Raw genomic sequence first — 71,849 nt, forward strand, 5'->3', positions numbered from 1 at the left:
TCTCTTGCCCTGAAACAGTGTTTAAGGTGAATACAAAGCTGTTTCATAGTGTGAAAAAGGTAAAGAACAGAGTTTCAAAGTAAAGATTCTTCTTATAATGCATTCCCTTTTAGTCTAAAACACAATCTCTTGCCCTGAAACAGTGTTTAAGGTGAATACAAAGCTGTTTCATAGTGTGAAAAAGGTAAAGAACAGAGTTTCAAAGTAAAGATTCTTCTTATAATGCATTCCCTTTTAGTCTAAAACACAATCTCTTGCCCTGAAACAGTGTTTAAGCTATTCAATTTGGTTAAAAACAAGATGTCTTGCTCTGAAACAGTGTATAAGCTGATTACAATGCATAGAAGCCCTGTTTCTTTGTGGTTAGAGGTGTAGAAACAGAGTTGCAATTGCTTTAAATTGTCATATAACAAACAACTTGTTTCACCCCTGTATAAACTCGTGTCACTTGAAATATGTGTTTTCTTAGGATATTGTAAGTTATTCAGTTTGGTTAAAACCAATATTTCTTGCTCTGAAACTATGTATGAGCCAATTATAATGCGTGGAAACGTTGCCTCCTTGTGGTTAGAGGTGTAAAAACAGAGTTGCAATTACTTTCAAGGGTCAAACTAGAACCATGTTAAAACAACTTGTTTCTCCCCTGTATAAACTCTTTTCACTTGAAATATGTGTTTTCTTAGGATATTGTAAGTTGTTCAGTTTGGTTAAAAACAATATTTCTTGCTCTGAAACAGTGTTTAAGGTGAATACAAAGCTGTTTCATAGTGTGAAAAAGGTAAAGAACAGAGTTTCAAAGTAAAGATTCTTCTTATAATGCATTCCCTTTTAGTCTAAAACACAATCTCTTGCCCTGAAACAGTGTTTAAGGTGAATACAAAGCTGTTTCATAGTGTGAAAAAGGTAAAGAACAGAGTTTCAAAGTAAAGATTCTTCTTATAATGCATTCCCTTTTAGTCTAAAACACAATCTCTTGCCCTGAAACAGTGTTTAAGGTGAATACAAAGCTGTTTCATAGTGTGAAAAAGGTAAAGAACAGAGTTTCAAAGTAAAGATTCTTCTTATAATGCATTCCCTTTTAGTCTAAAACACAATGTCTTGCCCTGAAACAGTGTTTAAGGTGAATACAAAGCTGTTTCATAGTGTGAAAACGGTAAAGAACAGAGTTTCAAAGTAAAGATTCTTCTTATAATGCAATCCCTTTTAGTCTAAAACACAATGTCTTGCCCTGAAACAGTGTTTAAGGTGAATACAAAGCTGTTTCATAGTGTTAAAAAGGTAAAGAACAGAGTTTCAAAGTAAAGATTCTTCTTATAATGCATTCCCTTTTAGTCTAAAACACAATCTCTTGCCCTGAAACAGTGTTTAAGGTGAATACAAAGCTGTTTCATAGTGTGAAAAAGGTAAAGAACAGAGTTTCAAAGTAAAGATTCTTCTTATAATGCATTCCCTTTTAGTCTAAAACACAATCTCTTGCCCTGAAAAAGTGTTTAAGCTATTCAATTTGGTTAAAAACAAGATGTCTTGCTCTGAAACAGTGTATAAGCTGATTACAATGCATAGAAGCCCTGTTTCTTTGTGGTTAGAGGTGTAGAAACAGAGTTGCAATTGCTTTAAATTGTCATATAACAAACAACTTGTTTCACCCCTGTATAAACTCGTGTCACTTGAAATATGTGTTTTCTTAGGATATTGTAAGTTATTCAGTTTGGTTAAAACCAATATTTCTTGCTCTGAAACTATGTATGAGCCAATTATAATGCGTGGAAACGTTGCCTCCTTGTGGTTAGAGGTGTAAAAACAGAGTTGCAATTACTTTCAAGGGTCAAACTAGAACCATGTTAAAACAACTTGTTTCTCCCCTGTATAAACTCTTTTCACTTGAAATATGTGTTTTCTTAGGATATTGTAAGTTGTTCAGTTTGGTTAAAAACAATATTTCTTGCTCTGAAACAGTGTTTAAGGTGAATACAAAGCTGTTTCATAGTGTGAAAAAGGTAAAGAACAGAGTTTCAAAGTAAAGATTCTTCTTATAATGCATTCCCTTTTAGTCTAAAACACAATCTCTTGCCCTGAAACAGTGTTTAAGGTGAATACAAAGCTGTTTCATAGTGTGAAAAAGGTAAAGAACAGAGTTTCAAAGTAAAGATTCTTCTTATAATGCAGTCTCTTTTTGTCTAAAACACAATCTCTTGCCCTGAAACAGTGTTTAAGTTGAATATAAAGCTGTTTCATAGTGTTAAAAAGGTAAAGAACAGAGTTTCAAAGTAAAGATTCTTCTTATAATGCATTCCCTTTTAGTCTAAAACACAATCTCTTGCCCTGAAACAGTGTTTAAGGTGAATACAAAGCTGTTTCATAGTGTGAAAAAGGTAAAGAACAGAGTTTCAAAGTAAAGATTCTTCTTATAATGCATTCCCTTTTAGTCTAAAACACAATCTCTTGCCCTGAAACAGTGTTTAAGGTGAATACAAAGCTGTTTCATAGTGTGAAAAAGGTAAAGAACAGAGTTTCAAAATAAAGATTCTTCTTATAATGCATTCCCTTTTAGTCTAAAACACAAACCCTTGCCCTGAAACAGTGTTTAAGGTGAATACAAAGACGTTTCATAGTGTGAAAAAGGTAAAGAACAGAGTTTCAAAGTAAAGATTCTTCTTATAATGCATTCCCTTTTAGTCTAAAACACAATGTCTTGCCCTGAAACAGTGTTTAAGGTGAATACAAAGCTGTTTCATAGTGTTAAAAAGATAAAGAACAGAGTTTCAAAGTAAAGATTCTTCTTATAATGCATTCCCTTTTAGTCTAAAACACAATGTCTTGCCCTGAAACAGTGTTTAAGGTGAATACAAAGCTGTTTCATAGTGTGAAAAAGGTAAAGAACAGAGTTTCAAAGTAAAGATTCTTCTTATAATGCAGTCTCTTTTTGTCTAAAACACAATCTCTTGCCCTGAAACAGTGTTTAAGTTGAATATAAAGCTGTTTCATAGTGTGAAAAAGGTAAAGAACAGAGTTTCAAAGTAAAGATTCTTCTTATAATGCATTCCCTTTTAGTCTAAAACACAATCTCTTGCCCTGAAACAGTGTTTAAGGTGAATACAAAGCTGTTTCATAGTGTGAAAAAGGTAAAGAACAGAGTTTCAAAGTAAAGATTCTTCTTATAATGCATTCCCTTTTAGTCTAAAACACAATCTCTTGCCCTGAAACAGTGTTTAAGGTGAATACAAAGCTGTTTCATAGTGTGAAAACGGTAAAGAACAGAGTTTCAAAGTAAAGATTCTTCTTATAATTCATTCCCTTTTAGTCTAAAACACAATCCCTTGACCTGAAACAGTGTTTAAGGTGAATACAAAGCTGTTTCATAGTGTGAAAAAGGTAAAGAACAGAGTTTCAAAGTAAAGATTCTTCTTATAATGCATTCCCTTTTAGTCTAAAACACAATCTCTTGCCCTGAAACAGTGTTTAAGGTGAATACAAAGCTGTTTCATAGTGTGAAAACGGTAAAGAACAGAGTTTCAAAGTAAAGATTCTTCTTATAATTCATTCCCTTTTAGTCTTAAACACAATCCCTTGACCTGAAACAGTGTTTAAGGTGAATACAAAGCTGTTTCATAGTGTGAAAAAGGTAAAGAACAGAGTTTCAAAGTAAAGATTCTTCTTATAATGCATTCCCTTTTAGTCTAAAACACAATGTCTTGCCCTGAAACAGTGTTTAAGGTGAATACAAAGCTGTTTCATAGTGTGAAAAAGGTAAAGAACAGAGTTTCAAAGTAAAGATTCTTCTTATAATGCATTCCCTTTTAGTCTAAAACACAAACCCTTGCCCTGAAACAGTGTTTAAGGTGAATACAAAGATGTTTCATAGTGTGAAAAAGGTAAAGAACAGAGTTTCAAAGTAAAGATTCTTCTTATAATGCATTCCCTTTTAGTCTAAAACACAATGTCTTGCCCTGAAACAGTGTTTAAGGTGAATACAAAGCTGTTTCATAGTGTTAAAAAGGTAAAGAACAGAGTTTCAAAGTAAAGATTCTTCTTATAATGCATTCCCTTTTAGTCTAAAACACAATGTCTTGCCCTGAAACAGTGTTTAAGGTGAATACAAAGCTGTTTCATAGTGTGAAAAAGGTAAAGAACAGAGTTTCAAAGTAAAGATTCTTCTTATAATGCAGTCTCTTTTTGTCTAAAACACAATCTCTTGCCCTGAAACAGTGTTTAAGTTGAATATAAAGCTGTTTCATAGTGTGAAAAAGGTAAAGAACAGAGTTTCAAAGTAAAGATTCTTCTTATAATGCATTCCCTTTTAGTCTAAAACACAATCTCTTGCCCTGAAACAGTGTTTAAGGTGAATACAAAGCTGTTTCATAGTGTGAAAAAGGTAAAGAACAGAGTTTCAAAGTAAAGATTCTTCTTATAATGCATTCCCTTTTAGTCTAAAACACAATCTCTTGCCCTGAAACAGTGTTTAAGGTGAATACAAAGCTGTTTCATAGTGTGAAAACGGTAAAGAACAGAGTTTCAAAGTAAAGATTCTTCTTATAATTCATTCCCTTTTAGTCTAAAACACAATCCCTTGATCTGAAACAGTGTTTAAGGTGAATACAAAGCTGTTTCATAGTGTGAAAAAGGTAAAGAACAGAGTTTCAAAGTAAAGATTCTTCTTATAATGCATTCCCTTTTAGTCTAAAACACAATCTCTTGCCCTGAAACAGTGTTTAAGGTGAATACAAAGCTGTTTCATAGTGTGAAAACGGTAAAGAACAGAGTTTCAAAGTAAAGATTCTTCTTATAATTCATTCCCTTTTAGTCTTAAACACAATCCCTTGACCTGAAACAGTGTTTAAGGTGAATACAAAGCTGTTTCATAGTGTGAAAAAGGTAAAGAACAGAGTTTCAAAGTAAAGATTCTTCTTATAATGCATTCCCTTTTAGTCTAAAACACAATGTCTTGCCCTGAAACAGTGTTTAAGGTGAATACAAAGCTGTTTCATAGTGTGAAAAAGGTAAAGAACAGAGTTTCAAAGTAAAGATTCTTCTTATAATGCATTCCCTTTTAGTCTAAAACACAATGTCTTGCCCTGAAACAGTGTTTAAGGTGAATACAAAGCTGTTTCATAGTGTTAAAAAGGTAAAGAACAGAGTTTCAAAGTAAAGATTCTTCTTATAATGCATTCCCTTTTAGTCTAAAACACAATGTCTTGCCCTGAAACAGTGTTTAAGGTGAATACAAAGCTGTTTCATAGTGTGAAAAAGGTAAAGAACAGAGTTTCAAAGTAAAGATTCTTCTTATAATGCAGTCTCTTTTTGTCTAAAACACAATCTCTTGCCCTGAAACAGTGTTTAAGTTGAATATAAAGCTGTTTCATAGTGTGAAAAAGGTAAAGAACAGAGTTTCAAAGTAAAGATTCTTCTTATAATGCATTCCCTTTTAGTCTAAAACACAATCTCTTGCCCTGAAACAGTGTTTAAGGTGAATACAAAGCTGTTTCATAGTGTGAAAAAGGTAAAGAACAGAGTTTCAAAGTAAAGATTCTTCTTATAATGCATTCCCTTTTAGTCTAAAACACAATCTCTTGCCCTGAAACAGTGTTTAAGGTGAATACAAAGCTGTTTCATAGTGTGAAAACGGTAAAGAACAGAGTTTCAAAGTAAAGATTCTTCTTATAATTCATTCCCTTTTAGTCTAAAACACAATCCCTTGATCTGAAACAGTGTTTAAGGTGAATACAAAGCTGTTTCATAGTGTGAAAAAGGTAAAGAACAGAGTTTCAAAGTAAAGATTCTTCTTATAATGCATTCCCTTTTAGTCTAAAACACAATCTCTTGCCCTGAAACAGTGTTTAAGGTGAATACAAAGCTGTTTCATAGTGTGAAAACGGTAAAGAACAGAGTTTCAAAGTAAAGATTCTTCTTATAATTCATTCCCTTTTAGTCTTAAACACAATCCCTTGACCTGAAACAGTGTTTAAGGTGAATACAAAGCTGTTTCATAGTGTGAAAAAGGTAAAGAACAGAGTTTCAAAGTAAAGATTCTTCTTATAATGCATTCCCTTTTAGTCTAAAACACAATCTCTTGCCCTGAAACAGTGTTTAAGGTGAATACAAAGCTGTTTCATAGTGTGAAAAAGGTAAAGAACAGAGTTTCAAAGTAAAGATTCTTCTTATAATGCATTCCCTTTTAGTCTAAAACAAAATGTCTTGCCCTGAAACAGTGTTTAAGGTGATTACAAAGCTGTTTCATAGTGTGAAAAAGGTAAAGAACAGAGTTTCAAAGTAAAGATTCTTCTTATAATGCATTCCCTTTTAGTCTAAAACACAATCTCTTGCCCTGAAACAGTGTTTAAGGTGAATACAAAGCTGTTTCATAGTGTGAAAAAGGTAAAGAACAGAGTTTCAAAGAAAAGATTCTTCTTATAATGCATTCCCTTTTAGTCTAAAACACAATGTCTTGCCCTGAAACAGTGTTTAAGGTGAATACAAAGCTGTTTCATAGTGTGAAAACGGTAAAGAACAGAGTTTCAAAGTAAAGATTCTTCTTATAATGCATTCCCTTTTAGTCTAAAACACAAACCCTTGCCCTGAAACAGTGTTTAAGGTGAATACAAAGACGTTTCATAGTGTGAAAAAGGTAAAGAACAGAGTTTCAAAGTAAAGATTCTTCTTATAATGCATTCCCTTTTAGTCTAAAACACAATGTCTTGCCCTGAAACAGTGTTTAAGGTGAATACAAAGCTGTTTCATAGTGTGAAAACGGTAAAGAACAGAGTTTCAAAGATTCTTCTTATAATGCATTCCCTTTTAGTCTAAAACACAATGTCTTGCCCTGAAACAGTGTTTAAGGTGAATACAAAGCTGTTTCATAGTGTGAAAAAGGTAAAGAACAGAGTTTCAAAGTAAAGATTCTTCTTATAATTCATTCCCTTTTAGTCTAAAACACAATCCCTTGACCTGAAACAGTGTTTAAGGTGAATACAAAGCTGTTTCATAGTGTGAAAAAGGTAAAGAACAGAGTTTCAAAGTAAAGATTCTTCTTATAATGCATTCCCTTTTAGTCTAAAACACAATCTCTTGCCCTGAAAAAGTGTTTAAGCTATTCAATTTGGTTAAAAAGAAGATGTCTTGCCCTGAAACAGTGTTTAAGGTGAATACAAAGCTGTTTCATAGTGTGAAAAAGGTAAAGAACAGAGTTTCAAAGTAAAGATTCTTCTTATAATGCATTCCCTTTTAGTCTAAAACACAATGTCTTGCCCTGAAACAGTGTTTAAGGTGAATACAAAGCTGTTTCATAGTGTGAAAAAGGTAAAGAACAGAGTTTCAAAGTAAAGATTCTTCTTATAATGCATTCCCTTTTAGTCTAAAACACAATCTCTTGCCCTGAAACAGTGTTTAAGGTGAATACAAAGCTGTTTCATAGTGTGAAAAAGGTAAAGAACAGAGTTTCAAAGTAAAGATTCTTCTTATAATGCAGTCTCTTTTTGTCTAAAACACAATCTCTTGCCCTGAAACAGTGTTTAAGTTGAATATAAAGCTGTTTCATAGTGTTAAAAAGGTAAAGAACAGAGTTTCAAAGTAAAGATTCTTCTTATAATGCATTCCCTTTTAGTCTAAAACACAATCTCTTGCCCTGAAACAGTGTTTAAGGTGAATACAAAGCTGTTTCATAGTGTGAAAAAGGTAAAGAACAGAGTTTCAAAGTAAAGATTCTTCTTATAATGCATTCCCTTTTAGTCTAAAACACAATCTCTTGCCCTGAAACAGTGTTTAAGGTGAATACAAAGCTGTTTCATAGTGTGAAAAAGGTAAAGAACAGAGTTTCAAAATAAAGATTCTTCTTATAATGCATTCCCTTTTAGTCTAAAACACAAACCCTTGCCCTGAAACAGTGTTTAAGGTGAATACAAAGACGTTTCATAGTGTGAAAAAGGTAAAGAACAGAGTTTCAAAGTAAAGATTCTTCTTATAATGCATTCCCTTTTAGTCTAAAACACAATGTCTTGCCCTGAAACAGTGTTTAAGGTGAATACAAAGCTGTTTCATAGTGTTAAAAAGATAAAGAACAGAGTTTCAAAGTAAAGATTCTTCTTATAATGCATTCCCTTTTAGTCTAAAACACAATGTCTTGCCCTGAAACAGTGTTTAAGGTGAATACAAAGCTGTTTCATAGTGTGAAAAAGGTAAAGAACAGAGTTTCAAAGTAAAGATTCTTCTTATAATGCAGTCTCTTTTTGTCTAAAACACAATCTCTTGCCCTGAAACAGTGTTTAAGTTGAATATAAAGCTGTTTCATAGTGTGAAAAAGGTAAAGAACAGAGTTTCAAAGTAAAGATTCTTCTTATAATGCATTCCCTTTTAGTCTAAAACACAATCTCTTGCCCTGAAACAGTGTTTAAGGTGAATACAAAGCTGTTTCATAGTGTGAAAAAGGTAAAGAACAGAGTTTCAAAGTAAAGATTCTTCTTATAATGCATTCCCTTTTAGTCTAAAACACAATCTCTTGCCCTGAAACAGTGTTTAAGGTGAATACAAAGCTGTTTCATAGTGTGAAAACGGTAAAGAACAGAGTTTCAAAGTAAAGATTCTTCTTATAATTCATTCCCTTTTAGTCTAAAACACAATCCCTTGACCTGAAACAGTGTTTAAGGTGAATACAAAGCTGTTTCATAGTGTGAAAAAGGTAAAGAACAGAGTTTCAAAGTAAAGATTCTTCTTATAATGCATTCCCTTTTAGTCTAAAACACAATCTCTTGCCCTGAAACAGTGTTTAAGGTGAATACAAAGCTGTTTCATAGTGTGAAAACGGTAAAGAACAGAGTTTCAAAGTAAAGATTCTTCTTATAATTCATTCCCTTTTAGTCTTAAACACAATCCCTTGACCTGAAACAGTGTTTAAGGTGAATACAAAGCTGTTTCATAGTGTGAAAAAGGTAAAGAACAGAGTTTCAAAGTAAAGATTCTTCTTATAATGCATTCCCTTTTAGTCTAAAACACAATGTCTTGCCCTGAAACAGTGTTTAAGGTGAATACAAAGCTGTTTCATAGTGTGAAAAAGGTAAAGAACAGAGTTTCAAAGTAAAGATTCTTCTTATAATGCATTCCCTTTTAGTCTAAAACACAAACCCTTGCCCTGAAACAGTGTTTAAGGTGAATACAAAGACGTTTCATAGTGTGAAAAAGGTAAAGAACAGAGTTTCAAAGTAAAGATTCTTCTTATAATGCATTCCCTTTTAGTCTAAAACACAATGTCTTGCCCTGAAACAGTGTTTAAGGTGAATACAAAGCTGTTTCATAGTGTTAAAAAGGTAAAGAACAGAGTTTCAAAGTAAAGATTCTTCTTATAATGCATTCCCTTTTAGTCTAAAACACAATGTCTTGCCCTGAAACAGTGTTTAAGGTGAATACAAAGCTGTTTCATAGTGTGAAAAAGGTAAAGAACAGAGTTTCAAAGTAAAGATTCTTCTTATAATGCAGTCTCTTTTTGTCTAAAACACAATCTCTTGCCCTGAAACAGTGTTTAAGTTGAATATAAAGCTGTTTCATAGTGTGAAAAAGGTAAAGAACAGAGTTTCAAAGTAAAGATTCTTCTTATAATGCATTCCCTTTTAGTCTAAAACACAATCTCTTGCCCTGAAACAGTGTTTAAGGTGAATACAAAGCTGTTTCATAGTGTGAAAAAGGTAAAGAACAGAGTTTCAAAGTAAAGATTCTTCTTATAATGCATTCCCTTTTAGTCTAAAACACAATCTCTTGCCCTGAAACAGTGTTTAAGGTGAATACAAAGCTGTTTCATAGTGTGAAAACGGTAAAGAACAGAGTTTCAAAGTAAAGATTCTTCTTATAATTCATTCCCTTTTAGTCTAAAACACAATCCCTTGATCTGAAACAGTGTTTAAGGTGAATACAAAGCTGTTTCATAGTGTGAAAAAGGTAAAGAACAGAGTTTCAAAGTAAAGATTCTTCTTATAATGCATTCCCTTTTAGTCTAAAACACAATCTCTTGCCCTGAAACAGTGTTTAAGGTGAATACAAAGCTGTTTCATAGTGTGAAAACGGTAAAGAACAGAGTTTCAAAGTAAAGATTCTTCTTATAATTCATTCCCTTTTAGTCTTAAACACAATCCCTTGACCTGAAACAGTGTTTAAGGTGAATACAAAGCTGTTTCATAGTGTGAAAAAGGTAAAGAACAGAGTTTCAAAGTAAAGATTCTTCTTATAATGCATTCCCTTTTAGTCTAAAACACAATGTCTTGCCCTGAAACAGTGTTTAAGGTGAATACAAAGCTGTTTCATAGTGTGAAAAAGGTAAAGAACAGAGTTTCAAAGTAAAGATTCTTCTTATAATGCATTCCCTTTTAGTCTAAAACACAATGTCTTGCCCTGAAACAGTGTTTAAGGTGAATACAAAGCTGTTTCATAGTGTTAAAAAGGTAAAGAACAGAGTTTCAAAGTAAAGATTCTTCTTATAATGCATTCCCTTTTAGTCTAAAACACAATGTCTTGCCCTGAAACAGTGTTTAAGGTGAATACAAAGCTGTTTCATAGTGTGAAAAAGGTAAAGAACAGAGTTTCAAAGTAAAGATTCTTCTTATAATGCAGTCTCTTTTTGTCTAAAACACAATCTCTTGCCCTGAAACAGTGTTTAAGTTGAATATAAAGCTGTTTCATAGTGTGAAAAAGGTAAAGAACAGAGTTTCAAAGTAAAGATTCTTCTTATAATGCATTCCCTTTTAGTCTAAAACACAATCTCTTGCCCTGAAACAGTGTTTAAGGTGAATACAAAGCTGTTTCATAGTGTGAAAAAGGTAAAGAACAGAGTTTCAAAGTAAAGATTCTTCTTATAATGCATTCCCTTTTAGTCTAAAACACAATCTCTTGCCCTGAAACAGTGTTTAAGGTGAATACAAAGCTGTTTCATAGTGTGAAAACGGTAAAGAACAGAGTTTCAAAGTAAAGATTCTTCTTATAATTCATTCCCTTTTAGTCTAAAACACAATCCCTTGATCTGAAACAGTGTTTAAGGTGAATACAAAGCTGTTTCATAGTGTGAAAAAGGTAAAGAACAGAGTTTCAAAGTAAAGATTCTTCTTATAATGCATTCCCTTTTAGTCTAAAACACAATCTCTTGCCCTGAAACAGTGTTTAAGGTGAATACAAAGCTGTTTCATAGTGTGAAAACGGTAAAGAACAGAGTTTCAAAGTAAAGATTCTTCTTATAATTCATTCCCTTTTAGTCTTAAACACAATCCCTTGACCTGAAACAGTGTTTAAGGTGAATACAAAGCTGTTTCATAGTGTGAAAAAGGTAAAGAACAGAGTTTCAAAGTAAAGATTCTTCTTATAATGCATTCCCTTTTAGTCTAAAACAAAATGTCTTGCCCTGAAACAGTGTTTAAGGTGATTACAAAGCTGTTTCATAGTGTGAAAAAGGTAAAGAACAGAGTTTCAAAGTAAAGATTCTTCTTATAATGCATTCCCTTTTAGTCTAAAACACAATCTCTTGCCCTGAAACAGTGTTTAAGGTGAATACAAAGCTGTTTCATAGTGTGAAAAAGGTAAAGAACAGAGTTTCAAAGAAAAGATTCTTCTTATAATGCATTCCCTTTTAGTCTAAAACACAATGTCTTGCCCTGAAACAGTGTTTAAGGTGAATACAAAGCTGTTTCATAGTGTGAAAACGGTAAAGAACAGAGTTTCAAAGTAAAGATTCTTCTTATAATGCATTCCCTTTTAGTCTAAAACACAAACCCTTGCCCTGAAACAGTGTTTAAGGTGAATACAAAGACGTTTCATAGTGTGAAAAAGGTAAAGAACAGAGTTTCAAAGTAAAGATTCTTCTTATAATGCATTCCCTTTTAGTCTAAAACACAATGTCTTGCCCTGAAACAGTGTTTAAGGTGAATACAAAGCTGTTTCATAGTGTGAAAACGGTAAAGAACAGAGTTTCAAAGATTCTTCTTATAATGCATTCCCTTTTAGTCTAAAACACAGTCTTGCCCTGAAACAGTGTTTAAGGTGAATACAAAGCTGTTTCATAGTGTGAAAAAGGTAAAGAACAGAGTTTCAAAGTAAAGATTCTTCTTATAATGCATTCCCTTTTAGTCTAAAACACAATGTCTTGCCCTGAAACAGTGTTTAAGGTGAATACAAAGCTGTTTCATAGTGTGAAAAAGGTAAAGAACAGAGTTTCAAAGTAAAGATTCTTCTTATAATGCATTCCCTTTTAGTCTAAAACACAATCTCTTGCCCTGAAACAGTGTTTAAGGTGAATACAAAGCTGTTTCATAGTGTGAAAACGGTAAAGAACAGAGTTTCAAAGTAAAGATTCTTCTTATAATTCATTCCCTTTTAGTCTAAAACACAATCCCTTGACCTGAAACAGTGTTTACGGTGAATACAAAGCTGTTTCATAGTGTGAAAAAGGTAAAGAACAGAGTTTCAAAGTAAAGATTCTTCTTATAATGCATTCCCTTTTAGTCTAAAACACAATGTCTTGCCCTGAAACAGTGTTTAAGGTGAATACAAAGCTGTTTCATAGTGTGAAAAAGGTAAAGAACAGAGTTTCAAAGTAAAGATTCTTCTTATAATGCATTCCCTTTTAGTCTAAAACACAATCCCTTCACCTGAAACAGTGTTTAAGGTGAATACAAAGCTGTTTCATAGTGTGAAAAAGGTAAAGAACAGAGTTTCAAAGTAAAGATTCTTCTTATAATGCATTCCCTTTTAGTCTAAAACACAATGTCTTGCCCTGAAACAGTGTTTAAGGTGAATATAAAGCTGTTTCATAGTGTGAAAAAGGTAAAGAAAAGAGTTTCAAAGTAAAGATTCTTCTTATAATGCAGTCTCTTTTTGTCTAAAACACAATCTCTTGCCCTGAAACAGTGTTTAAGTTGAATATAAAGCTGTTTCATAGTGTGAAAAAGGTAAAGAACAGAGTTTCAAAGTAAAGATTCTTCTTATAATGCATTCCCTTTTAGTCTAAAACACAATCTCTTGCCCTGAAACAGTGTTTAAGGTGAATACAAAGCTGTTTCATAGTGTGAAAAAGGTAAAGAACAGAGTTTCAAAGTAAAGATTCTTCTTATAATTCATTCCCTTTTAGTCTAAAACACAATCCCTTGACCTGAAACAGTGTTTAAGGTGAATACAAAGCTGTTTCATAGTGTGAAAAAGGTAAAGAACAGAGTTTCAAAGTAAAGATTCTTCTTATAATGCATTCCCTTTTAGTCTAAAACACAATCTCTTGCCCTGAAACAGTGTTTAAGCTATTCAATTTGGTTGAAAACAAGATGTCTTGCTCTGAAACAGTGTATAAGCTGATTACAATGCATAGAAGCCCTGTTTCTTTGTGGTTAGAGGTGTAGAAACAGAGTTGCAATTGCTTTAAATTGTCATATAACAAACAACTTGTTTCACCCCTGTATAAACTCGTGTCACTTGAAATATGTGTTTTCTTAGGATATTGTAAGTTATTCAGTTTAGTTAAAACCAATATTTCTTGCTCTGAAACTATGTATGAGCCAATTATAATGCGTGGAAACGTTGCCTCCTTGTGGTTAGAGGTGTAAAAACAGAGTTGCAATTACTTTCAAGGGTCAAACTAGAACCATGTTAAAACAACTTGTTTCTCCCCTGTATAAACTCTTTTCACTTGAAATATGTGTTTTCTTAGGATATTGTAAGTTGTTCAGTTTGGTTAAAAACAATATTTCTTGCTCTGAAACAGTGTTTAAGGTGAATACAAAGCTGTTTCATAGTGTGAAAAAGGTAAAGAACAGAGTTTCAAAGAAAAGATTCTTCTTATAATGCATTCCCTTTTAGTCTAAAACACAATGTCTTGCCCTGAAACAGTGTTTAAGGTGAATACAAAGCTGTTTCATAGTGTGAAAACGGTAAAGAACAGAGTTTCAAAGTAAAGATTCTTCTTATAATGCATTCCCTTTTAGTCTAAAACACAAACCCTTGCCCTGAAACAGTGTTTAAGGTGAATACAAAGACGTTTCATAGTGTGAAAAAGGTAAAGAACAGAGTTTCAAAGTAAAGATTCTTCTTATAATGCATTCCCTTTTAGTCTAAAACACAATCTCTTGCCCTGAAACAGTGTTTAAGCTATTCAATTTGGTTAAAAACAAGATGTCTTGCTCTGAAACAGTGTATGAGCTGATTACAATGCATAGAAGCCCTGTTTCTTTGTGGTTAGAGGTGTAGAAACAGAGTTGCAATTGCTTTAAATTGTCATATAACAAACAACTTGTTTCACCCCTGTATAAACTCGTGTCACTTGAAATATGTGTTTTCTTAGGATATTGTAAGTTATTCAGTTTGGTTAAAACCAATATTTCTTGCTCTGAAACTATGTATGAGCCAATTATAATGCGTGGAAACGTTGCCTCCTTGTGGTTAGAGGTGTAAAAACAGAGTTGCAATTACTTTCAAGGGTCAAACTAGAACCATGTTGAAACAACTTGTTTCTCCCCTGTATAAACTCTTTTCACTTGAAATATGTGTTTTCTTAGGATGTTGTAAGTTGTTCAGTTTGGTTAAAAACAATATTTCTTGCTCTGAAACAGTGTTTAAGGTGAATAGTGTGAATAGCTGTTTCATAGTGTGAAAAAGGTAAAGAACAGAGTTTCAAAGTAAAGATTCTTCTTATAATGCATTCCCTTTTAGTCTAAAACACAATGTCTTGCCCTGAAACAGTGTTTAAGGTGAATACAAAGCTGTTTCATAGTGTGAAAAAGGTAAAGAACAGAGTTTCAAAGTAAAGATTCTTCTTATAATGCATTCCCTTTTAGTCTAAAACACAATCTCTTGCCCTGAAACAGTTTAAGGTGAATACAAAGCTGTTTCATAGTGTGAAAAAGGTAAAGAACAGAGTTTCAAAGTAAAGATTCTTCTTATAATGCATTCCCTTTTTGTCTAAAACACAATCTCTTGCCCTGAAACAGTGTTTAAGGTGAATACAAAGCTGTTTCATAGTGTGAAAAAGGTAAAGAACAGAGTTTCAAAGTAAAGATTCTTCTTATAATTCATTCCCTTTTAGTCTAAAACACAATCCCTTGACCTGAAACAGTGTTTAAGGTGAATACAAAGCTGTTTCATAGTGTGAAAAAGGTAAAGAACAGAGTTTCAAAGTAAAGATTCTTCTTATAATGCATTCCCTTTTAGTCTAAAACACAATCTCTTGCCCTGAAACAGTGTTTAAGCTATTCAATTTGGTTGAAAACAAGATGTCTTGCTCTGAAACAGTGTATAAGCTGATTACAATGCATAGAAGCCCTGTTTCTTTGTGGTTAGAGGTGTAGAAACAGAGTTGCAATTGCTTTAAATTGTCATATAACAAACAACTTGTTTCACCCCTGTATAAACTCGTGTCACTTGAAATATGTGTTTTCTTAGGATATTGTAAGTTATTCAGTTTAGTTAAAACCAATATTTCTTGCTCTGAAACTATGTATGAGCCAATTATAATGCGTGGAAACGTTGCCTCCTTGTGGTTAGAGGTGTAAAAACAGAGTTGCAATTACTTTCAAGGGTCAAACTAGAACCATGTTAAAACAACTTGTTTCTCCCCTGTATAAACTCTTTTCACTTGAAATATGTGTTTTCTTAGGATATTGTAAGTTGTTCAGTTTGGTTAAAAACAATATTTCTTGCTCTGAAACAGTGTTTAAGGTGAATACAAAGCTGTTTCATAGTGTGAAAAAGGTAAAGAACAGAGTTTCAAAGAAAAGATTCTTCTTATAATGCATTCCCTTTTAGTCTAAAACACAATGTCTTGCCCTGAAACAGTGTTTAAGGTGAATACAAAGCTGTTTCATAGTGTGAAAACGGTAAAGAACAGAGTTTCAAAGTAAAGATTCTTCTTATAATGCATTCCCTTTTAGTCTAAAACACAAACCCTTGCCCTGAAACAGTGTTTAAGGTGAATACAAAGACGTTTCATAGTGTGAAAAAGGTAAAGAACAGAGTTTCAAAGTAAAGATTCTTCTTATAATGCATTCCCTTTTAGTCTAAAACACAATCTCTTGCCCTGAAACAGTGTTTAAGCTATTCAATTTGGTTAAAAACAAGATGTCTTGCTCTGAAACAGTGTATGAGCTGATTACAATGCATAGAAGCCCTGTTTCTTTGTGGTTAGAGGTGTAGAAACAGAGTTGCAATTGCTTTAAATTGTCATATAACAAACAACTTGTTTCACCCCTGTATAAACTCGTGTCACTTGAAATATGTGTTTTCTTAGGATATTGTAAGTTATTCAGTTTGGTTAAAACCAATATTTCTTGCTCTGAAACTATGTATGAGCCAATTATAATGCGTGGAAACGTTGCCTCCTTGTGGTTAGAGGTGTAAAAACAGAGTTGCAATTACTTTCAAGGGTCAAACTAGAACCATGTTGAAACAACTTGTTTCTCCCCTGTATAAACTCTTTTCACTTGAAATATGTGTTTTCTTAGGATGTTGTAAGTTGTTCAGTTTGGTTAAAAACAATATTTCTTGCTCTGAAACAGTGTTTAAGGTGAATAGTGTGAATAGCTGTTTCATAGTGTGAAAAAGGTAAAGAACAGAGTTTCAAAGTAAAGATTCTTCTTATAATGCATTCCCTTTTAGTCTAAAACACAATGTCTTGCCCTGAAACAGTGTTTAAGGTGAATACAAAGCTGTTTCATAGTGTGAAAAAGGTAAAGAACAGAGTTTCAAAGTAAAGATTCTTCTTATAATGCATTCCCTTTTAGTCTAAAACACAATCTCTTGCCCTGAAACAGTTTAAGGTGAATACAAAGCTGTTTCATAGTGTGAAAAAGGTAAAGAACAGAGTTTCAAAGTAAAGATTCTTCTTATAATGCATTCCCTTTTTGTCTAAAACACAATCTCTTGCCCTGAAACAGTGTTTAAGGTGAATACAAAGCTGTTTCATAGTGTGAAAAAGGTAAAGAACAGAGTTTCAAAGTAAAGATTCTTCTTATAATGCATTCCCTTTTAGTCTAAAACACAGTCTTGCCCTGAAACAGTGTTTAAGGTGAATACAAAGCTGTTTCATAGTGTGAAAAAGGTAAAGAACAGAGATTCAAAGTAAAGATTCTTCTTATAATGCAGTCTCTTTTTGTCTAAAACACAATCTCTTGCCCTGAAACAGTGTTTAAGTTGAATATAAAGCTGTTTCATAGTGTGAAAAAGGTAAAGAACAGAGTTTCAAAGTAAAGATTCTTCTTATAATGCATTCCCTTTTAGTCTAAAACACAATGTCTTGCCCTGAAACAGTGTTTAAGGTGAATACAAAGCTGTTTCATAGTGTGAAAAAGGTAAAGAACAGAGTTTCAAAGTAAAGATTCTTCTTATAATGCATTCCCTTTTAGTCTAAAACACAATGTCTTGCCCTGAAACAGTGTTTAAGGTGAATACAAAGCTGTTTCATAGTGTGAAAAAGGTAAAGAACAGAGTTTCAAAGTAAAGATTCTTCTTATAATGCATTCCCTTTTAGTCTAAAACACAATCTCTTGCCCTGAAACAGTGTTTAAGGTGAATACAAAGCTGTTTCATAGTGTGAAAACGGTAAAGAACAGAGTTTCAAAGTAAAGATTCTTCTTATAATTCATTCCCTTTTAGTCTAAAACACAATCCCTTGACCTGAAACAGTGTTTACGGTGAATACAAAGCTGTTTCATAGTGTGAAAAAGGTAAAGAACAGAGTTTCAAAGTAAAGATTCTTCTTATAATGCATTCCCTTTTAGTCTAAAACACAATGTCTTGCCCTGAAACAGTGTTTAAGGTGAATACAAAGCTGTTTCATAGTGTGAAAAAGGTAAAGAACAGAGTTTCAAAGTAAAGATTCTTCTTATAATGCATTCCCTTTTAGTCTAAAACACAATCCCTTCACCTGAAACAGTGTTTAAGGTGAATACAAAGCTGTTTCATAGTGTGAAAAAGGTAAAGAACAGAGTTTCAAAGTAAAGATTCTTCTTATAATGCATTCCCTTTTAGTCTAAAACACAATGTCTTGCCCTGAAACAGTGTTTAAGGTGAATATAAAGCTGTTTCATAGTGTGAAAAAGGTAAAGAAAAGAGTTTCAAAGTAAAGATTCTTCTTATAATGCAGTCTCTTTTTGTCTAAAACACAATCTCTTGCCCTGAAACAGTGTTTAAGTTGAATATAAAGCTGTTTCATAGTGTGAAAAAGGTAAAGAACAGAGTTTCAAAGTAAAGATTCTTCTTATAATGCATTCCCTTTTAGTCTAAAACACAATCTCTTGCCCTGAAACAGTGTTTAAGGTGAATACAAAGCTGTTTCATAGTGTGAAAAAGGTAAAGAACAGAGTTTCAAAGTAAAGATTCTTCTTATAATTCATTCCCTTTTAGTCTAAAACACAATCCCTTGACCTGAAACAGTGTTTAAGGTGAATACAAAGCTGTTTCATAGTGTGAAAAAGGTAAAGAACAGAGTTTCAAAGTAAAGATTCTTCTTATAATGCATTCCCTTTTAGTCTAAAACACAATCTCTTGCCCTGAAACAGTGTTTAAGCTATTCAATTTGGTTGAAAACAAGATGTCTTGCTCTGAAACAGTGTATAAGCTGATTACAATGCATAGAAGCCCTGTTTCTTTGTGGTTAGAGGTGTAGAAACAGAGTTGCAATTGCTTTAAATTGTCATATAACAAACAACTTGTTTCACCCCTGTATAAACTCGTGTCACTTGAAATATGTGTTTTCTTAGGATATTGTAAGTTATTCAGTTTAGTTAAAACCAATATTTCTTGCTCTGAAACTATGTATGAGCCAATTATAATGCGTGGAAACGTTGCCTCCTTGTGGTTAGAGGTGTAAAAACAGAGTTGCAATTACTTTCAAGGGTCAAACTAGAACCATGTTAAAACAACTTGTTTCTCCCCTGTATAAACTCTTTTCACTTGAAATATGTGTTTTCTTAGGATATTGTAAGTTGTTCAGTTTGGTTAAAAACAATATTTCTTGCTCTGAAACAGTGTTTAAGGTGAATAGTGTGAATAGCTGTTTCATAGTGTGAAAAAGGTAAAGAACAGAGTTTCAAAGTAAAGATTCTTCTTATAATGCATTCCCTTTTAGTCTAAAACACAATGTCTTGCCCTGAAACAGTGTTTAAGGTGAATACAAAGCTGTTTCATAGTGTGAAAAAGGTAAAGAACAGAGTTTCAAAGTAAAGATTCTTCTTATAATGCATTCCCTTTTAGTCTAAAACACAATCTCTTGCCCTGAAACAGTTTAAGGTGAATACAAAGCTGTTTCATAGTGTGAAAAAGGTAAAGAACAGAGTTTCAAAGTAAAGATTCTTCTTATAATGCATTCCCTTTTTGTCTAAAACACAATCTCTTGCCCTGAAACAGTGTTTAAGGTGAATACAAAGCTGTTTCATAGTGTGAAAAAGGTAAAGAACAGAGTTTCAAAGTAAAGATTCTTCTTATAATGCATTCCCTTTTAGTCTAAAACACAATCCCTTGACCTGAAACAGTGTTTAAGGTGAATACAAAGCTGTTTCATAGTGTGAAAAAGGTAAAGAACAGAGTTTCAAAGTAAAGATTCTTCTTATAATGCATTCCCTTTTAGTCTAAAACACAGTCTTGCCCTGAAACAGTGTTTAAGGTGAATACAAAGCTGTTTCATAGTGTGAAAAAGGTAAAGAACAGAGATTCAAAGTAAAGATTCTTCTTATAATGCAGTCTCTTTTTGTCTAAAACACAATCTCTTGCCCTGAAACAGTGTTTAAGTTGAATATAAAGCTGTTTCATAGTGTGAAAAAGGTAAAGAACAGAGTTTCAAAGTAAAGATTCTTCTTATAATGCATTCCCTTTTAGTCTAAAACACAATGTCTTGCCCTGAAACAGTGTTTAAGGTGAATACAAAGCTGTTTCATAGTGTGAAAAAGGTAAAGAACAGAGTTTCAAAGTAAAGATTCTTCTTATAATGCATTCCCTTTTAGTCTAAAACACAATGTCTTGCCCTGAAACAGTGTTTAAGGTGAATACAAAGCTGTTTCATAGTGTGAAAAAGGTAAAGAACAGAGTTTCAAAGTAAAGATTCTTCTTATAATGCATTCCCTTTTAGTCTAAAACACAATCTCTTGCCCTGAAACAGTGTTTAAGGTGAATACAAAGCTGTTTCATAGTGTGAAAACGGTAAAGAACAGAGTTTCAAAGTAAAGATTCTTCTTATAATTCATTCCCTTTTAGTCTAAAACACAATCCCTTGACCTGAAACAGTGTTTACGGTGAATACAAAGCTGTTTCATAGTGTGAAAAAGGTAAAGAACAGAGTTTCAAAGTAAAGATTCTTCTTATAATGCATTCCCTTTTAGTCTAAAACACAATGTCTTGCCCTGAAACAGTGTTTAAGGTGAATACAAAGCTGTTTCATAGTGTGAAAAAGGTAAAGAACAGAGTTTCAAAGTAAAGATTCTTCTTATAATGCATTCCCTTTTAGTCTAAAACACAATCCCTTCACCTGAAACAGTGTTTAAGGTGAATACAAAGCTGTTTCATAGTGTGAAAAAGGTAAAGAACAGAGTTTCAAAGTAAAGATTCTTCTTATAATGCATTCCCTTTTAGTCTAAAACACAATGTCTTGCCCTGAAACAGTGTTTAAGGTGAATATAAAGCTGTTTCATAGTGTGAAAAAGGTAAAGAAAAGAGTTTCAAAGTAAAGATTCTTCTTATAATGCAGTCTCTTTTTGTCTAAAACACAATCTCTTGCCCTGAAACAGTGTTTAAGTTGAATATAAAGCTGTTTCATAGTGTGAAAAAGGTAAAGAACAGAGTTTCAAAGTAAAGATTCTTCTTATAATGCATTCCCTTTTAGTCTAAAACACAATCTCTTGCCCTGAAACAGTGTTTAAGGTGAATACAAAGCTGTTTCATAGTGTGAAAAAGGTAAAGAACAGAGTTTCAAAGTAAAGATTCTTCTTATAATTCATTCCCTTTTAGTCTAAAACACAATCCCTTGACCTGAAACAGTGTTTAAGGTGAATACAAAGCTGTTTCATAGTGTGAAAAAGGTAAAGAACAGAGTTTCAAAGTAAAGATTCTTCTTATAATGCATTCCCTTTTAGTCTAAAACACAATCTCTTGCCCTGAAACAGTGTTTAAGCTATTCAATTTGGTTGAAAACAAGATGTCTTGCTCTGAAACAGTGTATAAGCTGATTACAATGCATAGAAGCCCTGTTTCTTTGTGGTTAGAGGTGTAGAAACAGAGTTGCAATTGCTTTAAATTGTCATATAACAAACAACTTGTTTCACCCCTGTATAAACTCGTGTCACTTGAAATATGTGTTTTCTTAGGATATTGTAAGTTATTCAGTTTAGTTAAAACCAATATTTCTTGCTCTGAAACTATGTATGAGCCAATTATAATGCGTGGAAACGTTGCCTCCTTGTGGTTAGAGGTGTAAAAACAGAGTTGCAATTACTTTCAAGGGTCAAACTAGAACCATGTTAAAACAACTTGTTTCTCCCCTGTATAAACTCTTTTCACTTGAAATATGTGTTTTCTTAGGATATTGTAAGTTGTTCAGTTTGGTTAAAAACAATATTTCTTGCTCTGAAACAGTGTTTAAGGTGAATACAAAGCTGTTTCATAGTGTGAAAAAGGTAAAGAACAGAGTTTCAAAGTAAAGATTCTTCTTATAATGCATTCCCTTTTAGTCTAAAACACAATGTCTTGCCCTGAAACAGTGTTTAAGGTGAATACAAAGCTGTTTCATAGTGTGAAAACGGTAAAGAACAGAGTTTCAAAGTAAAGATTCTTCTTATAATGCATTCCCTTTTAGTCTAAAACACAAACCCTTGCCCTGAAACAGTGTTTAAGGTGAATACAAAGACGTTTCATAGTGTGAAAAAGGTAAAGAACAGAGTTTCAAAGTAAAGATTCTTCTTATAATGCATTCCCTTTTAGTCTAAAACACAATCTCTTGCCCTGAAACAGTGTTTAAGCTATTCAATTTGGTTAAAAACAAGATGTCTTGCTCTGAAACAGTGTATGAGCTGATTACAATGCATAGAAGCCCTGTTTCTTTGTGGTTAGAGGTGTAGAAACAGAGTTGCAATTGCTTTAAATTGTCATATAACAAACAACTTGTTTCACCCCTGTATAAACTCGTGTCACTTGAAATATGTGTTTTCTTAGGATATTGTAAGTTATTCAGTTTGGTTAAAACCAATATTTCTTGCTCTGAAACTATGTATGAGCCAATTATAATGCGTGGAAACGTTGCCTCCTTGTGGTTAGAGGTGTAAAAACAGAGTTGCAATTACTTTCAAGGGTCAAACTAGAACCATGTTGAAACAACTTGTTTCTCCCCTGTATAAACTCTTTTCACTTGAAATATGTGTTTTCTTAGGATGTTGTAAGTTGTTCAGTTTGGTTAAAAACAATATTTCTTGCTCTGAAACAGTGTTTAAGGTGAATAGTGTGAATAGCTGTTTCATAGTGTGAAAAAGGTAAAGAACAGAGTTTCAAAGTAAAGATTCTTCTTATAATGCATTCCCTTTTAGTCTAAAACACAATGTCTTGCCCTGAAACAGTGTTTAAGGTGAATACAAAGCTGTTTCATAGTGTGAAAAAGGTAAAGAACAGAGTTTCAAAGTAAAGATTCTTCTTATAATGCATTCCCTTTTAGTCTAAAACACAATCTCTTGCCCTGAAACAGTTTAAGGTGAATACAAAGCTGTTTCATAGTGTGAAAAAGGTAAAGAACAGAGTTTCAAAGTAAAGATTCTTCTTATAATGCATTCCCTTTTTGTCTAAAACACAATCTCTTGCCCTGAAACAGTGTTTAAGGTGAATACAAAGCTGTTTCATAGTGTGAAAAAGGTAAAGAACAGAGTTTCAAAGTAAAGATTCTTCTTATAATGCATTCCCTTTTAGTCTAAAACACAATCCCTTGACCTGAAACAGTGTTTAAGGTGAATACAAAGCTGTTTCATAGTGTGAAAAAGGTAAAGAACAGAGTTTCAAAGTAAAGATTCTTCTTATAATGCATTCCCTTTTAGTCTAAAACACAGTCTTGCCCTGAAACAGTGTTTAAGGTGAATACAAAGCTGTTTCATAGTGTGAAAAAGGTAAAGAACAGAGATTCAAAGTAAAGATTCTTCTTATAATGCAGTCTCTTTTTGTCTAAAACACAATCTCTTGCCCTGAAACAGTGTTTAAGTTGAATATAAAGCTGTTTCATAGTGTGAAAAAGGTAAAGAACAGAGTTTCAAAGTAAAGATTCTTCTTATAATGCATTCCCTTTTAGTCTAAAACACAATGTCTTGCCCTGAAACAGTGTTTAAGGTGAATACAAAGCTGTTTCATAGTGTGAAAAAGGTAAAGAACAGAGTTTCAAAGTAAAGATTCTTCTTATAATGCATTCCCTTTTAGTCTAAAACACAATGTCTTGCCCTGAAACAGTGTTTAAGGTGAATACAAAGCTGTTTCATAGTGTGAAAAAGGTAAAGAACAGAGTTTCAAAGTAAAGATTCTTCTTATAATGCATTCCCTTTTAGTCTAAAACACAATCTCTTGCCCTGAAACAGTGTTTAAGGTGAATACAAAGCTGTTTCATAGTGTGAAAACGGTAAAGAACAGAGTTTCAAAGTAAAGATTCTTCTTATAATTCATTCCCTTTTAGTCTAAAACACAATCCCTTGACCTGAAACAGTGTTTACGGTGAATACAAAGCTGTTTCATAGTGTGAAAAAGGTAAAGAACAGAGTTTCAAAGTAAAGATTCTTCTTATAATGCATTCCCTTTTAGTCTAAAACACAATGTCTTGCCCTGAAACAGTGTTTAAGGTGAATACAAAGCTGTTTCATAGTGTGAAAAAGGTAAAGAACAGAGTTTCAAAGTAAAGATTCTTCTTATAATGCATTCCCTTTTAGTCTAAAACACAATCCCTTCACCTGAAACAGTGTTTAAGGTGAATACAAAGCTGTTTCATAGTGTGAAAAAGGTAAAGAACAGAGTTTCAAAGTAAAGATTCTTCTTATAATGCATTCCCTTTTAGTCTAAAACACAATGTCTTGCCCTGAAACAGTGTTTAAGGTGAATATAAAGCTGTTTCATAGTGTGAAAAAGGTAAAGAAAAGAGTTTCAAAGTAAAGATTCTTCTTATAATGCAGTCTCTTTTTGTCTAAAACACAATCTCTTGCCCTGAAACAGTGTTTAAGTTGAATATAAAGCTGTTTCATAGTGTGAAAAAGGTAAAGAACAGAGTTTCAAAGTAAAGATTCTTCTTATAATGCATTCCCTTTTAGTCTAAAACACAATCTCTTGCCCTGAAACAGTGTTTAAGGTGAATACAAAGCTGTTTCATAGTGTGAAAAAGGTAAAGAACAGAGTTTCAAAGTAAAGATTCTTCTTATAATGCATTCCCTTTTAGTCTAAAACACAATCTCTTGCCCTGAAACAGTGTTTAAGGTGAATACAAAGCTGTTTCATAGTGTGAAAAAGGTAAAGAACAGAGTTTCAAAGTAAAGATTCTTCTTATAATGCATTCCCTTTTTGTCTAAAACACAATCTCTTGCCCTGAAACAGTGTTTAAGGTGAATACAAAGCTGTTTCATAGTGTGAAAAAGGTAAAGAACAGAGTTTCAAAGTAAAGATTCTTCTTATAATGCATTCCCTTTTAGTCTAAAACACAATGTCTTGCCCTGAAACAGTGTTTAAGGTGAATACAAAGCTGTTTCATAGTGTGAAAACGGTAAAGAACAGAGTTTCAAAGTAAAGATTCTTCTTATAATGCATTCCCTTTTAGTCTAAAACACAATGTCTTGCCCTGAAACAGTGTTTAAGGTGAATACAAAGCTGTTTCATAGTGTGAAAAAGGTAAAGAACAGAGTTTCAAAGTAAAGATTCTTCTTATAATGCATTCCCTTTTAGTCTAAAACACAATCCCTTGACCTGAAACAGTGTTTAAGGTGAATACAAAGCTGTTTCATAGTGTGAAAAAGGTAAAGAACAGAGTTTCAAAGTAAAGATTCTTCTTATAATGCATTCCCTTTTAGTCTAAAACACAATCTCTTGCCCTGAAACAGTGTTTAAGGTGAATACAAAGCTGTTTCATAGTGTGAAAAAGGTAAAGAACAGAGTTTCAAAGTAAAGATTCTTCTTATAATGCATTCCCTTTTAGTCTAAAACACAATCTCTTGCCCTGAAACAGTGTTTAAGGTGAATACAAAGCTGTTTCATAGTGTGAAAAAGGTAAAGAACAGAGTTTCAAAGTAAAGATTCTTCTTATAATGCATTCCCTTTTAGTCTAAAACACAATCTCTTGCCCTGAAACAGTGTTTAAGGTGAATTCAAAGCTGTTTCATAGTGTGAAAACGGTAAAGAACAGTTTCAAAGTAAAGATTCTTCTTATAATGCATTCCCTTTTAGTCTAAAACACAATCTCTTGCCCTGAAACAGTGTTTAAGGTGAATACAAAGCTGTTTCATAGTGTGAAAAAGGTAAAGAACAGAGTTTCAAAGTAAAGATTCTTCTTATAATGCATTCCCTTTTAGTCTAAAACACAAACCCTTGCCCTGAAACAGTGTTTAAGGTGAATACAAAGACGTTTCATAGTGTGAAAAAGGTAAAGAACAGAGTTTCAAAGTAAAGATTCTTCTTATAATGCATTCCCTTTTAGTCTAAAACACAATGTCTTGCCCTGAAACAGTGTTTAAGGTGAATACAAAGCTGTTTCATAGTGTGAAAACGGTAAAGAACAGAGTTTCAAAGTAAAGATTCTTCTTATAATGCATTCCCTTTTAGTCTAAAACACAATGTCTTGCCCTGAAACAGTGTTTAAGGTGAATACAAAGCTGTTTCATAGTGTGAAAACAGTAAAGAACAGAGTTTCAAAGTAAAGATTCTTCTTATAATGCATTCCCTTTTAGTCTAAAACACAATGTCTTGCCCTGAAACAGTGTTTAAGGTGAATACAAAGCTGTTTCATAGTGTGAAAAAGGTAAAGAACAGAGTTTCAAAGTAAAGATTCTTCTTATAATGCATTCCCTTTTAGTCTAAAACACAATGTCTTGCCCTGAAACAGTGTTTAAGGTGAATACAAAGCTGTTTCATAGTGTGAAAAAGGTAAAGAACAGAGTTTCAAAGTAAAGATTCTTCTTATAATGCATTCCCTTTTAGTCTAAAACACAATGTCTTGCCCTGAAACAGTGTTTAAGGTGAATACAAAGCTGTTTCATAGTGTGAAAAAGGTAAAGAACAGAGTTTCAAAGTAAAGATTCTTCTTATAATGCATTCCCTTTTAGTCTAAAACACAATCTCTTGCCCTGAAACAGTGTTTAAGGTGAATACAAAGCTGTTTCATAGTGTAAAAAAGGTAAAGAACAGAGTTTCAAAGTAAAGATTCTTCTTATAATGCAGTCTCTTTTTGTCTAAAACACAATCTCTTGCCCTGAAACAGTGTTTAAGTTGAATATAAAGCTGTTTCATAGTGTTAAAAAGGTAAAGAACAGAGTTTCAAAGTAAAGATTCTTCTTATAATGCATTCCCTTTTAGTCTAAAACACAATGTCTTGCCCTGAAACAGTGTTTAAGGTGAATACAAAGCTGTTTCATAGTGTGAAAAAGGTAAAGAACAGAGTTTCAAAGTAAAGATTCTTCTTATAATGCATTCCCTTTTAGTCTAAAACACAATCTCTTGCCCTGAAACAGTGTTTAAGCTATTCAATTTGGTTAAAAACAAGATGTCTTGCTCTGAAACAGTGTATAAGCTGATTACAATGCATAGAAGCCCTGTTTCTTTGTGGTTAGAGGTGTAGAAACAGAGTTGCAATTGCTTTAAATTGTCATATAACAAACAACTTGTTTCACCCCTGTATAAACTCGTGTCACTTGAAATATGTGTTTTCTTAGGATATTGTAAGTTATTCAGTTTGGTTAAAACCAATATTTCTTGCTCTGAAACTATGTATGAGCCAATTATAATGCGTGGAAACGTTGCCTCCTTGTGGTTAGAGGTGTAAAAACAGAGTTGCAATTACTTTCAAGGGTCAAACTAGAACCATGTTAAAACAACTTGTTTCTCCCCTGTATAAACTCTTTTCACTTGAAATATGTGTTTTCTTAGGATATTGTAAGTTGTTCAGTTTGGTTAAAAACAATATTTCTTGCTCTGAAACAGTGTTTAAGGTGAATACAAAGCTGTTTCATAGTGTGAAAAAGGTAAAGAACAGAGTTTCAAAGTAAAGATTCTTCTTATAATGCATTCCCTTTTAGTCTAAAACACAATCTCTTGCCCTGAAACAGTGTTTAAGGTGAATACAAAGCTGTTTCATAGTGTGAAAAAGGTAAAGAACAGAGTTTCAAAGTAAAGATTCTTCTTATAATGCATTCCCTTTTAGTCTAAAACACAATCTCTTGCCCTGAAACAGTGTTTAAGGTGAATACAAAGCTGTTTCATAGTGTGAAAAAGGTAAAGAACAGAGTTTCAAAATAAAGATTCTTCTTATAATGCATTCCCTTTTAGTCTAAAACACAAACCCTTGCCCTGAAACAGTGTTTAAGGTGAATACAAAGCTGTTTCATAGTGTTAAAAAGGTAAAGAACAGAGTTTCAAAGTAAAGATTCTTCTTATAATGCATTCCCTTTTAGTCTAAAACACAATGTCTTGCCCTGAAACAGTGTTTAAGGTGAATACAAAGCTGTTTCATAGTGTGAAAAAGGTAAAGAACAGAGTTTCAAAGTAAAGATTCTTCTTATAATGCATTCCCTTTTAGTCTAAAACACAATCTCTTGCCCTGAAACAGTGTTTAAGGTGAATACAAAGCTGTTTCATAGTGTGAAAAAGGTAAAGAACAGAGTTTCAAAGTAAAGATTCTTCTTATAATGCATTCCCTTTTAGTCTAAAACACAATCTCTTGCCCTGAAACAGTGTTTAAGCTATTCAATTTGGTTAAAAACAAGATGTCTTGCTCTGAAACAGTGTATAAGCTGATTACAATGCATAGAAGCCCTGTTTCTTTGTGGTTAGAGGTGTAGAAACAGAGTTGCAATTGCTTTAAATTGTCATATAACAAACAACTTGTTTCACCCCTGTATAAACTCGTGTCACTTGAAATATGTGTTTTCTTAGGATATTGTAAGTTATTCAGTTTGGTTAAAACCAATATTTCTTGCTCTGAAACTATGTATGAGCCAATTATAATGCGTGGAAACGTTGCCTCCTTGTGGTTAGAGGTGTAAAAACAGAGTTGCAATTACTTTCAAGGGTCAAACTAGAACCATGTTAAAACAACTTGTTTCTCCCCTGTATAAACTCTTTTCACTTGAAATATGTGTTTTCTTAGGATATTGTAAGTTGTTCAGTTTGGTTAAAAACAATATTTCTTGCTCTGAAACAGTGTTTAAGGTGAATACAAAGCTGTTTCATAGTGTGAAAAAGGTAAAGAACAGAGTTTCAAAGTAAAGATTCTTCTTATAATGCATTCCCTTTTAGTCTAAAACACAATCTCTTGCCCTGAAACAGTGTTTAAGGTGAATACAAAGCTGTTTCATAGTGTGAAAAAGGTAAAGAACAGAGTTTCAAAGTAAAGATTCTTCTTATAATGCATTCCCTTTTAGTCTAAAACACAATCTCTTGCCCTGAAACAGTGTTTAAGGTGAATACAAAGCTGTTTCATAGTGTGAAAAAGGTAAAGAACAGAGTTTCAAAGTAAAGATTCTTCTTATAATGCATTCCCTTTTAGTCTAAAACACAATGTCTTGCCCTGAAACAGTGTTTAAGGTGAATACAAAGCTGTTTCATAGTGTGAAAACGGTAAAGAACAGAGTTTCAAAGTAAAGATTCTTCTTATAATGCAATCCCTTTTAGTCTAAAACACAATGTCTTGCCCTGAAACAGTGTTTAAGGTGAATACAAAGCTGTTTCATAGTGTTAAAAAGGTAAAGAACAGAGTTTCAAAGTAAAGATTCTTCTTATAATGCATTCCCTTTTAGTCTAAAACACAATCTCTTGCCCTGAAACAGTGTTTAAGGTGAATACAAAGCTGTTTCATAGTGTGAAAAAGGTAAAGAACAGAGTTTCAAAGTAAAGATTCTTCTTATAATGCATTCCCTTTTAGTCTAAAACACAATCTCTTGCCCTGAAAAAGTGTTTAAGCTATTCAATTTGGTTAAAAACAAGATGTCTTGCTCTGAAACAGTGTATAAGCTGATTACAATGCATAGAAGCCCTGTTTCTTTGTGGTTAGAGGTGTAGAAACAGAGTTGCAATTGCTTTAAATTGTCATATAACAAACAACTTGTTTCACCCCTGTATAAACTCGTGTCACTTGAAATATGTGTTTTCTTAGGATATTGTAAGTTATTCAGTTTGGTTAAAACCAATATTTCTTGCTCTGAAACTATGTATGAGCCAATTATAATGCGTGGAAACGTTGCCTCCTTGTGGTTAGAGGTGTAAAAACAGAGTTGCAATTACTTTCAAGGGTCAAACTAGAACCATGTTAAAACAACTTGTTTCTCCCCTGTATAAACTCTTTTCACTTGAAATATGTGTTTTCTTAGGATATTGTAAGTTGTTCAGTTTGGTTAAAAACAATATTTCTTGCTCTGAAACAGTGTTTAAGGTGAATACAAAGCTGTTTCATAGTGTGAAAAAGGTAAAGAACAGAGTTTCAAAGTAAAGATTCTTCTTATAATGCATTCCCTTTTAGTCTAAAACACAATCTCTTGCCCTGAAACAGTGTTTAAGGTGAATACAAAGCTGTTTCATAGTGTGAAAAAGGTAAAGAACAGAGTTTCAAAGTAAAGATTCTTCTTATAATGCAGTCTCTTTTTGTCTAAAACACAATCTCTTGCCCTGAAACAGTGTTTAAGTTGAATATAAAGCTGTTTCATAGTGTTAAAAAGGTAAAGAACAGAGTTTCAAAGTAAAGATTCTTCTTATAATGCATTCCCTTTTAGTCTAAAACACAATCTCTTGCCCTGAAACAGTGTTTAAGGTGAATACAAAGCTGTTTCATAGTGTGAAAAAGGTAAAGAACAGAGTTTCAAAGTAAAGATTCTTCTTATAATGCATTCCCTTTTAGTCTAAAACACAATCTCTTGCCCTGAAACAGTGTTTAAGGTGAATACAAAGCTGTTTCATAGTGTGAAAAAGGTAAAGAACAGAGTTTCAAAATAAAGATTCTTCTTATAATGCATTCCCTTTTAGTCTAAAACACAAACCCTTGCCCTGAAACAGTGTTTAAGGTGAATACAAAGACGTTTCATAGTGTGAAAAAGGTAAAGAACAGAGTTTCAAAGTAAAGATTCTTCTTATAATGCATTCCCTTTTAGTCTAAAACACAATGTCTTGCCCTGAAACAGTGTTTAAGGTGAATACAAAGCTGTTTCATAGTGTTAAAAAGATAAAGAACAGAGTTTCAAAGTAAAGATTCTTCTTATAATGCATTCCCTTTTAGTCTAAAACACAATGTCTTGCCCTGAAACAGTGTTTAAGGTGAATACAAAGCTGTTTCATAGTGTGAAAACGGTAAAGAACAGAGTTTCAAAGTAAAGATTCTTCTTATAATTCATTCCCTTTTAGTCTTAAACACAATCCCTTGACCTGAAACAGTGTTTAAGGTGAATACAAAGCTGTTTCATAGTGTGAAAAAGGTAAAGAACAGAGTTTCAAAGTAAAGATTCTTCTTATAATGCATTCCCTTTTAGTCTAAAACACAATGTCTTGCCCTGAAACAGTGTTTAAGGTGAATACAAAGCTGTTTCATAGTGTGAAAAAGGTAAAGAACAGAGTTTCAAAGTAAAGATTCTTCTTATAATGCATTCCCTTTTAGTCTAAAACACAAACCCTTGCCCTGAAACAGTGTTTAAGGTGAATACAAAGACGTTTCATAGTGTGAAAAAGGTAAAGAACAGAGTTTCAAAGTAAAGATTCTTCTTATAATGCATTCCCTTTTAGTCTAAAACACAATGTCTTGCCCTGAAACAGTGTTTAAGGTGAATACAAAGCTGTTTCATAGTGTTAAAAAGGTAAAGAACAGAGTTTCAAAGTAAAGATTCTTCTTATAATGCATTCCCTTTTAGTCTAAAACACAATGTCTTGCCCTGAAACAGTGTTTAAGGTGAATACAAAGCTGTTTCATAGTGTGAAAAAGGTAAAGAACAGAGTTTCAAAGTAAAGATTCTTCTTATAATGCAGTCTCTTTTTGTCTAAAACACAATCTCTTGCCCTGAAACAGTGTTTAAGTTGAATATAAAGCTGTTTCATAGTGTGAAAAAGGTAAAGAACAGAGTTTCAAAGTAAAGATTCTTCTTATAATGCATTCCCTTTTAGTCTAAAACACAATCTCTTGCCCTGAAACAGTGTTTAAGGTGAATACAAAGCTGTTTCATAGTGTGAAAAAGGTAAAGAACAGAGTTTCAAAGTAAAGATTCTTCTTATAATGCATTCCCTTTTAGTCTAAAACACAATCTCTTGCCCTGAAACAGTGTTTAAGGTGAATACAAAGCTGTTTCATAGTGTGAAAACGGTAAAGAACAGAGTTTCAAAGTAAAGATTCTTCTTATAATTCATTCCCTTTTAGTCTAAAACACAATCCCTTGATCTGAAACAGTGTTTAAGGTGAATACAAAGCTGTTTCATAGTGTGAAAAAGGTAAAGAACAGAGTTTCAAAGTAAAGATTCTTCTTATAATGCATTCCCTTTTAGTCTAAAACACAATCTCTTGCCCTGAAACAGTGTTTAAGGTGAATACAAAGCTGTTTCATAGTGTGAAAACGGTAAAGAACAGAGTTTCAAAGTAAAGATTCTTCTTATAATTCATTCCCTTTTAGTCTTAAACACAATCCCTTGACCTGAAACAGTGTTTAAGGTGAATACAAAGCTGTTTCATAGTGTGAAAAAGGTAAAGAACAGAGTTTCAAAGTAAAGATTCTTCTTATAATGCATTCCCTTTTAGTCTAAAACACAATGTCTTGCCCTGAAACAGTGTTTAAGGTGAATACAAAGCTGTTTCATAGTGTGAAAAAGGTAAAGAACAGAGTTTCAAAGTAAAGATTCTTCTTATAATGCATTCCCTTTTAGTCTAAAACACAAACCCTTGCCCTGAAACAGTGTTTAAGGTGAATACAAAGACGTTTCATAGTGTGAAAAAGGTAAAGAACAGAGTTTCAAAGTAAAGATTCTTCTTATAATGCATTCCCTTTTAGTCTAAAACACAATCTCTTGCCCTGAAACAGTGTTTAAGGTGAATACAAAGCTGTTTCATAGTGTGAAAAAGGTAAAGAACAGAGTTTCAAAGTAAAGATTCTTCTTATAATGCATTCCCTTTTAGTCTAAAACAAAATGTCTTGCCCTGAAACAGTGTTTAAGGTGATTACAAAGCTGTTTCATAGTGTGAAAAAGGTAAAGAACAGAGTTTCAAAGTAAAGATTCTTCTTATAATGCATTCCCTTTTAGTCTAAAACACAATCTCTTGCCCTGAAACAGTGTTTAAGGTGAATACAAAGCTGTTTCATAGTGTGAAAAAGGTAAAGAACAGAGTTTCAAAGTAAAGATTCTTCTTATAATGCATTCCCTTTTAGTCTAAAACACAATGTCTTGCCCTGAAACAGTGTTTAAGGTGAATACAAAGCTGTTTCATAGTGTGAAAAAGGTAAAGAACAGAGTTTCAAAGTAAAGATTCTTCTTATAATGCAGTCTCTTTTTGTCTAAAACACAATCTCTTGCCCTGAAACAGTGTTTAAGTTGAATATAAAGCTGTTTCATAGTGTTAAAAAGGTAAAGAACAGAGTTTCAAAGTAAAGATTCTTCTTATAATGCATTCCCTTTTAGTCTAAAACACAATGTCTTGCCCTGAAACAGTGTTTAAGGTGAATACAAAGCTGTTTCATAGTGTGAAAAAGGTAAAGAACAGAGTTTCAAAGTAAAGATTCTTCTTATAATGCAGTCTCTTTTTGTCTAAAACACAATCTCTTGCCCTGAAACAGTGTTTAAGTTGAATATAAAGCTGTTTCATAGTGTGAAAAAGGTAAAGAACAGAGTTTCAAAGTAAGGATTCTTCTTATAATGCATTCCCTTTTAGTCTAAAACACAATCTCTTGCCCTGAAACAGTGTTTAAGGTGAATACAAAGCTGTTTCATAGTGTGAAAAAGGTAAAGAACAGAGTTTCAAAGTAAAGATTCTTCTTATAATGCATTCCCTTTTAGTCTAAAACACAATCTCTTGCCCTGAAACAGTGTTTAAGGTGAATACAAAGCTGTTTCATAGTGTGAAAACGGTAAAGAACAGAGTTTCAAAGTAAAGATTCTTCTTATAATTCATTCCCTTTTAGTCTAAAACACAATCCCTTGATCTGAAACAGTGTTTAAGGTGAATACAAAGCTGTTTCATAGTGTGAAAAAGGTAAAGAACAGAGTTTCAAAGTAAAGATTCTTCTTATAATGCATTCCCTTTTAGTCTAAAACACAATCTCTTGCCCTGAAACAGTGTTTAAGGTGAATACAAAGCTGTTTCATAGTGTGAAAACGGTAAAGAACAGAGTTTCAAAGTAAAGATTCTTCTTATAATTCATTCCCTTTTAGTCTTAAACACAATCCCTTGACCTGAAACAGTGTTTAAGGTGAATACAAAGCTGTTTCATAGTGTGAAAAAGGTAAAGAACAGAGTTTCAAAGTAAAGATTCTTCTTATAATGCATTCCCTTTTAGTCTAAAACACAATCTCTTGCCCTGAAACAGTGTTTAAGGTGAATACAAAGCTGTTTCATAGTGTGAAAAAGGTAAAGAACAGAGTTTCAAAGTAAAGATTCTTCTTATAATGCATTCCCTTTTAGTCTAAAACAAAATGTCTTGCCCTGAAACAGTGTTTAAGGTGAATACAAAGCTGTTTCATAGTGTGAAAAAGGTAAAGAACAGAGTTTCAAAGTAAAGATTCTTCTTATAATGCATTCCCTTTTAGTCTAAAACACAAACCCTTGCCCTGAAACAGTGTTTAAGGTGAATACAAAGACGTTTCATAGTGTGAAAAAGGTAAAGAACAGAGTTTCAAAGTAAAGATTCTTCTTATAATGCATTCCCTTTTAGTCTAAAACACAATGTCTTGCCCTGAAACAGTGTTTAAGGTGAATACAAAGCTGTTTCATAGTGTTAAAAAGGAAAAGAACAGAGTTTCAAAGTAAAGATTCTTCTTATAATGCATTCCCTTTTAGTCTAAAACACAATCTCTTGCCCTGAAACAGTGTTTAAGGTGAATACAAAGCTGTTTCATAGTGTGAAAACGGTAAAGAACAGAGTTTCAAAGTAAAGATTCTTCTTATAATTCATTCCCTTTTAGTCTTAAACACAATCCCTTGACCTGAAACAGTGTTTAAGGTGAATACAAAGCTGTTTCATAGTGTGAAAAAGGTAAAGAACAGAGTTTCAAAGTAAAGATTCTTCTTATAATGCATTCCCTTTTAGTCTAAAACACAATCTCTTGCCCTGAAACAGTGTTTAAGGTGAATACAAAGCTGTTTCATAGTGTGAAAAAGGTAAAGAACAGAGTTTCAAAGTAAAGATTCTTCTTATAATGCATTCCCTTTTAGTCTAAAACAAAATGTCTTGCCCTGAAACAGTGTTTAAGGTGAATACAAAGCTGTTTCATAGTGTGAAAAAGGTAAAGAACAGAGTTTCAAAGTAAAGATTCTTCTTATAATGCATTCCCTTTTAGTCTAAAACACAATCCCTTGACCTGAAACAGTGTTTAAGGTGAATACAAAGCTGTTTCATAGTGTGAAAAAGGTAAAGAACAGAGTTTCAAAGTAAAGATTCTTCATATAATGCATTCCCTTTTAGTCTAAAACACAATCCCTTGACCTGAAACAGTGTTTAAGGTGAATACAAAGCTGTTTCATAGTGTGAAAAAGGTAAAGAACAGAGTTTCAAAGTAAAGATTCTTCTTATAATGCATTCCCTTTTAGTCTAAAACACAATGTCTTGCCCTGAAACAGTGTTTAAGGTGAATACAAAGCTGTTTCATAGTGTGAAAAAGGTAAAGAAAAGAGTTTCAAAGTAAAGATTCTTCTTATAATGCAGTCTCTTTTTGTCTAAAACCAAGATGTCTTGCTCTGAAACAGTGTATAAGCTGATTACAATGCATAGAAGCCCTGTTTCTTTGTGGTTAGAGGTGTAGAAACAGAGTTGCAATTGCTTTAAATTGTCATATAACAAACAACTTGTTTCACCCCTGTATAAACTCGTGTCACTTGAAATATGTGTTTTCTTAGGATATTGTAAGTTATTCAGTTTGGTTAAAACCAATATTTCTTGCTCTGAAACTATGTATGAGCCAATTATAATGCGTGGAAACGTTGCCTCCTTGTGGTTAGAGGTGTAAAAACAGAGTTGCAATTACTTTCAAGGGTCAAACTAGAACCATGTTAAAACAACTTGTTTCTCCCCTGTATAAACTCTTTTCACTTGAAATATGTGTTTTCTTAGGATATTGTAAGTTGTTCAGTTTGGTTAAAAACAATATTTCTTGCTCTGAAACAGTGTTTAAGGTGAATACAAAGCTGTTTCATAGTGTGAAAAAGGTAAAGAACAGAGTTTCAAAGTAAAGATTCTTCTTATAATGCATTCCCTTTTAGTCTAAAACACAATCTCTTGCCCTGAAACAGTGTTTAAGGTGAATACAAAGCTGTTTCATAGTGTGAAAAAGGTAAAGAACAGAGTTTCAAAGTAAAGATTCTTCTTATAATGCAGTCTCTTTTTGTCTAAAACACAATCTCTTGCCCTGAAACAGTGTTTAAGTTGAATATAAAGCTGTTTCATAGTGTGAAAAAGGTAAAGAACAGAGTTTCAAAGTAAAGATTCTTCTTATAATGCATTCCCTTTTAGTCTAAAACACAATCTCTTGCCCTGAAACAGTGTTTAAGGTGAATACAAAGCTGTTTCATAGTGTGAAAAAGGTAAAGAACAGAGTTTCAAAGTAAAGATTCTTCTTATAATGCATTCCCTTTTAGTCTAAAACACAATCTCTTGCCCTGAAACAGTGTTTAAGGTGAATACAAAGCTGTTTCATAGTGTGAAAACGGTAAAGAACAGAGTTTCAAAGTAAAGATTCTTCTTATAATTCATTCCCTTTTAGTCTAAAACACAATCCCTTGATCTGAAACAGTGTTTAAGGTGAATACAAAGCTGTTTCATAGTGTGAAAAAGGTAAAGAACAGAGTTTCAAAGTAAAGATTCTTCTTATAATGCATTCCCTTTTAGTCTAAAACACAATCTCTTGCCCTGAAACAGTGTTTAAGGTGAATACAAAGCTGTTTCATAGTGTGAAAACGGTAAAGAACAGAGTTTCAAAGTAAAGATTCTTCTTATAATTCATTCCCTTTTAGTCTTAAACACAATCCCTTGACCTGAAACAGTGTTTAAGGTGAATACAAAGCTGTTTCATAGTGTGAAAAAGGTAAAGAACAGAGTTTCAAAGTAAAGATTCTTCTTATAATGCATTCCCTTTTAGTCTAAAACACAATCTCTTGCCCTGAAACAGTGTTTAAGGTGAATACAAAGCTGTTTCATAGTGTGAAAAAGGTAAAGAACAGAGTTTCAAAGTAAAGATTCTTCTTATAATGCATTCCCTTTTAGTCTAAAACAAAATGTCTTGCCCTGAAACAGTGTTTAAGGTGAATACAAAGCTGTTTCATAGTGTGAAAAAGGTAAAGAACAGAGTTTCAAAGTAAAGATTCTTCTTATAATGCATTCCCTTTTAGTCTAAAACACAATCTCTTGCCCTGAAACAGTGTTTAAGGTGAATACAAAGCTGTTTCATAGTGTGAAAAAGGTAAAGAACAGAGTTTCAAAGTAAAGATTCTTCTTATAATGCATTCCCTTTTAGTCTAAAACACAATCTCTTGCCCTGAAACAGTGTTTAAGTTGAATATAAAGCTGTTTCATAGTGTTAAAAAGGTAAAGAACAGAGTTTCAAAGTAAAGATTCTTCTTATAATGCATTCCCTTTTAGTCTAAAACACAAACCCTTGCCCTGAAACAGTGTTTAAGGTGAATACAAAGACGTTTCATAGTGTGAAAAAGGTAAAGAACAGAGTTTCAAAGTAAAGATTCTTCTTATAATGCATTCCCTTTTAGTCTAAAACACAATGTCTTGCCCTGAAACAGTGTTTAAGGTGAATACAAAGCTGTTTCATAGTGTTAAAAAGGTAAAGAACAGAGTTTCAAAGTAAAGATTCTTCTTATAATGCATTCCCTTTTAGTCTAAAACACAATCTCTTGCCCTGAAACAGTGTTTAAGGTGAATACAAAGCTGTTTCATAGTGTGAAAACGGTAAAGAACAGAGTTTCAAAGTAAAGATTCTTCTTATAATTCATTCCCTTTTAGTCTTAAACACAATCCCTTGACCTGAAACAGTGTTTAAGGTGAATACAAAGCTGTTTCATAGTGTGAAAAAGGTAAAGAACAGAGTTTCAAAGTAAAGATTCTTCTTATAATGCATTCCCTTTTAGTCTAAAACACAATCTCTTGCCCTGAAACAGTGTTTAAGGTGAATACAAAGCTGTTTCATAGTGTGAAAAAGGTAAAGAACAGAGTTTCAAAGTAAAGATTCTTCTTATAATGCATTCCCTTTTAGTCTAAAACAAAATGTCTTGCCCTGAAACAGTGTTTAAGGTGAATACAAAGCTGTTTCATAGTGTGAAAAAGGTAAAGAACAGAGTTTCAAAGTAAAGATTCTTCTTATAATGCATTCCCTTTTAGTCTAAAACACAATCCCTTGACCTGAAACAGTGTTTAAGGTGAATACAAAGCTGTTTCATAGTGTGAAAAAGGTAAAGAACAGAGTTTCAAAGTAAAGATTCTTCATATAATGCATTCCCTTTTAGTCTAAAACACAATCCCTTGACCTGAAACAGTGTTTAAGGTGAATACAAAGCTGTTTCATAGTGTGAAAAAGGTAAAGAACAGAGTTTCAAAGTAAAGATTCTTCTTATAATGCATTCCCTTTTAGTCTAAAACACAATGTCTTGCCCTGAAACAGTGTTTAAGGTGAATACAAAGCTGTTTCATAGTGTGAAAAAGGTAAAGAAAAGAGTTTCAAAGTAAAGATTCTTCTTATAATGCAGTCTCTTTTTGTCTAAAACCAAGATGTCTTGCTCTGAAACAGTGTATAAGCTGATTACAATGCATAGAAGCCCTGTTTCTTTGTGGTTAGAGGTGTAGAAACAGAGTTGCAATTGCTTTAAATTGTCATATAACAAACAACTTGTTTCACCCCTGTATAAACTCGTGTCACTTGAAATATGTGTTTTCTTAGGATATTGTAAGTTATTCAGTTTGGTTAAAACCAATATTTCTTGCTCTGAAACTATGTATGAGCCAATTATAATGCGTGGAAACGTTGCCTCCTTGTGGTTAGAGGTGTAAAAACAGAGTTGCAATTACTTTCAAGGGTCAAACTAGAACCATGTTAAAACAACTTGTTTCTCCCCTGTATAAACTCTTTTCACTTGAAATATGTGTTTTCTTAGGATATTGTAAGTTGTTCAGTTTGGTTAAAAACAATATTTCTTGCTCTGAAACAGTGTTTAAGGTGAATACAAAGCTGTTTCATAGTGTGAAAAAGGTAAAGAACAGAGTTTCAAAGTAAAGATTCTTCTTATAATGCATTCCCTTTTAGTCTAAAACACAATCTCTTGCCCTGAAACAGTGTTTAAGGTGAATACAAAGCTGTTTCATAGTGTGAAAACGGTAAAGAACAGAGTTTCAAAGTAAAGATTCTTCTTATAATTCATTCCCTTTTAGTCTTAAACACAATCCCTTGACCTGAAACAGTGTTTAAGGTGAATACAAAGCTGTTTCATAGTGTGAAAAAGGTAAAGAACAGAGTTTCAAAGTAAAGATTCTTCTTATAATGCATTCCCTTTTAGTCTAAAACACAATGTCTTGCCCTGAAACAGTGTTTAAGGTGAATACAAAGCTGTTTCATAGTGTGAAAAAGGTAAAGAACAGAGTTTCAAAGTAAAGATTCTTCTTATAATGCATTCCCTTTTAGTCTAAAACACAAACCCTTGCCCTGAAACAGTGTTTAAGGTGAATACAAAGACGTTTCATAGTGTGAAAAAGGTAAAGAACAGAGTTTCAAAGTAAAGATTGTTCTTATAATGCATTCCCTTTTAGTCTAAAACACAATCTCTTGCCCTGAAACAGTGTTTAAGGTGAATACAAAGCTGTTTCATAGTGTGAAAAAGGTAAAGAACAGAGTTTCAAAGTAAAGATTCTTCTTATAATGCATTCCCTTTTAGTCTAAAACAAAATGTCTTGCCCTGAAACAGTGTTTAAGGTGATTACAAAGCTGTTTCATAGTGTGAAAAAGGTAAAGAACAGAGTTTCAAAGTAAAGATTCTTCTTATAATGCATTCCCTTTTAGTCTAAAACACAATCTCTTGCCCTGAAACAGTGTTTAAGGTGAATACAAAGCTGTTTCATAGTGTGAAAAAGGTAAAGAACAGAGTTTCAAAGTAAAGATTCTTCTTATAATGCATTCCCTTTTAGTCTAAAACACAATGTCTTGCCCTGAAACAGTGTTTAAGGTGAATACAAAGCTGTTTCATAGTGTGAAAAAGGTAAAGAACAGAGTTTCAAAGTAAAGATTCTTCTTATAATGCAGTCTCTTTTTGTCTAAAACACAATCTCTTGCCCTGAAACAGTGTTTAAGTTGAATATAAAGCTGTTTCATAGTGTTAAAAAGGTAAAGAACAGAGTTTCAAAGTAAAGATTCTTCTTATAATGCATTCCCTTTTAGTCTAAAACACAATGTCTTGCCCTGAAACAGTGTTTAAGGTGAATACAAAGCTGTTTCATAGTGTGAAAAAGGTAAAGAACAGAGTTTCAAAGTAAAGATTCTTCTTATAATGCAGTCTCTTTTTGTCTAAAACACAATCTCTTGCCCTGAAACAGTGTTTAAGTTGAATATAAAGCTGTTTCATAGTGTGAAAAAGGTAAAGAACAGAGTTTCAAAGTAAGGATTCTTCTTATAATGCATTCCCTTTTAGTCTAAAACACAATCTCTTGCCCTGAAACAGTGTTTAAGGTGAATACAAAGCTGTTTCATAGTGTGAAAAAGGTAAAGAACAGAGTTTCAAAGTAAAGATTCTTCTTATAATGCATTCCCTTTTAGTCTAAAACACAATCTCTTGCCCTGAAACAGTGTTTAAGGTGAATACAAAGCTGTTTCATAGTGTGAAAACGGTAAAGAACAGAGTTTCAAAGTAAAGATTCTTCTTATAATTCATTCCCTTTTAGTCTAAAACACAATCCCTTGATCTGAAACAGTGTTTAAGGTGAATACAAAGCTGTTTCATAGTGTGAAAAAGGTAAAGAACAGAGTTTCAAAGTAAAGATTCTTCTTATAATGCATTCCCTTTTAGTCTAAAACACAATCTCTTGCCCTGAAACAGTGTTTAAGGTGAATACAAAGCTGTTTCATAGTGTGAAAACGGTAAAGAACAGAGTTTCAAAGTAAAGATTCTTCTTATAATTCATTCCCTTTTAGTCTTAAACACAATCCCTTGACCTGAAACAGTGTTTAAGGTGAATACAAAGCTGTTTCATAGTGTGAAAAAGGTAAAGAACAGAGTTTCAAAGTAAAGATTCTTCTTATAATGCATTCCCTTTTAGTCTAAAACACAATCTCTTGCCCTGAAACAGTGTTTAAGGTGAATACATAGCTGTTTCATAGTGTGAAAAAGGTAAAGAACAGAGTTTCAAAGTAAAGATTCTTCTTATAATGCATTCCCTTTTAGTCTAAAACAAAATGTCTTGCCCTGAAACAGTGTTTAAGGTGAATACAAAGCTGTTTCATAGTGTGAAAAAGGTAAAGAACAGAGTTTCAAAGTAAAGATTCTTCTTATAATGCATTCCCTTTTAGTCTAAAACACAATCTCTTGCCCTGAAACAGTGTTTAAGGTGAATACAAAGCTGTTTCATAGTGTGAAAAAGGTAAAGAACAGAGTTTCAAAGTAAAGATTCTTCTTATAATGCATTCCCTTTTAGTCTAAAACACAATCTCTTGCCCTGAAACAGTGTTTAAGTTGAATATAAAGCTGTTTCATAGTGTTAAAAAGGTAAAGAACAGAGTTTCAAAGTAAAGATTCTTCTTATAATGCATTCCCTTTTAGTCTAAAACACAAACCCTTGCCCTGAAACAGTGTTTAAGGTGAATACAAAGACGTTTCATAGTGTGAAAAAGGTAAAGAACAGAGTTTCAAAGTAAAGATTCTTCTTATAATGCATTCCCTTTTAGTCTAAAACACAATGTCTTGCCCTGAAACAGTGTTTAAGGTGAATACAAAGCTGTTTCATAGTGTTAAAAAGGTAAAGAACAGAGTTTCAAAGTAAAGATTCTTCTTATAATGCATTCCCTTTTAGTCTAAAACACAATCTCTTGCCCTGAAACAGTGTTTAAGGTGAATACAAAGCTGTTTCATAGTGTGAAAACGGTAAAGAACAGAGTTTCAAAGTAAAGATTCTTCTTATAATTCATTCCCTTTTAGTCTTAAACACAATCCCTTGACCTGAAACAGTGTTTAAGGTGAATACAAAGCTGTTTCATAGTGTGAAAAAGGTAAAGAACAGAGTTTCAAAGTAAAGATTCTTCTTATAATGCATTCCCTTTTAGTCTAAAACACAATCTCTTGCCCTGAAACAGTGTTTAAGGTGAATACAAAGCTGTTTCATAGTGTGAAAAAGGTAAAGAACAGAGTTTCAAAGTAAAGATTCTTCTTATAATGCATTCCCTTTTAGTCTAAAACAAAATGTCTTGCCCTGAAACAGTGTTTAAGGTGAATACAAAGCTGTTTCATAGTGTGAAAAAGGTAAAGAACAGAGTTTCAAAGTAAAGATTCTTCTTATAATGCATTCCCTTTTAGTCTAAAACACAATCCCTTGACCTGAAACAGTGTTTAAGGTGAATACAAAGCTGTTTCATAGTGTGAAAAAGGTAAAGAACAGAGTTTCAAAGTAAAGATTCTTCATATAATGCATTCCCTTTTAGTCTAAAACACAATCCCTTGACCTGAAACAGTGTTTAAGGTGAATACAAAGCTGTTTCATAGTGTGAAAAAGGTAAAGAACAGAGTTTCAAAGTAAAGATTCTTCTTATAATGCATTCCCTTTTAGTCTAAAACACAATGTCTTGCCCTGAAACAGTGTTTAAGGTGAATACAAAGCTGTTTCATAGTGTGAAAAAGGTAAAGAAAAGAGTTTCAAAGTAAAGATTCTTCTTATAATGCAGTCTCTTTTTGTCTAAAACCAAGATGTCTTGCTCTGAAACAGTGTATAAGCTGATTACAATGCATAGAAGCCCTGTTTCTTTGTGGTTAGAGGTGTAGAAACAGAGTTGCAATTGCTTTAAATTGTCATATAACAAACAACTTGTTTCACCCCTGTATAAACTCGTGTCACTTGAAATATGTGTTTTCTTAGGATATTGTAAGTTATTCAGTTTGGTTAAAACCAATATTTCTTGCTCTGAAACTATGTATGAGCCAATTATAATGCGTGGAAACGTTGCCTCCTTGTGGTTAGAGGTGTAAAAACAGAGTTGCAATTACTTTCAAGGGTCAAACTAGAACCATGTTAAAACAACTTGTTTCTCCCCTGTATAAACTCTTTTCACTTGAAATATGTGTTTTCTTAGGATATTGTAAGTTGTTCAGTTTGGTTAAAAACAATATTTCTTGCTCTGAAACAGTGTTTAAGGTGAATACAAAGCTGTTTCATAGTGTGAAAAAGGTAAAGAACAGAGTTTCAAAGTAAAGATTCTTCTTATAATGCATTCCCTTTTAGTCTAAAACACAATCTCTTGCCCTGAAACAGTGTTTAAGGTGAATACAAAGCTGTTTCATAGTGTGAAAAAGGTAAAGAACAGAGTTTCAAAGTAAAGATTCTTCTTATAATGCAGTCTCTTTTTGTCTAAAACACAATCTCTTGCCCTGAAACAGTGTTTAAGTTGAATATAAAGCTGTTTCATAGTGTGAAAAAGGTAAAGAACAGAGTTTCAAAGTAAAGATTCTTCTTATAATGCATTCCCTTTTAGTCTAAAACACAATCTCTTGCCCTGAAACAGTGTTTAAGGTGAATACAAAGCTGTTTCATAGTGTGAAAAAGGTAAAGAACAGAGTTTCAAAGTAAAGATTCTTCTTATAATGCATTCCCTTTTAGTCTAAAACACAATCTCTTGCCCTGAAACAGTGTTTAAGGTGAATACAAAGCTGTTTCATAGTGTGAAAACGGTAAAGAACAGAGTTTCAAAGTAAAGATTCTTCTTATAATTCATTCCCTTTTAGTCTAAAACACAATCCCTTGATCTGAAACAGTGTTTAAGGTGAATACAAAGCTGTTTCATAGTGTGAAAAAGGTAAAGAACAGAGTTTCAAAGTAAAGATTCTTCTTATAATGCATTCCCTTTTAGTCTAAAACACAATCTCTTGCCCTGAAACAGTGTTTAAGGTGAATACAAAGCTGTTTCATAGTGTGAAAACGGTAAAGAACAGAGTTTCAAAGTAAAGATTCTTCTTATAATTCATTCCCTTTTAGTCTTAAACACAATCCCTTGACCTGAAACAGTGTTTAAGGTGAATACAAAGCTGTTTCATAGTGTGAAAACGGTAAAGAACAGAGTTTCAAAGTAAAGATTCTTCTTATAATGCATTCCCTTTTAGTCTAAAACACAATCTCTTGCCCTGAAACAGTGTTTAAGGTGAATACAAAGCTGTTTCATAGTGTGAAAAAGGTAAAGAACAGAGTTTCAAAGTAAAGATTCTTCTTATAATGCATTCCCTTTTAGTCTAAAACAAAATGTCTTGCCCTGAAACAGTGTTTAAGGTGAATACAAAGCTGTTTCATAGTGTGAAAAAGGTAAAGAACAGAGTTTCAAAGTAAAGATTCTTCTTATAATGCATTCCCTTTTAGTCTAAAACACAATCTCTTGCCCTGAAACAGTGTTTAAGGTGAATACAAAGCTGTTTCATAGTGTGAAAAAGGTAAAGAACAGAGTTTCAAAGTAAAGATTCTTCTTATAATGCATTCCCTTTTATTCTAAAACACAATCTCTTGCCCTGAAACAGTGTTTAAGTTGAATATAAAGCTGTTTCATAGTGTTAAAAAGGTAAAGAACAGAGTTTCAAAGTAAAGATTCTTCTTATAATGCATTCCCTTTTAGTCTAAAACACAAACCCTTGCCCTGAAACAGTGTTTAAGGTGAATACAAAGACGTTTCATAGTGTGAAAAAGGTAAAGAACAGAGTTTCAAAGTAAAGATTCTTCTTATAATGCATTCCCTTTTAGTCTAAAACACAATGTCTTGCCCTGAAACAGTGTTTAAGGTGAATACAAAGCTGTTTCATAGTGTTAAAAAGGTAAAGAACAGAGTTTCAAAGTAAAGATTCTTCTTATAATGCATTCCCTTTTAGTCTAAAACACAATCTCTTGCCCTGAAACAGTGTTTAAGGTGAATACAAAGCTGTTTCATAGTGTGAAAACGGTAAAGAACAGAGTTTCAAAGTAAAGATTCTTCTTATAATTCATTCCCTTTTAGTCTTAAACACAATCCCTTGACCTGAAACAGTGTTTAAGGTGAATACAAAGCTGTTTCATAGTGTGAAAAAGGTAAAGAACAGAGTTTCAAAGTAAAGATTCTTCTTATAATGCATTCCCTTTTAGTCTAAAACACAATCTCTTGCCCTGAAACAGTGTTTAAGGTGAATACAAAGCTGTTTCATAGTGTGAAAAAGGTAAAGAACAGAGTTTCAAAGTAAAGATTCTTCTTATAATGCATTCCCTTTTAGTCTAAAACAAAATGTCTTGCCCTGAAACAGTGTTTAAGGTGAATACAAAGCTGTTTCATAGTGTGAAAAAGGTAAAGAACAGAGTTTCAAAGTAAAGATTCTTCTTATAATGCATTCCCTTTTAGTCTAAAACACAATCCCTTGACCTGAAACAGTGTTTAAGGTGAATACAAAGCTGTTTCATAGTGTGAAAAAGGTAAAGAACAGAGTTTCAAAGTAAAGATTCTTCATATAATGCATTCCCTTTTAGTCTAAAACACAATCCCTTGACCTGAAACAGTGTTTAAGGTGAATACAAAGCTGTTTCATAGTGTGAAAAAGGTAAAGAACAGAGTTTCAAAGTAAAGATTCTTCTTATAATGCATTCCCTTTTAGTCTAAAACACAATGTCTTGCCCTGAAACAGTGTTTAAGGTGAATACAAAGCTGTTTCATAGTGTGAAAAAGGTAAAGAAAAGAGTTTCAAAGTAAAGATTCTTCTTATAATGCAGTCTCTTTTTGTCTAAAACCAAGATGTCTTGCTCTGAAACAGTGTATAAGCTGATTACAATGCATAGAAGCCCTGTTTCTTTGTGGTTAGAGGTGTAGAAACAGAGTTGCAATTGCTTTAAATTGTCATATAACAAACAACTTGTTTCACCCCTGTATAAACTCGTGTCACTTGAAATATGTGTTTTCTTAGGATATTGTAAGTTATTCAGTTTGGTTAAAACCAATATTTCTTGCTCTGAAACTATGTATGAGCCAATTATAATGCGTGGAAACGTTGCCTCCTTGTGGTTAGAGGTGTAAAAACAGAGTTGCAATTACTTTCAAGGGTCAAACTAGAACCATGTTAAAACAACTTGTTTCTCCCCTGTATAAACTCTTTTCACTTGAAATATGTGTTTTCTTAGGATATTGTAAGTTGTTCAGTTTGGTTAAAAACAATATTTCTTGCTCTGAAACAGTGTTTAAGGTGAATACAAAGCTGTTTCATAGTGTGAAAAAGGTAAAGAACAGAGTTTCAAAGTAAAGATTCTTCTTATAATGCATTCCCTTTTAGTCTAAAACACAATCTCTTGCCCTGAAACAGTGTTTAAGGTGAATACAAAGCTGTTTCATAGTGTGAAAAAGGTAAAGAACAGAGTTTCAAAGTAAAGATTCTTCTTATAATGCAGTCTCTTTTTGTCTAAAACACAATCTCTTGCCCTGAAACAGTGTTTAAGTTGAATATAAAGCTGTTTCATAGTGTTAAAAAGGTAAAGAACAGAGTTTCAAAGTAAAGATTCTTCTTATAATGCATTCCCTTTTAGTCTAAAACACAAACCCTTGCCCTGAAACAGTGTTTAAGGTGAATACAAAGACGTTTCATAGTGTGAAAAACGTAAAGAACAGAGTTTCAAAGTAAAGATTCTTCTTATAATGCATTCCCTTTTAGTCTAAAACACAATCTCTTGCCCTGAAACAGTGTTTAAGGTGAATACAAAGCTGTTTCATAGTGTGAAAAAGGTAAAGAACAGAGTTTCAAAGTAAAGATTCTTCTTATAATGCATTCCCTTTTAGTCTAAAACACAATCTCTTGCCCTGAAACAGTGTTTAAGGTGAATACAAAGCTGTTTCATAGTGTGAAAACGGTAAAGAACAGAGTTTCAAAGTAAAGATTCTTCTTATAATTCATTCCCTTTTAGTCTAAAACACAATCCCTTGACCTGAAACAGTGTTTAAGGTGAATACAAAGCTGTTTCATAGTGTGAAAAAGGTAAAGAACAGAGTTTCAAAGTAAAGATTCTTCTTATAATGCATTCCCTTTTAGTCTAAAACACAATCTCTTGCCCTGAAACAGTGTTTAAGGTGAATACAAAGCTGTTTCATAGTGTGAAAACGGTAAAGAACAGAGTTTCAAAGTAAAGATTCTTCTTATAATTCATTCCCTTTTAGTCTTAAACACAATCCCTTGACCTGAAACAGTGTTTAAGGTGAATACAAAGCTGTTTCATAGTGTGAAAAAGGTAAAGAACAGAGTTTCAAAGTAAAGATTCTTCTTATAATGCATTCCCTTTTAGTCTAAAACACAATCTCTTGCCCTGAAACAGTGTTTAAGTTGAATATAAAGCTGTTTCATAGTGTGAAAAAGGTAAAGAACAGAGTTTCAAAGTAAAGATTCTTCTTATAATGCATTCCCTTTTAGTCTAAAACACAATCTCTTGCCCTGAAACAGTGTTTAAGGTGAATACAAAGCTGTTTCATAGTGTGAAAAAGGTAAAGAACAGAGTTTCAAAGTAAAGATTCTTCTTATAATGCATTCCCTTTTAGTCTAAAACACAATCTCTTGCCCTGAAACAGTGTTTAAGGTGAATACAAAGCTGTTTCATAGTGTGAAAACGGTAAAGAACAGAGTTTCAAAGTAAAGATTCTTCTTATAATTCATTCCCTTTTAGTCTAAAACACAATCCCTTGACCTGAAACAGTGTTTAAGGTGAATACAAAGCTGTTTCATAGTGTGAAAAAGGTAAAGAACAGAGTTTCAAAGTAAAGATTCTTCTTATAATGCATTCCCTTTTAGTCTAAAACACAATCTCTTGCCCTGAAACAGTGTTTAAGGTGAATACAAAGCTGTTTCATAGTGTGAAAACGGTAAAGAACAGAGTTTCAAAGTAAAGATTCTTCTTATAATTCATTCCCTTTTAGTCTTAAACACAATCCCTTGACCTGAAACAGTGTTTAAGGTGAATACAAAGCTGTTTCATAGTGTGAAAAAGGTAAAGAACAGAGTTTCAAAGTAAAGATTCTTCTTATAATGCATTCCCTTTTAGTCTAAAACACAATCTCTTGCCCTGAAACAGTGTTTAAGGTGAATACAAAGCTGTTTCATAGTGTGAAAAAGGTAAAGAACAGAGTTTCAAAGTAAAGATTCTTCTTATAATGCATTCCCTTTTAGTCTAAAACAAAATGTCTTGCCCTGAAACAGTGTTTAAGGTGAATACAAAGCTGTTTCATAGTGTGAAAAAGGTAAAGAACAGAGTTTCAAAGTAAAGATTCTTCTTATAATGCATTCCCTTTTAGTCTAAAACACAATCCCTTGACCTGAAACAGTGTTTAAGGTGAATACAAAGCTGTTTCATAGTGTGAAAAAGGTAAAGAACAGAGTTTCAAAGTAAAGATTCTTCTTATAATGCATTCCCTTTTAGTCTAAAACACAATCCCTTGACCTGAAACAGTGTTTAAGGTGAATACAAAGCTGTTTCATAGTGTGAAAAAGGTAAAGAACAGAGTTTCAAAGTAAAGATTCTTCTTATAATGCATTCCCTTTTAGTCTAAAACACAATGTCTTGCCCTAAAACAGTGTTTAAGGTGAATACAAAGCTGTTTCATAGTGTGAAAAAGGTAAAGAAAAGAGTTTCAAAGTAAAGATTCTTCTTATAATGCGGTCTCTTTTTGTCTAAAACCAAGATGTCTTGCTCTGAAACAGTGTATAAGCTGATTACAATGCATAGAAGCCCTGTTTCTTTGTGGTTAGAGGTGTAGAAACAGAGTTGCAATTGCTTTAAATTGTCATATAACAAACAACTTGTTTCACCCCTGTATAAACTCGTGTCACTTGAAATATGTGTTTTCTTAGGATATTGTAAGTTATTCAGTTTGGTTAAAACCAATATTTCTTGCTCTGAAACTATGTATGAGCCAATTATAATGCGTGGAAACGTTGCCTCCTTGTGGTTAGAGGTGTAAAAACAGAGTTGCAATTACTTTCAAGGGTCAAACTAGAACCATGTTAAAACAACTTGTTTCTCCCCTGTATAAACTCTTTTCACTTGAAATATGTGTTTTCTTAGGATATTGTAAGTTGTTCAGTTTGGTTAAAAACAATATTTCTTGCTCTGAAACAGTGTTTAAGGTGAAAACAAAGCTGTTTCATAGTGTGAAAAAGGTAAAGAACAGAGTTTCAAAGTAAAGATTCTTCTTATAATGCATTCCCTTTTAGTCTAAAACACAATGTCTTGCCCTGAAACAGTGTTTAAGGTGAATACAAAGCTGTTTCATAGTGTGAAAAAGGTAAAGAACAGAGTTTCAAAGTAAAGATTCTTCTTATAATGCATTCCCTTTTAGTCTAAAACACAATCTCTTGCCCTGAAACAGTGTTTAAGGTGAATACAAAGCTGTTTCATAGTGTAAAAAAGGTAAAGAACAGAGTTTCAAAGTAAAGATTCTTCTTATAATGCAGTCTCTTTTTGTCTAAAACACAATCTCTTGCCCTGAAACAGTGTTTAAGTTGAATATAAAGCTGTTTCATAGTGTTAAAAAGGTAAAGAACAGAGTTTCAAAGTAAAGATTCTTCTTATAATGCATTCCCTTTTAGTCTAAAACACAATGTCTTGCCCTGAAACAGTGTTTAAGGTGAATACAAAGCTGTTTCATAGTGTGAAAAAGGTAAAGAACAGAGTTTCAAAGTAAAGATTCTTCTTATAATGCATTCCCTTTTAGTCTAAAACACAATCTCTTGCCCTGAAACAGTGTTTAAGCTATTCAATTTGGTTAAAAACAAGATGTCTTGCTCTGAAACAGTGTATAAGCTGATTACAATGCATAGAAGCCCTGTTTCTTTGTGGTTAGAGGTGTAGAAACAGAGTTGCAATTGCTTTAAATTGTCATATAACAAACAACTTGTTTCACCCCTGTATAAACTCGTGTCACTTGAAATATGTGTTTTCTTAGGATATTGTAAGTTATTCAGTTTGGTTAAAACCAATATTTCTTGCTCTGAAACTATGTATGAGCCAATTATAATGCGTGGAAACGTTGCCTCCTTGTGGTTAGAGGTGTAAAAACAGAGTTGCAATTACTTTCAAGGGTCAAACTAGAACCATGTTAAAACAACTTGTTTCTCCCCTGTATAAACTCTTTTCACTTGAAATATGTGTTTTCTTAGGATATTGTAAGTTGTTCAGTTTGGTTAAAAACAATATTTCTTGCTCTGAAACAGTGTTTAAGGTGAAAACAAAGCTGTTTCATAGTGTGAAAAAGGTAAAGAACAGAGTTTCAAAGTAAAGATTCTTCTTATAATGCATTCCCTTTTAGTCTAAAACACAATCTCTTGCCCTGAAACAGTGTTTAAGGTGAATACAAAGCTGTTTCATAGTGTGAAAAAGGTAAAGAACAGAGTTTCAAAGTAAAGATTCTTATAATGCATTCCCTTTTAGTCTAAAACACAATCTCTTGCCCTGAAACAGTGTTTAAGGTGAATACAAAGCTGTTTCATAGTGTAAAAAAGGTAAAGAACAGAGTTTCAAAGTAAAGATTCTTCTTATAATGCAGTCTCTTTTTGTCTAAAACACAATCTCTTGACCTGAAACAGTGTTTAAGGTGAATACAAAGCTGTTTCATAGTGTGAAAAAGGTAAAGAACAGTGTTTCAAAGTAAAGATTCTTCTTATAATGCATTCCCTTTTAGTCTAAAACACAATCTCTTGCCCTGAAACAGTGTTTAAGGTGAATACAAAGCTGTTTCATAGTGTGAAAACGGTAAAGAACAGAGTTTCAAAGTAAAGATTCTTCTTATAATTCATTCCCTTTTAGTCTTAAACACAATCCCTTGACCTGAAACAGTGTTTAAGGTGAATACAAAGCTGTTTCATAGTGTGAAAAAGGTAAAGAACAGAGTTTCAAAGTAAAGATTCTTCTTATAATGCATTCCCTTTTAGTCTAAAACACAATGTCTTGCCCTGAAACAGTGTTTAAGGTGAATACAAAGCTGTTTCATAGTGTGAAAAAGGTAAAGAACAGAGTTTCAAAGTAAAGATTCTTCTTATAATGCATTCCCTTTTAGTCTAAAACAAAATGTCTTGCCCTGAAACAGTGTTTAAGGTGAATACAAAGCTGTTTCATAGTGTGAAAAAGGTAAAGAACAGAGTTTCAAAGTAAAGATTCTTCTTATAATGCATTCCCTTTTAGTCTAAAACACAATCCCTTGACCTGAAACAGTGTTTAAGGTGAATACAAAGCTGTTTCATAGTGTGAAAAAGGTAAAGAACAGAGTTTCAAAGTAAAGATTCTTCTTATAATGCATTCCCTTTTAGTCTAAAACACAATCCCTTGACCTGAAACAGTGTTTAAGGTGAATACAAAGCTGTTTCATAGTGTGAAAAAGGTAAAGAACAGAGTTTCAAAGTAAAGATTCTTCTTATAATGCATTCCCTTTTAGTCTAAAACACAATGTCTTGCCCTGAAACAGTGTTTAAGGTGAATACAAAGCTGTTTCATAGTGTGAAAAAGGTAAAGAAAAGAGTTTCAAAGTAAAGATTCTTCTTATAATGCAGTCTCTTTTTGTCTAAAACCAAGATGTCTTGCTCTGAAACAGTGTATAAGCTGATTACAATGCATAGAAGCCCTGTTTCTTTGTGGTTAGAGGTGTAGAAACAGAGTTGCAATTGCTTTAAATTGTCATATAACAAACAACTTGTTTCACCCCTGTATAAACTCGTGTCACTTGAAATATGTGTTTTCTTAGGATATTGTAAGTTATTCAGTTTGGTTAAAACCAATATTTCTTGCTCTGAAACTATGTATGAGCCAATTATAATGCGTGGAAACGTTGCCTCCTTGTGGTTAGAGGTGTAAAAACAGAGTTGCAATTACTTTCAAGGGTCAAACTAGAACCATGTTAAAACAACTTGTTTCTCCCCTGTATAAACTCTTTTCACTTGAAATATGTGTTTTCTTAGGATATTGTAAGTTGTTCAGTTTGGTTAAAAACAATATTTCTTGCTCTGAAACAGTGTTTAAGGTGAATACAAAGCTGTTTCATAGTGTGAAAAAGGTAAAGAACAGAGTTTCAAAGTAAAGATTCTTCTTATAATGCATTCCCTTTTAGTCTAAAACACAATCTCTTGCCCTGAAACAGTGTTTAAGGTGAATACAAAGCTGTTTCATAGTGTGAAAAAGGTAAAGAACAGAGTTTCAAAGTAAAGATTCTTCTTATAATGCAGTCTCTTTTTGTCTAAAACACAATCTCTTGCCCTGAAACAGTGTTTAAGTTGAATATAAAGCTGTTTCATAGTGTTAAAAAGGTAAAGAACAGAGTTTCAAAGTAAAGATTCTTCTTATAATGCATTCCCTTTTAGTCTAAAACACAAACCCTTGCCCTGAAACAGTGTTTAAGGTGAATACAAAGACGTTTCATAGTGTGAAAAACGTAAAGAACAGAGTTTCAAAGTAAAGATTCTTCTTATAATGCATTCCCTTTTAGTCTAAAACACAATCTCTTGCCCTGAAACAGTGTTTAAGGTGAATACAAAGCTGTTTCATAGTGTGAAAAAGGTAAAGAACAGAGTTTCAAAGTAAAGATTCTTCTTATAATGCATTCCCTTTTAGTCTAAAACACAATCTCTTGCCCTGAAACAGTGTTTAAGGTGAATACAAAGCTGTTTCATAGTGTGAAAACGGTAAAGAACAGAGTTTCAAAGTAAAGATTCTTCTTATAATTCATTCCCTTTTAGTCTAAAACACAATCCCTTGACCTGAAACAGTGTTTAAGGTGAATACAAAGCTGTTTCATAGTGTGAAAAAGGTAAAGAACAGAGTTTCAAAGTAAAGATTCTTCTTATAATGCATTCCCTTTTAGTCTAAAACACAATCTCTTGCCCTGAAACAGTGTTTAAGGTGAATACAAAGCTGTTTCATAGTGTGAAAACGGTAAAGAACAGAGTTTCAAAGTAAAGATTCTTCTTATAATTCATTCCCTTTTAGTCTTAAACACAATCCCTTGACCTGAAACAGTGTTTAAGGTGAATACAAAGCTGTTTCAAAGTGTGAAAAAGGTAAAGAACAGAGTTTCAAAGTAAAGATTCTTCTTATAATGCATTCCCTTTTAGTCTAAAACACAATCTCTTGCCCTGAAACAGTGTTTAAGGTGAATACAAAGCTGTTTCATAGTGTGAAAAAGGTAAAGAACAGAGTTTCAAAGTAAAGATTCTTCTTATAATGCATTCCCTTTTAGTCTAAAACAAAATGTCTTGCCCTGAAACAGTGTTTAAGGTGAATACAAAGCTGTTTGATAGTGTGAAAAAGGTAAAGAACAGAGTTTCAAAGTAAAGATTCTTCTTATAATGCATTCCCTTTTAGTCTAAAACACAATCCCTTGACCTGAAACAGTGTTTAAGGTGAATACAAAGCTGTTTCATAGTGTGAAAAAGGTAAAGAACAGAGTTTCAAAGTAAAGATTCTTCTTATAATGCATTCCCTTTTAGTCTAAAACACAATCCCTTGACCTGAAACAGTGTTTAAGGTGAATACAAAGCTGTTTCATAGTGTGAAAAAGGTAAAGAACAGAGTTTCAAAGTAAAGATTCTTCTTATAATGCATTCCCTTTTAGTCTAAAACACAATGTCTTGCCCTGAAACAGTGTTTAAGGTGAATACAAAGCTGTTTCATAGTGTGAAAAAGGTAAAGAAAAGAGTTTCAAAGTAAAGATTCTTCTTATAATGCAGTCTCTTTTTGTCTAAAACCAAGATGTCTTGCTCTGAAACAGTGTATAAGCTGATTACAATGCATAGAAGCCCTGTTTCTTTGTGGTTAGAGGTGTAGAAACAGAGTTGCAATTGCTTTAAATTGTCATATAACAAACAACTTGTTTCACCCCTGTATAAACTCGTGTCACTTGAAATATGTGTTTTCTTAGGATATTGTAAGTTATTCAGTTTGGTTAAAACCAATATTTCTTGCTCTGAAACTATGTATGAGCCAATTATAATGCGTGGAAACGTTGCCTCCTTGTGGTTAGAGGTGTAAAAACAGAGTTGCAATTACTTTCAAGGGTCAAACTAGAACCATGTTAAAACAACTTGTTTCTCCCCTGTATAAACTCTTTTCACTTGAAATATGTGTTTTCTTAGGATATTGTAAGTTGTTCAGTTTGGTTAAAAACAATATTTCTTGCTCTGAAACAGTGTTTAAGGTGAAAACAAAGCTGTTTCATAGTGTGAAAAAGGTAAAGAACAGAGTTTCAAAGTAAAGATTCTTCTTATAATGCATTCCCTTTTAGTCTAAAACACAATGTCTTGCCCTGAAACAGTGTTTAAGGTGAATACAAAGCTGTTTCATAGTGTGAAAAAGGTAAAGAACAGAGTTTCAAAGTAAAGATTCTTCTTATAATGCATTCCCTTTTAGTCTAAAACACAATGTCTTGCCCTGAAACAGTGTTTAAGGTGAATACAAAGCTGTTTCATAGTGTGAAAAAGGTAAAGAACAGAGTTTCAAAGTAAAGATTCTTCTTATAATGCATTCCCTTTTAGTCTAAAACACAAACCCTTGCCCTGAAACAGTGTTTAAGGTGAATACAAAGACGTTTCATAGTGTGAAAAAGGTAAAGAACAGAGTTTCAAAGTAAAGATTCTTCTTATAATGCATTCCCTTTTAGTCTAAAACACAATCTCTTGCCCTGAAACAGTGTTTAAGGTGAATACAAAGCTGTTTCATAGTGTGAAAAAGGTAAAGAACAGAGTTTCAAAGTAAAGATTCTTCTTATAATGCATTCCCTTTTAGTCTAAAACAAAATGTCTTGCCCTGAAACAGTGTTTAAGGTGATTACAAAGCTGTTTCATAGTGTGAAAAAGGTAAAGAACAGAGTTTCAAAGTAAAGATTCTTCTTATAATGCATTCCCTTTTAGTCTAAAACACAATCTCTTGCCCTGAAACAGTGTTTAAGGTGAATACAAAGCTGTTTCATAGTGTGAAAAAGGTAAAGAACAGAGTTTCAAAGTAAAGATTCTTCTTATAATGCATTCCCTTTTAGTCTAAAACACAATGTCTTGCCCTGAAACAGTGTTTAAGGTGAATACAAAGCTGTTTCATAGTGTGAAAAAGGTAAAGAACAGAGTTTCAAAGTAAAGATTCTTCTTATAATGCAGTCTCTTTTTGTCTAAAACACAATCTCTTGCCCTGAAACAGTGTTTAAGTTGAATATAAAGCTGTTTCATAGTGTTAAAAAGGTAAAGAACAGAGTTTCAAAGTAAAGATTCTTCTTATAATGCATTCCCTTTTAGTCTAAAACACAATGTCTTGCCCTGAAACAGTGTTTAAGGTGAATACAAAGCTGTTTCATAGTGTGAAAAAGGTAAAGAACAGAGTTTCAAAGTAAAGATTCTTCTTATAATGCAGTCTCTTTTTGTCTAAAACACAATCTCTTGCCCTGAAACAGTGTTTAAGTTGAATATAAAGCTGTTTCATAGTGTGAAAAAGGTAAAGAACAGAGTTTCAAAGTAAGGATTCTTCTTATAATGCATTCCCTTTTAGTCTAAAACACAATCTCTTGCCCTGAAACAGTGTTTAAGGTGAATACAAAGCTGTTTCATAGTGTGAAAAAGGTAAAGAACAGAGTTTCAAAGTAAAGATTCTTCTTATAATGCATTCCCTTTTAGTCTAAAACACAATCTCTTGCCCTGAAACAGTGTTTAAGGTGAATACAAAGCTGTTTCATAGTGTGAAAACGGTAAAGAACAGAGTTTCAAAGTAAAGATTCTTCTTATAATTCATTCCCTTTTAGTCTAAAACACAATCCCTTGATCTGAAACAGTGTTTAAGGTGAATACAAAGCTGTTTCATAGTGTGAAAAAGGTAAAGAACAGAGTTTCAAAGTAAAGATTCTTCTTATAATGCATTCCCTTTTAGTCTAAAACACAATCTCTTGCCCTGAAACAGTGTTTAAGGTGAATACAAAGCTGTTTCATAGTGTGAAAACGGTAAAGAACAGAGTTTCAAAGTAAAGATTCTTCTTATAATTCATTCCCTTTTAGTCTTAAACACAATCCCTTGACCTGAAACAGTGTTTAAGGTGAATACAAAGCTGTTTCATAGTGTGAAAAAGGTAAAGAACAGAGTTTCAAAGTAAAGATTCTTCTTATAATGCATTCCCTTTTAGTCTAAAACACAATCTCTTGCCCTGAAACAGTGTTTAAGGTGAATACAAAGCTGTTTCATAGTGTGAAAAAGGTAAAGAACAGAGTTTCAAAGTAAAGATTCTTCTTATAATGCATTCCCTTTTAGTCTAAAACAAAATGTCTTGCCCTGAAACAGTGTTTAAGGTGAATACAAAGCTGTTTCATAGTGTGAAAAAGGTAAAGAACAGAGTTTCAAAGTAAAGATTCTTCTTATAATGCATTCCCTTTTAGTCTAAAACACAATCTCTTGCCCTGAAACAGTGTTTAAGGTGAATACAAAGCTGTTTCATAGTGTGAAAAAGGTAAAGAACAGAGTTTCAAAGTAAAGATTCTTCTTATAATGCATTCCCTTTTAGTCTAAAACACAATCTCTTGCCCTGAAACAGTGTTTAAGTTGAATATAAAGCTGTTTCATAGTGTTAAAAAGGTAAAGAACAGAGTTTCAAAGTAAAGATTCTTCTTATAATGCATTCCCTTTTAGTCTAAAACACAAACCCTTGCCCTGAAACAGTGTTTAAGGTGAATACAAAGACGTTTCATAGTGTGAAAAAGGTAAAGAACAGAGTTTCAAAGTAAAGATTCTTCTTATAATGCATTCCCTTTTAGTCTAAAACACAATGTCTTGCCCTGAAACAGTGTTTAAGGTGAATACAAAGCTGTTTCATAGTGTTAAAAAGGTAAAGAACAGAGTTTCAAAGTAAAGATTCTTCTTATAATGCATTCCCTTTTAGTCTAAAACACAATCTCTTGCCCTGAAACAGTGTTTAAGGTGAATACAAAGCTGTTTCATAGTGTGAAAACGGTAAAGAACAGAGTTTCAAAGTAAAGATTCTTCTTATAATTCATTCCCTTTTAGTCTTAAACACAATCCCTTGACCTGAAACAGTGTTTAAGGTGAATACAAAGCTGTTTCATAGTGTGAAAAAGGTAAAGAACAGAGTTTCAAAGTAAAGATTCTTCTTATAATGCATTCCCTTTTAGTCTAAAACACAATCTCTTGCCCTGAAACAGTGTTTAAGGTGAATACAAAGCTGTTTCATAGTGTGAAAAAGGTAAAGAACAGAGTTTCAAAGTAAAGATTCTTCTTATAATGCATTCCCTTTTAGTCTAAAACAAAATGTCTTGCCCTGAAACAGTGTTTAAGGTGAATACAAAGCTGTTTCATAGTGTGAAAAAGGTAAAGAACAGAGTTTCAAAGTAAAGATTCTTCTTATAATGCATTCCCTTTTAGTCTAAAACACAATCCCTTGACCTGAAACAGTGTTTAAGGTGAATACAAAGCTGTTTCATAGTGTGAAAAAGGTAAAGAACAGAGTTTCAAAGTAAAGATTCTTCATATAATGCATTCCCTTTTAGTCTAAAACACAATCCCTTGACCTGAAACAGTGTTTAAGGTGAATACAAAGCTGTTTCATAGTGTGAAAAAGGTAAAGAACAGAGTTTCAAAGTAAAGATTCTTCTTATAATGCATTCCCTTTTAGTCTAAAACACAATGTCTTGCCCTGAAACAGTGTTTAAGGTGAATACAAAGCTGTTTCATAGTGTGAAAAAGGTAAAGAAAAGAGTTTCAAAGTAAAGATTCTTCTTATAATGCAGTCTCTTTTTGTCTAAAACCAAGATGTCTTGCTCTGAAACAGTGTATAAGCTGATTACAATGCATAGAAGCCCTGTTTCTTTGTGGTTAGAGGTGTAGAAACAGAGTTGCAATTGCTTTAAATTGTCATATAACAAACAACTTGTTTCACCCCTGTATAAACTCGTGTCACTTGAAATATGTGTTTTCTTAGGATATTGTAAGTTATTCAGTTTGGTTAAAACCAATATTTCTTGCTCTGAAACTATGTATGAGCCAATTATAATGCGTGGAAACGTTGCCTCCTTGTGGTTAGAGGTGTAAAAACAGAGTTGCAATTACTTTCAAGGGTCAAACTAGAACCATGTTAAAACAACTTGTTTCTCCCCTGTATAAACTCTTTTCACTTGAAATATGTGTTTTCTTAGGATATTGTAAGTTGTTCAGTTTGGTTAAAAACAATATTTCTTGCTCTGAAACAGTGTTTAAGGTGAAAACAAAGCTGTTTCATAGTGTGAAAAAGGTAAAGAACAGAGTTTCAAAGTAAAGATTCTTCTTATAATGCATTCCCTTTTAGTCTAAAACACAATGTCTTGCCCTGAAACAGTGTTTAAGGTGAATACAAAGCTGTTTCATAGTGTGAAAAAGGTAAAGAACAGAGTTTCAAAGTAAAGATTCTTCTTATAATGCATTCCCTTTTAGTCTAAAACACAATCTCTTGCCCTGAAACAGTGTTTAAGGTGAATACAAAGCTGTTTCATAGTGTAAAAAAGGTAAAGAACAGAGTTTCAAAGTAAAGATTCTTCTTATAATGCAGTCTCTTTTTGTCTAAAACACAATCTCTTGCCCTGAAACAGTGTTTAAGTTGAATATAAAGCTGTTTCATAGTGTTAAAAAGGTAAAGAACAGAGTTTCAAAGTAAAGATTCTTCTTATAATGCATTCCCTTTTAGTCTAAAACACAATGTCTTGCCCTGAAACAGTGTTTAAGGTGAATACAAAGCTGTTTCATAGTGTGAAAAAGGTAAAGAACAGAGTTTCAAAGTAAAGATTCTTCTTATAATGCATTCCCTTTTAGTCTAAAACACAATCTCTTGCCCTGAAACAGTGTTTAAGCTATTCAATTTGGTTAAAAACAAGATGTCTTGCTCTGAAACAGTGTATAAGCTGATTACAATGCATAGAAGCCCTGTTTCTTTGTGGTTAGAGGTGTAGAAACAGAGTTGCAATTGCTTTAAATTGTCATATAACAAACAACTTGTTTCACCCCTGTATAAACTCGTGTCACTTGAAATATGTGTTTTCTTAGGATATTGTAAGTTATTCAGTTTGGTTAAAACCAATATTTCTTGCTCTGAAACTATGTATGAGCCAATTATAATGCGTGGAAACGTTGCCTCCTTGTGGTTAGAGGTGTAAAAACAGAGTTGCAATTACTTTCAAGGGTCAAACTAGAACCATGTTAAAACAACTTGTTTCTCCCCTGTATAAACTCTTTTCACTTGAAATATGTGTTTTCTTAGGATATTGTAAGTTGTTCAGTTTGGTTAAAAACAATATTTCTTGCTCTGAAACAGTGTTTAAGGTGAAAACAAAGCTGTTTCATAGTGTGAAAAAGGTAAAGAACAGAGTTTCAAAGTAAAGATTCTTCTTATAATGCATTCCCTTTTAGTCTAAAACACAATGTCTTGCCCTGAAACAGTGTTTAAGGTGAATACAAAGCTGTTTCATAGTGTGAAAAAGGTAAAGAACAGAGTTTCAAAGTAAAGATTCTTCTTATAATGCATTCCCTTTTAGTCTAAAACACAATCTCTTGCCCTGAAACAGTGTTTAAGGTGAATACAAAGCTGTTTCATAGTGTGAAAACGGTAAAGAACAGAGTTTCAAAGTAAAGATTCTTCTTATAATTCATTCCCTTTTAGTCTTAAACACAATCCCTTGACCTGAAACAGTGTTTAAGGTGAATACAAAGCTGTTTCATAGTGTGAAAAAGGTAAAGAACAGAGTTTCAAAGTAAAGATTCTTCTTATAATGCATTCCCTTTTAGTCTAAAACACAATCTCTTGCCCTGAAACAGTGTTTAAGGTGAATACAAAGCTGTTTCATAGTGTGAAAAAGGTAAAGAACAGAGTTTCAAAGTAAAGATTCTTCTTATAATGCATTCCCTTTTAGTCTAAAACAAAATGTCTTGCCCTGAAACAGTGTTTAAGGTGAATACAAAGCTGTTTCATAGTGTGAAAAAGGTAAAGAACAGAGTTTCAAAGTAAAGATTCTTCTTATAATGCATTCCCTTTTAGTCTAAAACACAATCCCTTGACCTGAAACAGTGTTTAAGGTGAATACAAAGCTGTTTCATAGTGTGAAAAAGGTAAAGAACAGAGTTTCAAAGTAAAGATTCTTCTTATAATGCATTCCCTTTTAGTCTAAAACACAATCCCTTGACCTGAAACAGTGTTTAAGGTGAATACAAAGCTGTTTCATAGTGTGAAAAAGGTAAAGAACAGAGTTTCAAAGTAAAGATTCTTCTTATAATGCATTCCCTTTTAGTCTAAAACACAATGTCTTGCCCTGAAACAGTGTTTAAGGTGAATACAAAGCTGTTTCATAGTGTGAAAAAGGTAAAGAAAAGAGTTTCAAAGTAAAGATTCTTCTTATAATGCAGTCTCTTTTTGTCTAAAACCAAGATGTCTTGCTCTGAAACAGTGTATAAGCTGATTACAATGCATAGAAGCCCTGTTTCTTTGTGGTTAGAGGTGTAGAAACAGAGTTGCAATTGCTTTAAATTGTCATATAACAAACAACTTGTTTCACCCCTGTATAAACTCGTGTCACTTGAAATATGTGTTTTCTTAGGATATTGTAAGTTATTCAGTTTGGTTAAAACCAATATTTCTTGCTCTGAAACTATGTATGAGCCAATTATAATGCGTGGAAACGTTGCCTCCTTGTGGTTAGAGGTGTAAAAACAGAGTTGCAATTACTTTCAAGGGTCAAACTAGAACCATGTTAAAACAACTTGTTTCTCCCCTGTATAAACTCTTTTCACTTGAAATATGTGTTTTCTTAGGATATTGTAAGTTGTTCAGTTTGGTTAAAAACAATATTTCTTGCTCTGAAACAGTGTTTAAGGTGAAAACAAAGCTGTTTCATAGTGTGAAAAAGGTAAAGAACAGAGTTTCAAAGTAAAGATTCTTCTTATAATGCATTCCCTTTTAGTCTAAAACACAATCTCTTGCCCTGAAACAGTGTTTAAGGTGAATACAAAGCTGTTTCATAGTGTAAAAAAGGTAAAGAACAGAGTTTCAAAGTAAAGATTCTTCTTATAATGCAGTCTCTTTTTGTCTAAAACACAATCTCTTGCCCTGAAACAGTGTTTAAGTTGAATATAAAGCTGTTTCATAGTGTTAAAAAGGTAAAGAACAGAGTTTCAAAGTAAAGATTCTTCTTATAATGCATTCCCTTTTAGTCTAAAACACAATGTCTTGCCCTGAAACAGTGTTTAAGGTGAATACAAAGCTGTTTCATAGTGTGAAAAAGGTAAAGAACAGAGTTTCAAAGTAAAGATTCTTCTTATAATGCATTCCCTTTTAGTCTAAAACACAATCTCTTGCCCTGAAACAGTGTTTAAGCTATTCAATTTGGTTAAAAACAAGATGTCTTGCTCTGAAACAGTGTATAAGCTGATTACAATGCATAGAAGCCCTGTTTCTTTGTGGTTAGAGGTGTAGAAACAGAGTTGCAATTGCTTTAAATTGTCATATAACAAACAACTTGTTTCACCCCTGTATAAACTCGTGTCACTTGAAATATGTGTTTTCTTAGGATATTGTAAGTTATTCAGTTTGGTTAAAACCAATATTTCTTGCTCTGAAACTATGTATGAGCCAATTATAATGCGTGGAAACGTTGCCTCCTTGTGGTTAGAGGTGTAAAAACAGAGTTGCAATTACTTTCAAGGGTCAAACTAGAACCATGTTAAAACAACTTGTTTCTCCCCTGTATAAACTCTTTTCACTTGAAATATGTGTTTTCTTAGGATATTGTAAGTTGTTCAGTTTGGTTAAAAACAATATTTCTTGCTCTGAAACAGTGTTTAAGGTGAAAACAAAGCTGTTTCATAGTGTGAAAAAGGTAAAGAACAGAGTTTCAAAGTAAAGATTCTTCTTATAATGCATTCCCTTTTAGTCTAAAAAACAATGTCTTGCCCTGAAACAGTGTTTAAGGTGAATACAAAGCTGTTTCATAGTGTGAAAAAGGTAAAGAACAGAGTTTCAAAGTAAAGATTCTTATAATGCATTCCCTTTTAGTCTAAAACACAATCTCTTGCCCTGAAACAGTGTTTAAGGTGAATACAAAGCTGTTTCATAGTGTAAAAAAGGTAAAGAACAGAGTTTCAAAGTAAAGATTCTTCTTATAATGCAGTCTCTTTTTGTCTAAAACACAATCTCTTGACCTGAAACAGTGTTTAAGGTGAATACAAAGCTGTTTCATAGTGTGAAAAAGGTAAAGAACAGAGTTTCAAAGTAAAGATTCTTCTTATAATGCATTCCCTTTTAGTCTAAAACACAATCTCTTGCCCTGAAACAGTGTTTAAGGTGAATACAAAGCTGTTTCATAGTGTGAAAACGGTAAAGAACAGAGTTTCAAAGTAAAGATTCTTCTTATAATTCATTCCCTTTTAGTCTTAAACACAATCCCTTGACCTGAAACAGTGTTTAAGGTGAATACAAAGCTGTTTCATAGTGTGAAAAAGGTAAAGAACAGAGTTTCAAAGTAAAGATTCTTCTTATAATGCATTCCCTTTTAGTCTAAAACACAATCTCTTGCCCTGAAACAGTGTTTAAGGTGAATACAAAGCTGTTTCATAGTGTGAAAAAGGTAAAGAACAGAGTTTCAAAGTAAAGATTCTTCTTATAATGCATTCCCTTTTAGTCTAAAACAAAATGTCTTGCCCTGAAACAGTGTTTAAGGTGAATACAAAGCTGTTTCATAGTGTGAAAAAGGTAAAGAACAGAGTTTCAAAGTAAAGATTCTTCTTATAATGCATTCCCTTTTAGTCTAAAACACAATCCCTTGACCTGAAACAGTGTTTAAGGTGAATACAAAGCTGTTTCATAGTGTGAAAAAGGTAAAGAACAGAGTTTCAAAGTAAAGATTCTTCTTATAATGCATTCCCTTTTAGTCTAAAACACAATCCCTTGACCTGAAACAGTGTTTAAGGTGAATACAAAGCTGTTTCATAGTGTGAAAAAGGTAAAGAACAGAGTTTCAAAGTAAAGATTCTTCTTATAATGCATTCCCTTTTAGTCTAAAACACAATGTCTTGCCCTGAAACAGTGTTTAAGGTGAATACAAAGCTGTTTCATAGTGTGAAAAAGGTAAAGAAAAGAGTTTCAAAGTAAAGATTCTTCTTATAATGCAGTCTCTTTTTGTCTAAAACCAAGATGTCTTGCTCTGAAACAGTGTATAAGCTGATTACAATGCATAGAAGCCCTGTTTCTTTGTGGTTAGAGGTGTAGAAACAGAGTTGCAATTGCTTTAAATTGTCATATAACAAACAACTTGTTTCACCCCTGTATAAACTCGTGTCACTTGAAATATGTGTTTTCTTAGGATATTGTAAGTTATTCAGTTTGGTTAAAACCAATATTTCTTGCTCTGAAACTATGTATGAGCCAATTATAATGCGTGGAAACGTTGCCTCCTTGTGGTTAGAGGTGTAAAAACAGAGTTGCAATTACTTTCAAGGGTCAAACTAGAACCATGTTAAAACAACTTGTTTCTCCCCTGTATAAACTCTTTTCACTTGAAATATGTGTTTTCTTAGGATATTGTAAGTTGTTCAGTTTGGTTAAAAACAATATTTCTTGCTCTGAAACAGTGTTTAAGGTGAAAACAAAGCTGTTTCATAGTGTGAAAAAGGTAAAGAACAGAGTTTCAAAGTAAAGATTCTTCTTATAATGCATTCCCTTTTAGTCTAAAACACAATGTCTTGCCCTGAAACAGTGTTTAAGGTGAATACAAAGCTGTTTCATAGTGTGAAAAAGGTAAAGAACAGAGTTTCAAAGTAAAGATTCTTCTTATAATGCATTCCCTTTTAGTCTAAAACACAATCTCTTGCCCTGAAACAGTGTTTAAGGTGAATACAAAGCTGTTTCATAGTGTAAAAAAGGTAAAGAACAGAGTTTCAAAGTAAAGATTCTTCTTATAATGCAGTCTCTTTTTGTCTAAAACACAATCTCTTGCCCTGAAACAGTGTTTAAGTTGAATATAAAGCTGTTTCATAGTGTTAAAAAGGTAAAGAACAGAGTTTCAAAGTAAAGATTCTTCTTATAATGCATTCCCTTTTAGTCTAAAACACAATGTCTTGCCCTGAAACAGTGTTTAAGGTGAATACAAAGCTGTTTCATAGTGTGAAAAAGGTAAAGAACAGAGTTTCAAAGTAAAGATTCTTCTTATAATGCATTCCCTTTTAGTCTAAAACACAATCTCTTGCCCTGAAACAGTGTTTAAGCTATTCAATTTGGTTAAAAACAAGATGTCTTGCTCTGAAACAGTGTATAAGCTGATTACAATGCATAGAAGCCCTGTTTCTTTGTGGTTAGAGGTGTAGAAACAGAGTTGCAATTGCTTTAAATTGTCATATAACAAACAACTTGTTTCACCCCTGTATAAACTCGTGTCACTTGAAATATGTGTTTTCTTAGGATATTGTAAGTTATTCAGTTTGGTTAAAACCAATATTTCTTGCTCTGAAACTATGTATGAGCCAATTATAATGCGTGGAAACGTTGCCTCCTTGTGGTTAGAGGTGTAAAAACAGAGTTGCAATTACTTTCAAGGGTCAAACTAGAACCATGTTAAAACAACTTGTTTCTCCCCTGTATAAACTCTTTTCACTTGAAATATGTGTTTTCTTAGGATATTGTAAGTTGTTCAGTTTGGTTAAAAACAATATTTCTTGCTCTGAAACAGTGTTTAAGGTGAAAACAAAGCTGTTTCATAGTGTGAAAAAGGTAAAGAACAGAGTTTCAAAGTAAAGATTCTTCTTATAATGCATTCCCTTTTAGTCTAAAACACAATGTCTTGCCCTGAAACAGTGTTTAAGGTGAATACAAAGCTGTTTCATAGTGTGAAAAAGGTAAAGAACAGAGTTTCAAAGTAAAGATTCTTATAATGCATTCCCTTTTAGTCTAAAACACAATCTCTTGCCCTGAAACAGTGTTTAAGGTGAATACAAAGCTGTTTCATAGTGTAAAAAAGGTAAAGAACAGAGTTTCAAAGTAAAGATTCTTCTTATAATGCAGTCTCTTTTTGTCTAAAACACAATCTCTTGACCTGAAACAGTGTTTAAGGTGAATACAAAGCTGTTTCATAGTGTGAAAAAGGTAAAGAACAGAGTTTCAAAGTAAAGATTCTTCTTATAATGCATTCCCTTTTAGTCTAAAACACAATCTCTTGCCCTGAAACAGTGTTTACGGTGAATACAAAGCTGTTTCATAGTGTGAAAACGGTAAAGAACAGAGTTTCAAAGTAAAGATTCTTCTTATAATTCATTCCCTTTTAGTCTTAAACACAATCCCTTGACCTGAAACAGTGTTTAAGGTGAATACAAAGCTGTTTCATAGTGTGAAAAAGGTAAAGAACAGAGTTTCAAAGTAAAGATTCTTCTTATAATGCATTCCCTTTTAGTCTAAAACACAATCTCTTGCCTGAAACAGTGTTTAAGGTGAATACAAAGCTGTTTCATAGTGTGAAAAAGGTAAAGAACAGAGTTTCAAAGTAAAGATTCTTCTTATAATGCATTCCCTTTTAGTCTAAAACAAAATGTCTTGCCCTGAAACAGTGTTTAAGGTGAATACAAAGCTGTTTCATAGTGTGAAAAAGGTAAAGAACAGAGTTTCAAAGTAAAGATTCTTCTTATAATGCATTCCCTTTTAGTCTAAAACACAATCCCTTGACCTGAAACAGTGTTTAAGGTGAATACAAAGCTGTTTCATAGTGTGAAAAAGGTAAAGAACAGAGTTTCAAAGTAAAGATTCTTCTTATAATGCATTCCCTTTTAGTCTAAAACACAATCCCTTGACCTGAAACAGTGTTTAAGGTGAATACAAAGCTGTTTCATAGTGTGAAAAAGGTAAAGAACAGAGTTTCAAAGTAAAGATTCTTCTTATAATGCATTCCCTTTTAGTCTAAAACACAATCCCTTGACCTGAAACAGTGTTTAAGGTGAATACAAAGCTGTTTCATAGTGTGAAAAAGGTAAAGAACAGAGTTTCAAAGTAAAGATTCTTCTTATAATGCATTCCCTTTTAGTCTAAAACACAATGTCTTGCCCTGAAACAGTGTTTAAGGTGAATACAAAGCTGTTTCATAGTGTGAAAAAGGTAAAGAAAAGAGTTTCAAAGTAAAGATTCTTCTTATAATGCAGTCTCTTTTTGTCTAAAACCAAGATGTCTTGCTCTGAAACAGTGTATAAGCTGATTACAATGCATAGAAGCCCTGTTTCTTTGTGGTTAGAGGTGTAGAAACAGAGTTGCAATTGCTTTAAATTGTCATATAACAAACAACTTGTTTCACCCCTGTATAAACTCGTGTCACTTGAAATATGTGTTTTCTTAGGATATTGTAAGTTATTCAGTTTGGTTAAAACCAATATTTCTTGCTCTGAAACTATGTATGAGCCAATTATAATGCGTGGAAACGTTGCCTCCTTGTGGTTAGAGGTGTAAAAACAGAGTTGCAATTACTTTCAAGGGTCAAACTAGAACCATATTAAAACAACTTGTTTCTCCCCTGTATAAACTCTTTTCACTTGAAATATGTGTTTTCTTAGGATATTGTAAGTTGTTCAGTTTGGTTAAAAACAATATTTCTTACTCTGAAACAGTGTTTAAGGTGAAAACAAAGCTGTTTCATAGTGTGAAAAAGGTAAAGAACAGAGTTTCAAAGTAAAGATTCTTCTTATAATGCATTCCCTTTTAGTCTAAAACACAATGTCTTGCCCTGAAACAGTGTTTAAGGTGAATACAAAGCTGTTTCATAGTGTGAAAAAGGTAAAGAACAGAGTTTCAAAGTAAAGATTCTTCTTATAATGCATTCCCTTTTAGTCTAAAACACAATCTCTTGCCCTGAAACAGTGTTTAAGGTGAATACAAAGCTGTTTCATAGTGTAAAAAAGGTAAAGAACAGAGTTTCAAAGTAAAGATTCTTCTTATAATGCAGTCTCTTTTTGTCTAAAACACAATCTCTTGCCCTGAAACAGTGTTTAAGTTGAATATAAAGCTGTTTCATAGTGTTAAAAAGGTAAAGAACAGAGTTTCAAAGTAAAGATTCTTCTTATAATGCATTCCCTTTTAGTCTAAAACACAATGTCTTGCCCTGAAACAGTGTTTAAGGTGAATACAAAGCTGTTTCATAGTGTGAAAAAGGTAAAGAACAGAGTTTCAAAGTAAAGATTCTTCTTATAATGCATTCCCTTTTAGTCTAAAACACAATCTCTTGCCCTGAAACAGTGTTTAAGCTATTCAATTTGGTTAAAAACAAGATGTCTTGCTCTGAAACAGTGTATAAGCTGATTACAATGCATAGAAGCCCTGTTTCTTTGTGGTTAGAGGTGTAGAAACAGAGTTGCAATTGCTTTAAATTGTCATATAACAAACAACTTGTTTCACCCCTGTATAAACTCGTGTCACTTGAAATATGTGTTTTCTTAGGATATTGTAAGTTATTCAGTTTGGTTAAAACCAATATTTCTTGCTCTGAAACTATGTATGAGCCAATTATAATGCGTGGAAACGTTGCCTCCTTGTGGTTAGAGGTGTAAAAACAGAGTTGCAATTACTTTCAAGGGTCAAACTAGAACCATGTTAAAACAACTTGTTTCTCCCCTGTATAAACTCTTTTCACTTGAAATATGTGTTTTCTTAGGATATTGTAAGTTGTTCAGTTTGGTTAAAAACAATATTTCTTGCTCTGAAACAGTGTTTAAGGTGAAAACAAAGCTGTTTCATAGTGTGAAAAAGGTAAAGAACAGAGTTTCAAAGTAAAGATTCTTCTTATAATGCATTCCCTTTTAGTCTAAAACACAATGTCTTGCCCTGAAACAGTGTTTAAGGTGAATACAAAGCTGTTTCATAGTGTGAAAAAGGTAAAGAACAGAGTTTCAAAGTAAAGATTCTTATAATGCATTCCCTTTTAGTCTAAAACACAATCTCTTGCCCTGAAACAGTGTTTAAGGTGAATACAAAGCTGTTTCATAGTGTAAAAAAGGTAAAGAACAGAGTTTCAAAGTAAAGATTCTTCTTATAATGCAGTCTCTTTTTGTCTAAAACACAATCTCTTGACCTGAAACAGTGTTTAAGGTGAATACAAAGCTGTTTCATAGTGTGAAAAAGGTAAAGAACAGAGTTTCAAAGTAAAGATTCTTCTTATAATGCATTCCCTTTTAGTCTAAAACACAATCTCTTGCCCTGAAACAGTGTTTAAGGTGAATACAAAGCTGTTTCATAGTGTGAAAACGGTAAAGAACAGAGTTTCAAAGTAAAGATTCTTCTTATAATTCATTCCCTTTTAGTCTTAAACACAATCCCTTGACCTGAAACAGTGTTTAAGGTGAATACAAAGCTGTTTCATAGTGTGAAAAAGGTAAAGAACAGAGTTTCAAAGTAAAGATTCTTCTTATAATGCATTCCCTTTTAGTCTAAAACACAATCCCTTGACCTGAAACAGTGTTTAAGGTGAATACAAAGCTGTTTCATAGTGTGAAAAAGGTAAAGAACAGAGTTTCAAAGTAAAGATTCTTCTTATAATGCATTCCCTTTTAGTCTAAAACACAATGTCTTGCCCTGAAACAGTGTTTAAGGTGAATACAAAGCTGTTTCATAGTGTGAAAAAGGTAAAGAAAAGAGTTTCAAAGTAAAGATTCTTCTTATAATGCAGTCTCTTTTTGTCTAAAACCAAGATGTCTTGCTCTGAAACAGTGTATAAGCTGATTACAATGCATAGAAGCCCTGTTTCTTTGTGGTTAGAGGTGTAGAAACAGAGTTGCAATTGCTTTAAATTGTCATATAACAAACAACTTGTTTCACCCCTGTATAAACTCGTGTCACTTGAAATATGTGTTTTCTTAGGATATTGTAAGTTATTCAGTTTGGTTAAAACCAATATTTCTTGCTCTGAAACTATGTATGAGCCAATTATAATGCGTGGAAACGTTGCCTCCTTGTGGTTAGAGGTGTAAAAACAGAGTTGCAATTACTTTCAAGGGTCAAACTAGAACCATGTTAAAACAACTTGTTTCTCCCCTGTATAAACTCTTTTCACTTGAAATATGTGTTTTCTTAGGATATTGTAAGTTGTTCAGTTTGGTTAAAAACAATATTTCTTGCTCTGAAACAGTGTTTAAGGTGAAAACAAAGCTGTTTCATAGTGTGAAAAAGGTAAAGAACAGAGTTTCAAAGTAAAGATTCTTCTTATAATGCATTCCCTTTTAGTCTAAAACACAATGTCTTGCCCTGAAACAGTGTTTAAGGTGAATACAAAGCTGTTTCATAGTGTGAAAAAGGTAAAGAACAGAGTTTCAAAGTAAAGATTCTTCTTATAATGCATTCCCTTTTAGTCTAAAACACAATCTCTTGCCCTGAAACAGTGTTTAAGGTGAATACAAAGCTGTTTCATAGTGTAAAAAAGGTAAAGAACAGAGTTTCAAAGTAAAGATTCTTCTTATAATGCAGTCTCTTTTTGTCTAAAACACAATCTCTTGCCCTGAAACAGTGTTTAAGTTGAATATAAAGCTGTTTCATAGTGTTAAAAAGGTAAAGAACAGAGTTTCAAAGTAAAGATTCTTCTTATAATGCATTCCCTTTTAGTCTAAAACACAATGTCTTGCCCTGAAACAGTGTTTAAGGTGAATACAAAGCTGTTTCATAGTGTGAAAAAGGTAAAGAACAGAGTTTCAAAGTAAAGATTCTTCTTATAATGCATTCCCTTTTAGTCTAAAACACAATCTCTTGCCCTGAAACAGTGTTTAAGCTATTCAATTTGGTTAAAAACAAGATGTCTTGCTCTGAAACAGTGTATAAGCTGATTACAATGCATAGAAGCCCTGTTTCTTTGTGGTTAGAGGTGTAGAAACAGAGTTGCAATTGCTTTAAATTGTCATATAACAAACAACTTGTTTCACCCCTGTATAAACTCGTGTCACTTGAAATATGTGTTTTCTTAGGATATTGTAAGTTATTCAGTTTGGTTAAAACCAATATTTCTTGCTCTGAAACTATGTATGAGCCAATTATAATGCGTGGAAACGTTGCCTCCTTGTGGTTAGAGGTGTAAAAACAGAGTTGCAATTACTTTCAAGGGTCAAACTAGAACCATGTTAAAACAACTTGTTTCTCCCCTGTATAAACTCTTTTCACTTGAAATATGTGTTTTCTTAGGATATTGTAAGTTGTTCAGTTTGGTTAAAAACAATATTTCTTGCTCTGAAACAGTGTTTAAGGTGAAAACAAAGCTGTTTCATAGTGTGAAAAAGGTAAAGAACAGAGTTTCAAAGTAAAGATTCTTCTTATAATGCATTCCCTTTTAGTCTAAAACACAATGTCTTGCCCTGAAACAGTGTTTAAGGTGAATACAAAGCTGTTTCATAGTGTGAAAAAGGTAAAGAACAGAGTTTCAAAGTAAAGATTCTTCTTATAATGCATTCCCTTTTAGTCTAAAACACAATCTCTTGCCCTGAAACAGTGTTTAAGGTGAATACAAAGCTGTTTCATAGTGTAAAAAAGGTAAAGAACAGAGTTTCAAAGTAAAGATTCTTCTTATAATGCAGTCTCTTTTTGTCTAAAACACAATCTCTTGCCCTGAAACAGTGTTTAAGTTGAATATAAAGCTGTTTCATAGTGTTAAAAAGGTAAAGAACAGAGTTTCAAAGTAAAGATTCTTCTTATAATGCATTCCCTTTTAGTCTAAAACACAATGTCTTGCCCTGAAACAGTGTTTAAGGTGAATACAAAGCTGTTTCATAGTGTGAAAAAGGTAAAGAACAGAGTTTCAAAGTAAAGATTCTTCTTATAATGCATTCCCTTTTAGTCTAAAACACAATCTCTTGCCCTGAAACAGTGTTTAAGCTATTCAATTTGGTTAAAAACAAGATGTCTTGCTCTGAAACAGTGTATAAGCTGATTACAATGCATAGAAGCCCTGTTTCTTTGTGGTTAGAGGTGTAGAAACAGAGTTGCAATTGCTTTAAATTGTCATATAACAAACAACTTGTTTCACCCCTGTATAAACTCGTGTCACTTGAAATATGTGTTTTCTTAGGATATTGTAAGTTATTCAGTTTGGTTAAAACCAATATTTCTTGCTCTGAAACTATGTATGAGCCAATTATAATGCGTGGAAACGTTGCCTCCTTGTGGTTAGAGGTGTAAAAACAGAGTTGCAATTACTTTCAAGGGTCAAACTAGAACCATGTTAAAACAACTTGTTTCTCCCCTGTATAAACTCTTTTCACTTGAAATATGTGTTTTCTTAGGATATTGTAAGTTGTTCAGTTTGGTTAAAAACAATATTTCTTGCTCTGAAACAGTGTTTAAGGTGAAAACAAAGCTGTTTCATAGTGTGAAAAAGGTAAAGAACAGAGTTTCAAAGTAAAGATTCTTCTTATAATGCATTCCCTTTTAGTCTAAAACACAATGTCTTGCCCTGAAACAGTGTTTAAGGTGAATACAAAGCTGTTTCATAGTGTGAAAAAGGTAAAGAACAGAGTTTCAAAGTAAAGATTCTTCTTATAATGCATTCCCTTTTAGTCTAAAACACAATCTCTTGCCCTGAAACAGTGTTTAAGGTGAATACAAAGCTGTTTCATAGTGTAAAAAAAGGTAAAGAACAGAGTTTCAAAGTAAAGATTCTTCTTATAATGCAGTCTCTTTTTGTCTAAAACACAATCTCTTGCCCTGAAACAGTGTTTAAGTTGAATATAAAGCTGTTTCATAGTGTTAAAAAGGTAAAGAACAGAGTTTCAAAGTAAAGATTCTTCTTATAATGCATTCCCTTTTAGTCTAAAACACAATGTCTTGCCCTGAAACAGTGTTTAAGGTGAATACAAAGCTGTTTCATAGTGTGAAAAAGGTAAAGAACAGAGTTTCAAAGTAAAGATTCTTCTTATAATGCATTCCCTTTTAGTCTAAAACACAATCTCTTGCCCTGAAACAGTGTTTAAGCTATTCAATTTGGTTAAAAACAAGATGTCTTGCTCTGAAACAGTGTATAAGCTGATTACAATGCATAGAAGCCCTGTTTCTTTGTGGTTAGAGGTGTAGAAACAGAGTTGCAATTGCTTTAAATTGTCATATAACAAACAACTTGTTTCACCCCTGTATAAACTCGTGTCACTTGAAATATGTGTTTTCTTAGGATATTGTAAGTTATTCAGTTTGGTTAAAACCAATATTTCTTGCTCTGAAACTATGTATGAGCCAATTATAATGCGTGGAAACGTTGCCTCCTTGTGGTTAGAGGTGTAAAAACAGAGTTGCAATTACTTTCAAGGGTCAAACTAGAACCATGTTAAAAC

This window comes from Electrophorus electricus, chromosome 3, assembly GCF_041902795.1.
Source record: "Electrophorus electricus isolate QZ-2024a chromosome 3, ASM4190279v1, whole genome shotgun sequence".
NCBI lineage: Eukaryota > Metazoa > Chordata > Actinopteri > Gymnotiformes > Gymnotidae > Electrophorus > Electrophorus electricus.